The following is a 69,458-nucleotide window of genomic DNA, read 5'->3' as shown; positions in this document are numbered from 1 at the left end:
AGTCCTGAGGGATTGCTGCATTGTCAGATGGTCAGTACAGAGGGAGTGCTGCACTGCTCGAGGGTCAGTAGTGAGGGAGTGCTGCACTGTCAGTGGGTCAGTACGGAGGGAATGCCGCACTGTCAGAGGGTCAGTACTGAGGGAGTGTTGCACTGTCAGAGGGTCAGTACAAAGGATGTGCTGAACTATAGGAGGTTGAGTACTGAGGGAGCACTGCACTGTCAGAGGGTGAGAACTGAGGGAATGCACACTGTCAGTGGGTCAGTACTGAGGGAGTGCTGCATTGTCAGATGGTCAGTACGGAGGGACTGCTGCACAGTTAGAGGGTCAGTACAGAGGGAGTGCTGCACTGTCAGAGGGTGGGAACTGAGGGAATGCACACTGTCAGTGGGTCAGTACTGAGGGAGTGCTGCATTGTCAGATGGTCAGTACAGAGGGAGTGCTGCACTGTTAGAGGTTCAGTACTGAGGGAGTGCTGCACTGTCAGAGGGTCAGTACTGAGGGAGTGCTGCACTGCTCGAGGGTCAGTACTGAGGGAGTGCTGCATTGTCAGTGGGTCAGTACAGAGGGAGTTCTGCACTGTCAGAGGGTCAGTACTGACGGAGTGCCGCACTGTCAGAGGGTCAGGACTGAGGGAATGTTGCACTGTCAGGGGGTCAGTACTGAGGGAGTGCTGCACTGTCAGAGGGTCAGTACTGAGTGAGTGCTGCACTGCTCGAGGGTCAGTACTGAGGGAGTGCTGCATTGTCAGTGGGTCAGTACAGAGGGAGTTCTGCACTGCTCGAGGGACAGTACTGAGGGAATGCTGCATTGTCCGAGGGTGAGTACATAGGGAGTGCTGCACTGTCAGTGGGTCAGTACTGAGGGAGTGCTGCACTGTCAGAGGGTCAGTACAGAGTGAGCGCTGCACTGTCAGAGGGTCAGTACTGAGGGAGTGCTGCGCTGTCAGTGGGTCAGTACTGAATGACTGTTGCACTGTCGGAGGGTCAGTACTGAGGGATTGCAGCATTGTCAGAGGGTGAGTACAGACGTAATGCTGCACTGTCACTGGGTCAGTACTGAGGGAGTGCTGCACTGTCAGAGGGTCAGTACAGAGGGAGTGCTCCACTGTCAGAGGGTCAGTACTGAGGGATTGCTGCATTGTCAGAGGATGAGTACATAGGGAGTGCTGCACTGTCAGTGGGTCAGTACTGAGGGAGTGCTGCACTGTCAGAGGGTCAGTGCTGAGGGAGTGCTGCACTGTCAGTGGGTCAGTAGGGAGGGAGTGCTGCATTGTCAGTTGGTCAGTACTGAGGGAGTGCCGCACTGTCAGAGAGTCAGTACTCATGGAGTGCTCCACTGTCAGAGGGTCAGTACTGAGGGAGTGCAGCACTGTCAGTGGGACAGTACTGAGGGAGTGCTGCACTGTCAGAGGGTCAGTACTCAGGGAGTGCTCCACTGTCAGAGGTTCTGTACTGAGGGAGTGCTGCACTGTGTGAAGGTCAATAGTGAGGGAGTGCTGCACTGTTAAAGGGTCAGTTCTGAGGAAATGCTGCATGTCAGAGGGTCAATGCTGAAGGAGTGCTACACTGTCAGTGGGTCAGTACTGAGGGCATGCTGCACTGTCCGAGGGTCAGTACTGAGGGAGCGCTGCACTGTCAGAGAGTCAGTTCTGAGGGAGTGTTGCACTGTCAGAGCGTCGGTACTGAGGGAGTGCTGCACTGTCAGAGCGTTCGTACTGAGGGAGTGCTGCACTGACAGAGGATCAGGACTGAGGGAGTGCTGCACTGTCAGAGCGTCAGTAGTGAGGGAGTGCTGCACTGTCAGAGGATCAGTACTGAGCGAGTGCCGCACTGTGAAATGGTCAGTACTGAATTTGCGCTTAACAGTCAGAGGGTCAGAACTGAGGGAGTGCTGCACTGTTAGAGGGTCAGTACTGAGAGGGTGCTGCACTGTCAGAGCATCAGTACTGAGGGTGGGTTGCACTGTCAGAGGGTCAGTACTGAGGGAGTGCTGGACAGTTAGCGGGTCAGTACTGAGGGAGTGTTACACTGTCAGTGGGTCAGTACAGTGGGAGTGTTGCACTGTCAGAGGGTCAGTACTGAGGGAGTGTTACACTGTCAGAGGTTCACTACTGAGGTGGTGCTGCATCGTCAGAGGGTCAGTACTGAGGGCGTGTTGCTTTGTCAGAGGGTGAGAACTGAGGGAATGCACACTGTCAGTGGGTCAGTACTGAGGGAGTGCTGCATTGTCAGATGGTCAGTACAGAGGGAGTGCTGCACTGTTAGAGGGTCAGTACTGAGGGAGTGCTGCACTGTCAGAGGGTCAGTACTGAGGGAGTGCTGCACTGCTCGAGGGTCAGTACTGAGGGAGTGCTGCATTGTCAGTGGGTCAGTACAGAGGGAGTTCTGCACTGTCAGAGGGTCAGTAATGAGGGAGTGCCGCACTGTTAGAGGGTCAGGACTGAGGGAGTGTTGCACTGTCAGGGGGTCAGTACTGAGGGAGTGCTGCACTGCCAGTGGGTCAGTACTGAGGGAGTGCTGCACTGTCAGAGGGTCAGTACTGAGTGAGTGCTACACTGCTCGAGGGTCAGTACTGAGGGAGTGCTGCATTGTCAGTGGGTCAGTACAGAGGGAGTTCTGCACTGTCAGAGGGTCAGTACTGAGGGATTGCTGCATTGTCAGAGGGTGAGTACTGAGGGAGTGCTGCACTGTCAGTGGGTCAGTACTGAGTGAGTGTTGCACTGTCAGAGGGTCAGTACTGAGTGAGTGTTGCACTGTCAGAGGGTCAGTACTGAGGGAGTGCTGCACTGTCAGTGGGTCAGTAGGGAGGGAGTGCTGCATTGTCAGTGGGTCAGTACTGAGGCAGTGCTGCACTGTCAGAGGGTCAGTACTCAGGGAGTGCTCCACTGTCAGAGGGTCAGTACTGAGGGAATGCTGCACTGCTCGAGGGTCAATACTGAGGGAGTGCTGCATTGTCAGTGGGTCAGTACAGAGGGAGTTCTGCACTGTCAGAGGGTCAGTACTGAGGGATTGCTGCATTGTCAGAGGGTGAGTACTGAGGGAGTGCTGCACTCTCAGTGGGTCAGTACTGAGGGAGTGCTGCACTGTCAGTGGGTCAGTACTGAGTGAGTGTTGCACTGTCAGAGGGTCAGTACTGAGTGAGTGTTGCACTGTCAGAGTGTCAGTACTGAGGGAGTGCTGCATGTCAGTGGGTCAGTACTGAGTGAGTGTTGCACTGTCAGAGTGTCAGTACTGAGGGAGTGCTGCACTGTCAGTGGGTCAGTACTGAGTGAGTGTTGCACTGTCAGAGGGTCAGTACTGAGTGAGTGTTGCACTGTCAGAGGGTCAGTACTGAGGGATTGCAGCATTGTCAGAGGGTGAGTACAGAGGCAGTGCTGCTCTGTCAGTGGGTCAGTACTAATGGAGTGCTGCACTGTCAGAGGGTCAGTACAGAGGGAGTTATGCACCGTCAGAGGGTCAGTACTGAGGGATTGCTGCCTTGTCAGAGGGTGAGTACAGAGGGAGTGCTGCTCTGTCAGTGGGTCAGTACTGAGGGAGTGCTGCACTGTCACACGGTGAGTACAGAGGGAGTGCTGCACTGTCAGTGGGTCAGTAGGGAGGGAGTGCTACATTGTCTGTGGGTCAGTACTGAGGGAGTGCCGCACTGTCAGAGGGTCAGTACTCTGGGAGTGCTCCACTGTCAGAGGGTCAGTACTGAGGGAATGCTGCACCGTAAGAGGGTCAGTACTGAGGGAGTGCAGCACTGTCAGTGGGACAGTACTGAGGGAGTGCTGCACTGTCAGAGGGTCAGTACTCAGGGAGTGCTCCACTGTCAGAGGTTCTGTACTGAGGGAGTGCTGCACTGTGTGAAGGTCAATAGTGAGGGAGTGCTGCACTGTTAAAGGGTCAGTTCTGAGGAAATGCTGCATGTCAGAGGGTCAATGCTGAAGGAGTGCTACACTGTCAGTGGGTCAGTACTGAGGGCATGCTGCACTGTCCGAGGGTCAGTACTGAGGGAGCGCTGCACTGTCAGAGGGTCAGTTCTGAGGGAGTGTTGCACTGTCAGAGCGTCGGTACTGAGGGAGTGCTGCACTGTCAGAGCGTTCGTACTGAGGGAGTGCTGCACTGACAGAGGATCAGGACTGAGGGAGTGCTGCACTGTCAGAGCGTCAGTAGTGAGGGAGTGCTGCACTGTCAGAGGATCAGTACTGAGTGAGTGCCGCACTGTGAAATGGTCAGTACTGAATTTGCGCTTAACAGTCAGAGGGTCAGAACTGAGGGAGTGCTGCACTGTTAGAGGGTCAGTACTGAGAGGGTGCTGCACTGTCAGAGCATCAGTACTGAGGGTGGGTTGCACTGTCAGAGGGTCAGTACTGAGGGAGTGCTGGACAGTTAGCGGGTCAGTACTGAGGGAGTGTTACACTGTCAGTGGGTCAGTACAGTGGGAGTGTTGCACTGTCAGAGGGTCAGTACTGAGGGAGTGTTACACTGTCAGAGGTTCACTACTGAGGTGGTGCTGCATCGTCAGAGGGTCAGTACTGAGGGGGTGTTGCTTTGTCAGAGGGTGAGAACTGAGGGAATGCACACTGTCAGTGGGTCAGTACTGAGGGAGTGCTGCATTGTCAGATGGTCAGTACAGAGGGAGTGCTGCACTGTTAGAGGGTCAGTACTGAGGGAGTGCTGCACTGTCAGAGGGTCAGTACTGAGGGAGTGCTGCACTGCTCGAGGGTCAGTACTGAGGGAGTGCTGCATTGTCAGTGGGTCAGTACAGAGGGAGTTCTGCACTGTCAGAGGGTCAGTAATGAGGGAGTGCCGCACTGTTAGAGGGTCAGGACTGAGGGAGTGTTGCACTGTCAGGGGGTCAGTACTGAGGGAGTGCTGCACTGCCAGTGGGTCAGTACTGAGGGAGTGCTGCACTGTCAGAGGGTCAGTACTGAGTGAGTGCTACACTGCTCGAGGGTCAGTACTGAGGGAGTGCTGCATTGTCAGTGGGTCAGTACAGAGGGAGTTCTGCACTGTCAGAGGGTCAGTACTGAGGGATTGCTGCATTGTCAGAGGGTGAGTACTGAGGGAGTGCTGCACTGTCAGTGGGTCAGTACTGAGTGAGTGTTGCACTGTCAGAGGGTCAGTACTGAGTGAGTGTTGCACTGTCAGAGGGTCAGTACTGAGGGAGTGCTGCACTGTCAGTGGGTCAGTAGGGAGGGAGTGCTGCATTGTCAGTGGGTCAGTACTGAGGCAGTGCTGCACTGTCAGAGGGTCAGTACTCAGGGAGTGCTCAACTGTCAGAGGGTCAGTACTGAGGGAATGCTGCACTGCTCGAGGGTCAATACTGAGGGAGTGCTGCATTGTCAGTGGGTCAGTACAGAGGGAGTTCTGCACTGTCAGAGGGTCAGTACTGAGGGATTGCTGCATTGTCAGAGGGTGAGTACTGAGGGAGTGCTGCACTCTCAGTGGGTCAGTACTGAGGGAGTGCTGCACTGTCAGTGGGTCAGTACTGAGTGAGTGTTGCACTGTCAGAGGGTCAGTACTGAGTGAGTGTTGCACTGTCAGAGTGTCAGTACTGAGGGAGTGCTGCATGTCAGTGGGTCAGTACTGAGTGAGTGTTGCACTGTCAGAGTGTCAGTACTGAGGGAGTGCTGCACTGTCAGTGGGTCAGTACTGAGTGAGTGTTGCACTGTCAGAGGGTCAGTACTGAGTGAGTGTTGCACTGTCAGAGGGTCAGTACTGAGGGATTGCTGCATTGTCAGAGGGTGAGTACTGAGGGAGTGCTGCACTGTCAGTGGGTCAGTACTGAGTGAGTGTTGCACTGTCAGAGGGTCAGTACTGAGTGAGTGTTGCACTGTCAGAGGGTCAGTACTGAGGGAGTGCTGCACTGTCAGTGGGTCAGTAGGGAGGGAGTGCTGCATTGTCAGTGGGTCAGTACTGAGGCAGTGCTGCACTGTCAGAGGGTCAGTACTCAGGGAGTGCTCCACTGTCAGAGGGTCAGTACTGAGGGAATGCTGCACTGCTCGAGGGTCAATACTGAGGGAGTGCTGCATTGTCAGTGGGTCAGTACAGAGGGAGTTCTGCACTGTCAGAGGGTCAGTACTGAGGGATTGCTGCATTGTCAGAGGGTGAGTACTGAGGGAGTGCTGCACTCTCAGTGGGTCAGTACTGAGGGAGTGCTGCACTGTCAGTGGGTCAGTACTGAGTGAGTGTTGCACTGTCAGAGGGTCAGTACTGAGTGAGTGTTGCACTGTCAGAGTGTCAGTACTGAGGGAGTGCTGCATGTCAGTGGGTCAGTACTGAGTGAGTGTTGCACTGTCAGAGTGTCAGTACTGAGGGAGTGCTGCACTGTCAGTGGGTCAGTACTGAGTGAGTGTTGCACTGTCAGAGGGTCAGTACTGAGTGAGTGTTGCACTGTCAGAGGGTCAGTACTGAGGGATTGCAGCATTGTCAGAGGGTGAGTACAGAGGCAGTGCTGCTCTGTCAGTGGGTCAGTACTAATGGAGTGCTGCACTGTCAGAGGGTCAGTACAGAGGGAGTTATGCACCGTCAGAGGGTCAGTACTGAGGGATTGCTGCCTTGTCAGAGGGTGAGTACAGAGGGAGTGCTGCTCTGTCAGTGGGTCAGTACTGAGGGAGTGCTGCACTGTCACACGGTGAGTACAGAGGGAGTGCTGCACTGTCAGTGGGTCAGTAGGGAGGGAGTGCTACATTGTCTGTGGGTCAGTACTGAGGGAGTGCCGCACTGTCAGAGGGTCAGTACTCTGGGAGTGCTCCACTGTCAGAGGGTCAGTACTGAGGGAATGCTGCACCGTAAGAGGGTCAGTACTGAGGGAGTGCAGCACTGTCAGTGGGACAGTACTGAGGGAGTGCTGCACTGTCAGAGGGTCAGTACTCAGGGAGTGCTCCACTGTCAGAGGTTCTGTACTGAGGGAGTGCTGCACTGTGTGAAGGTCAATAGTGAGGGAGTGCTGCACTGTTAAAGGGTCAGTTCTGAGGAAATGCTGCATGTCAGAGGGTCAATGCTGAAGGAGTGCTACACTGTCAGTGGGTCAGTACTGAGGGCATGCTGCACTGTCCGAGGGTCAGTACTGAGGGAGCGCTGCACTGTCAGAGGGTTAGTTCTGAGGGAGTGTTGCACTGTCAGAGCGTCAGTACTGAGGGAGTGCTGCACTGTCAGAGGGTCAGTAATGAGGGAGTGCCGCACTGTTAGAGGGTCAGGACTGAGGGAGTGTTGCACTGTCAGGGGGTCAGTACTGAGGGAGTGCTGCACTGCCAGTGGGTCAGTACTGAGGGAGTGCTGCACTGTCAGAGGGTCAGTACTGAGTGAGTGCTGCACTGCTCGAGGGTCAGTACTGAGGGAGTGCTGCATTGTCAGTGGGTCAGTACAGAGGGAGTTCTGCACTGTCAGAGGGTCAGTACTGAGGGATTGCTGCATTGTCAGAGGGTGAGTACTGAGGGAGTGCTGCACTTTCAGTGGGTCAGTACTGAGTGAGTGTTGCACTGTCAGAGGGTCAGTACTGAGTGAGTGTTGCACTGTCAGAGGGTCAGTACTGAGGGAGTGCTGCACTGTCAGTGGGTCAGTAGGGAGGGAGTGCTGCATTGTCAGTGGGTCAGTACTGAGGGAGTGCTGCACTGTCAGAGGGTCAGTACTCAGGGAGTGCTCCACTGTCAGAGGGTCAGTACTGAGGGAATGCTGCACTGCTCGAGGGTGAGTACTGAGGGAGTGCTGCATTGTCAGTGGGTCAGTACAGAGGGAGTTCTGCACTGTCAGAGGGTCAGTACTGAGGGATTGCTGCATTGTCAGAGGGTGAGTACTGAGGGAGTGCTGCACTGTCAGTGGGTCAGTACTGAGGGAGTGCTGCACTGTCAGTGGGTCAGTACTGAGTGAGTGTTGCACTGTCAGAGGGTCAGTACTGAGTGAGTGTTGCACTGTCAGAGTGTCAGTACTGAGGGAGTGCTGCACTGTCAGTGGGTCAGTAGGGAGGGAGTGCTGCACTGTCAGTGGGTCAGTACTGAGTGAGTGTTGCACTGTCAGAGGGTCAGTACTGAGTGAGTGTTGCACTGTCAGAGGGTCAGTACTGAGGGATTGCAGCATTGTCAGAGGGTGAGTACAGAGGCAGTGCTGCTCTGTCAGTGGGTCTGTACTAATGGAGTGCTGCACTGTCAGAGGGTCAGTACAGAGGGAGTTATGCACCGTCAGAGGGTCAGTACTGAGGGATTGCTGCCTTGTCAGAGGGTGAATACAGAGGGAGTGCTGCTCTGTCAGTGGGTCAGTACTGAGGGAGTGCTGCACTGTCACACGGTGAGTACAGAGGGAGTGCTGCACTGTCAGTGGGTCAGTAGGGAGGGAGTGCTACATTGTCTGTGGGTCAGTACTGAGGGAGTGCCGCACTGTCAGAGGGTCAGTACTCTGGGAGTGCTCCACTGTCAGAGGGTCAGTACTGAGGGAATGCTGCACCGTAAGAGGGTCAGTACTGAGGGAGTGCAGCACTGTCAGTGGGACAGTACTGAGGGAGTGCTGCACTGTCAGAGGGTCAGTACTCAGGGAGTGCTCCACTGTCAGAGGTTCTGTACTGAGGGAGTGCTGCACTGTGTGAAGGTCAATAGTGAGGGAGTGCTGCACTGTTAAAGGGTCAGTTCTGAGGAAATGCTGCATGTCAGAGGGTCAATGCTGAAGGAGTGCTACACTGTCAGTGGGTCAGTACTGAGGGCATGCTGCACTGTCCGAGGGTCAGTACTGAGGGAGCGCTGCACTGTCAGAGGGTCAGTTCTGAGGGAGTGTTGCACTGTCAGAGCGTCAGTACTGAGGGAGTGCTGCACTGTCAGAGCGTTCGTACTGAGGGAGTGCTGCACTGACAGAGGATCAGGACTGAGGGAGTGCTGCACTGTCAGAGCGTCAGTAGTGAGGGAGTGCTGCACTGTCAGAGGATCAGTACTGAGTGAGTGCCGCACTGTGAAATGGTCAGTACTGAATTTGCGCTTAACAGTCAGAGGGTCAGAACTGAGGGAGTGCTGCACTGTTAGAGGTTCAGTACTGAGAGGGTGCTGCACTGTCAGAGCATCAGTACTGAGGGTGGGTTGCACTGTCAGAGGGTTAGTACTGAGGGAGTGCTGGACAGTTAGCGGGTCAGTACTGAGGGAGTGTTACACTGTCAGTGGGTCAGTACAGTGGGAGTGTTGCACTGTCAGAGGGTCAGTACTGAGGGAGTGTTACACTGTCAGAGGTTCACTACTGAGGTGGTGCTGCATCGTCAGAGGGTCAGTACTGAGGGGGTGTTGCTTTGTCAGAGGGTGAGAACTGAGGGAATGCACACTGTCAGTGGGTCAGTACTGAGGGAGTGCTGCATTGTCAGATGGTCAGTACAGAGGGAGTGCTGCACTGTTAGAGGGTCAGTACTGAGGGAGTGCTGCACTGTTCGAGGGTCAGTACTGAGGGAGTGCTGCATTGTCAGTGGGTCAGTACAGAGGGAGTTCTGCACTGTCAGTGGATCAGTAATGAGGGAGTGCCGCACTGTTAGAGGGTCAGGACTGAGGGAGTGTTGCACTGTCAGGGGGTCAGTACTGAGGGAGTGCTGCACTGCCAGTGGGTCAGTACTGAGGGAGTGCTGCACTGTCAGAGGGTCAGTACTGAGTGAGTGCTGCACTGCTCGAGGGTCAGTACTGAGGGAGTGCTGCATTGTCAGTGGGTCAGTACAGAGGGAGTTCTGCACTGTCAGAGGGTCAATACTGAGGGATTGCTGCATTGTCAGAGGGTGAGTACTGAGGGAGTGCTGCACTGTCAGTGGGTCAGTACTGAGTGAGTGTTGCACTGTCAGAGGGTCAGTACTGAGTGAGTGTTGCACTGTCAGAGGGTCAGTACTGAGGGAGTGCTGCACTGTCAGTGGGTCAGTAGGGAGGGAGTGCTGCATTGTCAGTGGGTCAGTACTGAGGGAGTGCTGCACTGTCAGACGGTCAGTACTCAGGGAGTGCTCCACTGTCAGAGGGTCAGTACTGAGGGAATGCTGCACTGCTCGAGGGTCAGTACTGAGGGAGTGCTGCATTGTCAGTGGGTCAGTACAGAGGGGGTTCTGCACTGTCAGAGGGTCAGTACTGAGGGATTGCTGCATTGTCAGAGGGTGAGTACTGAGGGAGTGCTGCACTGTCAGTGGGTCAGTACTGAGGGAGTGCTGCACTGTCAGTGGGTCAGTACTGAGTGAGTGTTGCATTGTCAGAGGGTCAGTACTGAGTGAGTGTTGCACTGTCAGAGTGTCAGTACTGAGGGAGTGCTGCACTGTCAGTGGGTCAGTAGGGAGGGAGTGCTGCACTGTCAGTGGGTCAGTACTGAGTGAGTGTTGCACTGTCAGAGGGTCAGTACTGAGTGAGTGTTGCACTGTCAGAGGGTCAGTACTGAGGGATTGCAGCATTGTCAGAGGGTGAGTACAGAGGCAGTGCTGCTCTGTCAGTGGGTCAGTACTAATGGAGTGCTGCACTGTCAGAGGGTCAGTACAGAGGGAGTTATGCACCGTCAGAGGGTCAGTACTGAGGGATTGCTGCCTTGTCAGAGGGTGAGTACAGAGGGAGTGCTGCACTGTCAGTGGGTCAGTACTGAGGGAGTGCTGCACTGTCAGACGGTGAGTACAGAGGGAGTGCTGCACTGTCAGTGGGTCAGTAGGGAGGGAGTGCGACATTGTCTGTGGGTCAGTACTGAGGGAGTGCCGCACTGTCAGAGGGTCAGTACTCTGGGAGTGCTACACTGTCAGAGGGTCAGTACTGAGGGAATGCTGCACAGTCAGAGGGTCAGTACTGAGGGAGTTTTACAATGTTATAGGGTCTGTACTGAGGGAGTGCTGCACTGTCTGAAGGTCAGCAGTGAGGGAGTGCTGCACTGTTAAAGGGTCAGTTCTGAGGGAGTGCTGCACTGTCAGAGGGTCAATGCTGAAGGAGTGCTACACTGTCAGTGGGTCAGTACTGAGGGCGTGCTGCACTGTCAGAGGATTAGTACTGAGGGAGTGCTGCACTGTCAGAGGGTCAGTTCTGAGGGAATGTTGCACTGTCAGAGGGTCAATGCTGAAGGAGTGCTACACTGTCAGTGGGTCAGTACTGAGGGCGTGCTGCACTGTCAGAGGATTAGTACTGAGGGAGTTCTGCACTGTCAGAGCGTCTGTACTGAGGGAGTGCTGCACTGACAGAGGATCAGGACTGAGGGAGTGCTGCTCTGTCAGAGCGTCAGTAGTGAGGGAGTGCTGCACTGTCAGAGGATCAGTACTGAGCGAGTGCCGCACTGTGAAAGGGTCAGTACTTAATTAGCGCTTCACAGTCAGAGGGTCAGTACTGAGGGAGTGCTGCACTGTTAGAGGGTCAGTACTGAGCGAGTGCTGCACTGTCAGAGAGTCAGGACTGAGGGAGTGCTGCACTGTTAGAGAGTCAGTACTGAGGGAGTGTTGCACTGTTTGAGCGTTAGTACTGAGGGAGGGTTGCACTGTCAGAGGGTCAGTACTGAGGGAGTGCTAGACTGTTCGCGGGTCATTACTGAGGGAGTGTTACACTGTCAGAGGGTCAGTACAGTGGGAGTGTTGCACTGTCAGTGGGTCAGTACTGAGGGAGTGTTACACTGTCATAGGTTCAGTACTGAGGGAGTGCTGCACCGTCAGAGGGTCAGTACTGAGGGTGTGTTGCTTTGTCAGAGTGTCAGTACTGAGAGAGTGCTGCACTGTCAGAGGGTCAGTACTGAGGGAGTGCTGCACTGTCAGAGGGTCAGTACTGATGGAATGCTGCACTGTCAGAGGGTCAGTACTGAGGGAGTGCTGGACTGTTAGCGGGTCATTACTGAGGGAGTGTTACACTGTCAGTGGGTCAGTACAGTGGGAGTTTTGCACTGTCAGAGGGTCAGTACTGAGGGAAAGTTACACTGTCAGAGGTTCAGTACTGAGGGAGTGCTGCACCATCAGAGGGTCAGTACTGAGGGTGTGTTGCTTTGTCAGAGTGTCAGTACTGATGGAATGCTGCACTGTCAGAGGGTCAGTACTGAGGGAGTGCTGCACTGTCAGAGGGTCAGTCCTGATGGAGTGCTGCACTGTCAAAGGGTCCATGCTGATGGAGTGCTGCACTGTCAGAGGGTCAGTATTGAGTGAGTGCTGTGCTGTCAGACGGTCAGTACTGATGGAATGCTGCACTGTCAGAGGTTCAGTGCTGAGCGAGTGCTGCACTGTAAGAGGGTCCGTTCTGAGCGAGTGCCGCACTGTCAGACGGTCAGGACTGAGGGAGTGTTGCACTGTCAGGGGGTCAGTACTGAGGGAGTGCTGCACTGTCAGTGGGTCAGTTCTGAGGGAGTGCTGCACTGTCAGAGGGTCAGTACTGAGTGAGTGCTGCACTGCTCGAGGGTCAGTAATGAGGGAGTGCTGCATTGTCAGTGGGTCAGTACAGAGGGAGTTCTGCACTGTCAGAGGGTCAGTACTGAGGGAGTGCCGCACTGACAGAGGGTCAGGACTGAGGGAGTGTTGCACTGTCAGGGGCTCAGTACTGAGGGAGTGCTGCACTGTCAGAGGTTCAGTGCTGAGCGAGTGCTGCACTGTAAGAGGGTCCGTTCTGAGCGAGTGCTGCACTGTCAGAGGGTTAGGACTGAGGGAATGCTGGACTCTCAGTGGGTCAGTACTGAGGGAGTGCTGCACTCTCAGATGGTCAGTACTGAGATAGCGCTACACTGTCAGAGGATCAGTACTGAGGGAGTGCTGCACAGTTGGAGGGTCAGTATGGGGCAGTGCCGCACTGTCACTGACTTTCCAAAATGTGGCACACACTCAGTACTGATCCTCCCACAGCTCACCATACACTCAGTGCTGAAAGAGTGCAATACCTTTGGAAAGACAGTACTGAGGAAGTGCTGCACTGTCAGAGGGTCAGGACTGAGGGAGTTCTGCACTGTCAGAGGGTCAGTACTGAGGGAGTGCCGCACTGTCAGAGGGTCAGGTCTGAGGGAGTGTTGCACTGTCAGGGGGGCAGTACTGAGGGAGTGCTGCACTGTCAGAGGGTCTGTACTGAGTGAGTGCTGCACTGCTCGAGGGTCAGTAGTGAGGGAGTGCTGCATTGTCAGTGGGTCAGTACAGAGGGAGTTCTGCACTGTCAGAGGGTCAGTACTGAGGGATTGCTACATTGTCAGAGGGTGAGTACTGAGGGAGTGCTGCACTGTCAGTGGGTCAGTACTGTGGGAGTGCTGCACTGTCAGTGGGTCAGTCCTGAGTGAGTGTTGCACTGTCAGAGGGTCAGTACTGAGTGAGTGTTGCACTGTCAGAGGGTCAGTACTGAGGGATTGCAGCATTGTCAGAGGGTGAGTACAGAGGGAGTGCTGCACTGTCAGTGGGTCAGTACTGAGGGAGTGCTGCACTGTCAGAGGGTCAGTACAGAGGGAGTTCTGCACAGTCAGAGGGTCAGTACTGAGGGATTGCTGCATTGTCAGAGGGAGAGTACAGTTGGAGTGCTGCACTGTCAGTGGGTCAGTACTGAGGGAGTGCTGCACTGTCAGAGGGTGAGTACAGAGGGAGTGCTGCACTCTCAGTGGGTCAGTACTGAGGGAGTGCTTGGTTGTCAGAGAGTCAGTACTCAGGGAGTGCTGCATTGTCAGTGGGTCAGTACTGAGGGAGTGCTGCACTGTCAGAGGGTCAGTACTGACGGAGTGCTGTTTTGTCAATGGGTCAGTACTGAGAGAGCACTGCATTGTCAGTGGGTCAGTACTGAGGGACTGCTGCACTGTCAGAGGATCAGGACTGAGGGAGTGCTGCACTGTCAGAGCGTCAGTAGTGAGGGAGTGCTGCACTGTCAGAGGATCAGTACTGAGTGAGTGCCGCACTGTGAAATGGTCAGTACTGAATTTGCGCTTAACAGTCAGAGGGTCAGAACTGAGGGAGTGCTGCACTGTTAGAGGGTCAGTACTGAGAGGGTGCTGCACTGTCAGAGCATCAGTACTGAGGGTGGGTTGCACTGTCAGAGCATCAGTACTGAGGGTGGGTTGCACTGTCAGTGGGTCAGTACAGTGGGAGTGTTGCACTGTCAGAGGGTCAGTACTGAGGGAGTGTTACACTGTCAGAGGTTCACTACTGAGGTGGTGCTGCATCGTCAGAGGGTCAGTACTGAGGGGGTGTTGCTTTGTCAGAGGGTGAGAACTGAGGGAATGCACACTGTCAGTGGGTCAGTACTGAGGGAGTGCTGCATTGTCAGATGGTCAGTACAGAGGGAGTGCTGCACTGTTAGAGGGTCAGTACTGAGGGAGTGCTGCACTGTCAGAGGGTCAGTACTGAGGGAGTGCTGCACTGCTCGAGGGTCAGTACTGAGGGAGTGCTGCATTGTCAGTGGGTCAGTACAGAGGGAGTTCTGCACTGTCAGAGGGTCAGTAATGAGGGAGTGCCGCACTGTTAGAGGGTCAGGACTGAGGGAGTGCTGCACTGCCAGGGGGTCAGTACTGAGGGAGTGCTGCACTGTCAGAGGGTCAGTACTCAGGGAGTGCTCCACTGTCAGAGGGTCAGTACTGATGGAATGCTGCACTGCTCGAGGGTCAGTACTGAGGGAGTGCTGCATTGTCAGTGGGTCAGTACAGAGGGAGTTCTGCACTGTCAGAGGGTCAGTACTGAGGGATTGCTGCATTGTCAGAGGGTGTGTACTGAGGGAGTGCTGCACTGTCAGTGGGTCAGTACTGAGGGAGTGCTGCACTGTCAGTGGGTCAGTACTGAGTGAGTGTTGCACTGTCAGAGGGTCAGTACTGAGTGAGTGTTGCACTGTCAGAGTGTCAGTACTGAGGGAGTGCTGCACTGTCAGTGGGTCAGTAGGGAGGGAGTGCTGCACTGTCAGTGGGTCAGTACTGAGTGAGTGTTGCACTGTCAGAGGGTCAGTACTGAGTGAGTGTTGCACTGTCAGAGGGTCAGTACTGAGGGATTGCAGCATTGTCAGAGGGTGAGTACAGAGGCAGTGCTGCTCTGTCAGTGGGTCAGTACTAATGGAGTGCTGCACTGTCAGAGGGTCAGTACAGAGGGAGTTATGCACCGTCAGAGGGTCAGTACTGAGGGATTGCTGCCTTGTCAGAGGGTGAGTACAGAGGGAGTGCTGCTCTGTCAGTGGGTCAGTACTGAGGGAGTGCTGCACTGTCAGACGGTGAGTACAGAGGGAGTGCTGCACTGTCAGTGGGTCAGTAGGGAGGGAGTGCTACATTGTCTGTGGGTCAGTACTGAGGGAGTGCCGCACTGTCAGAGGGTCAGTCCTCTGGGAGTGTTCCACTGTCAGAGGGTCAGTACTGAGGGAATGCTGCACCGTAAGAGGGTCAGTACTGAGGGAGTGCAGCACTGTCAGTGGGACAGTACTGAGGGAGTGCTGCACTGTCAGAGGGTCAGTACTCAGGGAGTGCTCCACTGTCAGAGGTTCTGTACTGAGGGAGTGCTGCACTGTGTGAAGGTCAATAGTGAGGGAGTGCTGCACTGTTAAAGGGTCAGTTCTGAGGAAATGCTGCATGTCAGAGGGTCAATGCTGAAGGAGTGCTACACTGTCAGTGGGTCAGTACTGAGGGCATGCTGCACTGTCCGAGGGTCAGTACTGAGGGAGCGCTGCACTGTCAGAGGGTCAGTTCTGAGGGAGTGTTGCACTGTCAGAGCGTCAGTACTGAGGGAGTGCTGCACTGTCAGAGCGTTCGTACTGAGGGAGTGCTGCACTGACAGAGGATCAGGACTGAGGGAGTGCTGCACTGTCAGAGCGTCAGTAGTGAGGGAGTGCTGCACTGTCAGAGGATCAGTACTGAGTGAGTGCCGCACTGTGAAATGGTCAGTACTGAATTTGCGCTTAACAGTCAGAGGGTCAGAACTGAGGGAGTGCTGCACTGTTAGAGGGTCAGTACTGAGAGGGTGCTGCACTGTCAGAGCATCAGTACTGAGGGTGGGTTGCACTGTCAGAGGGTCAGTACTGAGGGAGTGCTGGACAGTTAGCGGGTCAGTACTGAGGGAGTGTTACACTGTCAGTGGGTCAGTACAGTGGGAGTGTTGCACTGTCAGAGGGTCAGTACTGAGGGAGTGTTACACTGTCAGAGGTTCACTACTGAGGTGGTGCTGCATCGTCAGAGGGTCAGTACTGAGGGGGTGTTGCTTTGTCAGAGGGTGAGAACTGAGGGAATGCACACTGTCAGTGGGTCAGTACTGAGGGAGTGCTGCACTGCCAGTGGGTCAGTACTGAGGGAGTGCTCCACTGTCAGAGGGTCAGTACTGAGTGAGTGCTGCACTGCTCGAGGGTCAGTACTGAGGGAGTGCTGCATTGTCAGTGGGTCAGTACAGAGGGAGTTCTGCACTGTCAGAGGGTCAATACTGAGGGATTGCTGCCTTGTCAGAGGGTGAGTACAGAGGGAGTGCTGCACTGTTAGAGGGTCAGTACTGAGCGAGTGCTGCACTGTCAGAGAGTCAGGACTGAGGGAGTGCTGCACTGTTAGAGAGTCAGTACTGAGGGAGTTCTGCACTGTCAGAGCGTCTGTACTGAGGGAGTGCTGCACTGACAGAGGATCAGGACTGAGGGAGTGCTGCTCTGTCAGAGCGTCAGTAGTGAGGGAGTGCTGCACTGTCAGAGGATCAGTACTGAGCGAGTGCCGCACTGTGAAAGGGTCAGTACTTAATTAGCGCTTCACAGTCAGAGGGTCAGTACTGAGGGAGTGCTGCACTGTTAGAGGGTCAGTACTGAGCGAGTGCTGCACTGTCAGAGAGTCAGGACTGAGGGAGTGCTGCACTGTTAGAGAGTCAGTACTGAGGGAGTGTTGCACTGTTTGAGCGTTAGTACTGAGGGAGGGTTGCACTGTCAGAGGGTCAGTACTGAGGGAGTGCTAGACTGTTCGCGGGTCATTACTGAGGGAGTGTTACACTGTCAGAGGGTCAGTACAGTGGGAGTGTTGCACTGTCAGTGGGTCAGTACTGATGGAGTGTTACACTGTCATAGGTTCAGTACTGAGGGAGTGCTGCACTGTCAGAGGGTCAGTACTGAGGGAGTGCTGCACTGTCAGAGGGTCAGTACTGATGGAATGCTGCACTGTCAGAGGGTCAGTACTGAGGGAGTGCTGCACTGTCAGATGGACAGTAGGGAGGGAGTGCTTCACTGTCAACGGGTCAGTCCTGATGGAGTGCTGCACTGTCAAAGAGTCCGTGCTGATGGAGTGTTGCACTGTGAGAGCGTTAGTACTGAGGGAGGGTTGCATTGTCAGAGGGTCTGTACTGAGGGAGTGCTGGACTGTTAGCGGGTCATTACTGAGGGAGTGTTACACTGTCAGTGGGTCAGTACAGTGGGAGTTTTGCACTGTCAGAGGGTCAGTACTGAGGGAAAGTTACACTGTCAGAGGTTCAGTACTGAGGGAGTGCTGCACCGTCAGAGGGTCAGTACTGAGGGTGTGTTGCTTTGTCAGAGTGTCAGTACTGATGGAATGCTGCACTGTCAGAGGGTCAGTACTGAGGGAGTGCTGCACTGTCAGAGGGTCAGTCCTGATGGAGTGCTGCACTGTCAAAGGGTCCATGCTGATGGAGTGCTGCACTGTCAGAGGGTCAGTATTGAGTGAGTGCTGTGCTGTCAGACGGTCAGTACTGATGGAATGCTGCACTGTCAGAGGTTCAGTGCTGAGCGAGTGCTGCACTGTAAGAGGGTCCGTTCTGAGCAAGTGCCGCACTGTCAGACGGTCAGGACTGAGGGAGTGTTGCACTGTCAGGGGGTCAGTACTGAGGGAGTGCTGCACTGTCAGTGGGTCAGTTCTGAGGGAGTGCTGCACTGTCAGAGGGTCAGTACTGAGTGAGTGCTGCACTGCTCGAGGGTCAGTAATGAGGGAGTGCTGCATTGTCAGTGGGTCAGTACAGAGGGAGTTCTGCACTGTCAGAGGGTCAGTACTGAGGGAGTGCCGCACTGTCAGAGGGTCAGGACTGAGGGAGTGTTGCACTGTCAGGGGGTCAGTACTGAGGGAGTGCTGCACTGTCAGAGGTTCAGTGCTGAGCGAGTGCTGCACTGTAAGAGGGTCCGTTCTGAGCGAGTGCTGCACTGTCAGAGGGTTAGGACTGAGGGAATGCTGGACTCTCAGTGGGTCAGTACTGAGGGAGTGCTGCACTCTCAGATGGTCAGTACTGAGATAGCGCTACACTGTCAGAGGATCAGTACTGAGGGAGTGCTGCACAGTTGGAGGGTCAGTATGGGGCAGTGCCGCACTGTCACTGACTTTCCAAAATGTGGCACACACTCAGTACTGATCCTCCCACAGCTCACCATACACTCAGTGCTGAAAGAGTGCAATACCTTTGGAAAGACAGTACTGAGGAAGTGCTGCACTGTCAGAGGGTCAGGACTGAGGGAGTTCTGCACTGTCAGAGGGTCAGTACTGAGGGAGTGCCGCACTGTCAGAGGGTCAGGTCTGAGGGAGTGTTGCACTGTCAGGGGGGCAGTACTGAGGGAGTGCTGCACTGTCAGAGGGTCAGTACTCAGGGAGTGCTCCACTGTCAGAGGGTCAGTACTGATGGAATGCTGCACTGCTCGAGGGTCAGTACTGAGGGAGTGCTGCATTGTCAGTGGGTCAGTACAGAGGGAGTTCTGCACTGTCAGAGGGTCAGTACTGAGGGAGTGCTGCACTGTCAGTGGGTCAGTACTGAGTGAGTGCTGCACTGTCAGAGGGTCAGTACAGAGGGAGTTCTGCACAGTCATAGGGTCAGTACTGAGGGATTGCTGCATTGTCAGAGGGTGAGTACAGTTGGAGTGCTGCACTGTCAGTGGGTCAGTACTGAGGGAGTGCTGCACTGTCAGAGGGTGAGTACAGAGGGAGTGCTGCACTCTCAGTGGGTCAGTACTGAGGGAGTGCTGCACTGTCAGTGGGTCAGTAGGGAGGGAGTGCTGCATTGTCTGTGGGTCAGTACTGAGGGAGTGCCGCACTGTCAGAGGGTCAGTACTTTGGGAGTGCTCCACTGTCAGAGGGTCAGTACTGAGGGAATGCTGCACAGTCAGAGGGTCAGTACTGAGGGAGTGCTGCACTGTCAGTGGGACAGTGCTGAGGGAGTTTTACACTGTCAGAGTGTCTGTACTGAGGGAGTGCTGCACTGTCTGAAGGTCAGCAGTGAGGGAGTGCTGCACTGTCAGAGGGTCAGTTCTGAGGGAATGTTGCACTGTCAGAGGGTCAATGCTGAAGGAGTGCTGCACTGTCAGTGGGTCAGTACTGAGGGCGTGCTGCACTGTCAGAGGGTCAGTACTGAGGGAGTGCTGCACTGTCAGAGGGTCAGTTCTGAGGGAATGTTGCACTGTCAGAGCGTCAGTACTGAGGGAGTGCTGCACTGTCAGAGCGTCAGTACTGAGGGAGTGCTGCACTGACAGAGGATCAGGACTGAGGGAGTGCTGCTCTGTCAGAGTGTCAGTAGTGAGGGAGTGCTGCACTGTCAGAGGATCAGTACTGAGCGAGTGCCGCACTGTGAAAGGATCAGTACTGAATTAGCGCTTAACAGTCAGAGGGTCAGTACTGAGGGAGTGCTGCACTGTTAGAGGGTCAGTACTGAGCGAGTGCTGCACTGTCAGAGAGTCAGGACTGAGGGAGTGCTGCACTGTGAGAGAGTCTGTACTGAGGGAGTGTTGCACTGTCAGAGCGTTAGTATTGAGGGAGGGTTGCACTGTCAGAGGGTCAGTACTGAGGGAGTGCTAGACTGTTCGCAGGTTATTACTGAGGGAGTGTTACACTGTCAGAGGGTCAGTACAGTGGGAGTGTTGCACTGTCAGAGGGTCAGTACTGAGGGAGTGCTGCACCGTCAGAGGGTCAGTACTAGGGTGTGTTGCATTGTCAGAGTGTCAGTACTGAGAGAGTGCTGCACTGTCAGAGGGTCAGGACTGAGGGAGTTCTGCACTGTCAGAGGGTCAGTACTGAGGGAGTGCCGCACTGTCAGAGGGTCAGGTCTGAGGGAGTGTTGCACTGTCAGAGGGGCAGTACTGAGGGAGTGCTGCACTGTCAGAGGGTCTGTACTGAGTGAGTGCTGCACTGCTCGAGGGTCAGTAGTGAGGGAGTGCTGCATTGTCAGTGGGTCAGTACAGAGGGAGTTCTGCACTGTCAGAGGGTCAGTACTGAGGGATTGCTGCATTGTCAGAGGGTGAGTACTGAGGGAGTGCTGCACTGTCAGTGGGTCAGTACTGTGGGAGTGCTGCACTGTCAGTGGGTCAGTCCTGAGTGAGTGTTGCACTGTCAGAGGGTCAGTACTGAGTGAGTGTTGCACTGTCAGAGGGTCAGTACTGAGGGATTGCAGCATTGTCAGAGGGTGAGTACAGAGGGAGTGCTGCACTGTCAGTGGGTCAGTACTGAGGGAGTGCTGCACTGTCAGAGGGTCAGTACAGAGGGAGTTCTGCACAGTCATAGGGTCAGTACTGAGGGATTGCTGCATTGTCAGAGGGTGAGTACAGTTGGAGTGCTGCACTGTCAGTGGGTCAGTACTGAGGGAGTGCTGCACTGTCAGAGGGTGAGTACAGAGGGAGTGCTGCACTCTCAGTGGGTCAGTACTGAGGGAGTGCTGCACTGTCAGTGGGTCAGTAGGGAGGGAGTGCTGCATTGTCTGTGGGTCAGTACTGAGGGAGTGCCGCACTGTCAGAGGGTCAGTACTTTGGGAGTGCTCCACTGTCAGAGGGTCAGTACTGAGGGAATGCTGCACAGTCAGAGGGTCAGTACTGAGGGAGTGCTGCACTGTCAGTGGGACAGTGCTGAGGGAGTTTTACACTGTCAGAGTGTCTGTACTGAGGGAGTGCTGCACTGTCTGAAGGTCAGCAGTGAGGGAGTGCTGCACTGTCAGAGGGTCAGTTCTGAGGGAATGTTGCACTGTCAGAGGGTCAATGCTGAAGGAGTGCTGCACTGTCAGTGGGTCAGTACTGAGGGCGTGCTGCACTGTCAGAGGGTCAGTACTGAGGGAGTGCTGCACTGTCAGAGGGTCAGTTCTGAGGGAATGTTGCACTGTCAGAGCGTCAGTACTGAGGGAGTGCTGCACTGTCAGAGCGTCAGTACTGAGGGAGTGCTGCACTGACAGAGGATCAGGACTGAGGGAGTGCTGCTCTGTCAGAGTGTCAGTAGTGAGGGAGTGCTGCACTGTCAGAGGATCAGTACTGAGCGAGTGCCGCACTGTGAAAGGATCAGTACTGAATTAGCGCTTAACAGTCAGAGGGTCAGTACTGAGGGAGTGCTGCACTGTTAGAGGGTCAGTACTGAGCGAGTGCTGCACTGTCAGAGAGTCAGGACTGAGGGAGTGCTGCACTGTGAGAGAGTCAGTACTGAGGGAGAGTTGCACTGTCAGAGCGTTAGTATTGAGGGAGGGTTGCACTGTCAGAGGGTCAGTACTGAGGGAGTGCTAGACTGTTCGCGGGTTATTACTGAGGGAGTGTTACACTGTCAGAGGGTCAGTACAGTGGGAGTGTTGCACTGTCAGAGGGTCAGTACTGAGGGAGTGCTGCACCGTCAGAGGGTCAGTACTAGGGTGTGTTGCATTGTCAGAGTGTCAGTACTGAGAGAGTGCTGCACTGTCAGAGGGTCAGTAGTGAGGGAGTGCTGCACTGTCAGAGGGTCAGTACTGATGGAATGCTGCACTGTCAGAGGGTCAGTACTGAGGGAGTGCTGCACTGTCAGATGGTCAGAAGGGAGGGAGTGCTGCACTGTCAACGGGTCAGTCCTGATTGAGTGCTGCACTGTCAAACGGTCCGTGCTGATGGAGTGTTGCACTGTGAGAGCGTTAGTACTGAGGGAGGGTTGCATTGTCAGAGGGTCAGTACTGAGGGAGTGCTGGACTGTTAGCGGGTCATTACTGAGGGAGTGTTACACTGTCAGTGGGTCAGTACAGTGGGAGTGTTGCACTGTCAGAGGGTCAGTACTGAGGGAAAGTTACACTGTCAGAGGTTCAGTACTGAGAGAGTGCTGCACTGTCAGAGGGTAAGTACTGAGGGAGTGCTGCACTGTCAGAGGGTCAGTACTGATGGAATGCTGCACTGTCAGAGGGTCAGTACTGAGGGAGTGCTGCACTGTCAGAGGGTCAGTACTGAGGGAGTGCTGCAGTGTCAGAGGGTCAGTCCTGATGGAGTGCTGCACTGTCAAAGGGTCCATGCTGATGGAGTGCTGCACTGTCAGAGGGTCAGTACTGAGTGAATGCTGCGCTGTCAGACGGTCAGCACTGATGGAATGCTGCACTGTCAGAGGTTCAGTGCTGTGCGAATGCTGCACTGTAAGAGGGTCCGTTCTGAGCGAGTGCTGCACTGTCAGAGGGTTAGGACTGAGGGAATGCTGGACTCTTAGTGGGTCAGTACTGAGGGAGTGCTGCACTCTCAGATGGTCAGTACTGAGATAGCGCTACACTGTCAGAGGGTCAGTACTGAGGGAGTGCTGCACAGTTGGAGGGTCAGTATGGGGCAGTGCCGCACTGTCACTGACTTTCCAAAATGTGGCACACCCTCAGTACTGATCCTCCCACAGCTCACCATACACTCAGTGCTGAAAGAGTGCAATACCTTTGGAAAGACAGTACTGAGGTCAGGACAAAGGATGTGCTGAACTATCGGAGATTGAGTACTGAGGGAGCACTGCACTGTCAGAGGGTGAGAACTGAGGGAGTGCTGCAGTGTCACAGGGTCAGTACTGAGAGAGTGCTGCATTGTCAGAGGGTCAGTACTGAGGGAGTGTTGCACTGTCAGAGGGACAGTACAGAGAGTGTGCTGCACTGTCAGAGGGTCAGTACTGTGGGAGTGCTGCACTGTTAGAGGGTCAGTACTGTGGGAGTGCTGCACTGTTAGAGGGTCAGTACTGTGGGAGTGCTGCACTGTTAGAGGGTCAGTACTGTGGGAGTGCTGCACTGCCAGTGGGTCAATCCCGAGGGAGTGCTGCACTATCAGAGGGTCAGTACTGAGGGAGTGCTGCAATGTCAGTGGGTCAGTACCGAGGGAGTGCTGCACTGTCAGACGGTAAGGACTGAAGGAGTGCTGCACTGTCAGAGGGTCAGGACTGAGTGAGTGCTGCACTGTCAGTGGGTCATTACTGAGGGAGTGCAACACTGTCTTTGGGTCAGTACTGAGAGAGCGCTGCATTGTCAGTGGGTCAGTACTGAGGGAGTGCTGCACTCTCAGAGGGTCAGTACTGAGGGAGTGCTGCACTGCCAGAGGGTCAGTACTGAGGGAGTGCTGCTCTGTCAAAGTGTCAGTATTGAGGGAGTGCTGCACTGTCAGTGGATCAGTACTGAGGCAGTGCTGCACTGTCAGAGAGTCAGTACTGAGGGAGTGTTGCACTGTCAGTGGGTCAGTCCTGAGGGAGTGCTGCACTGTCAGAGGGTCAGTACTGAGGGAGTGCTGCACAGTCAGAGGGTCAGTACTGAGGGAATGCTGCACTGTCAGAGGGTCAGTACTGAGGGAGTGCTGCACTGTCAGTGGTTCAGTACTGAGTGAATGCTGCACTGTCAGAGGGTCAGTACTGAGGGAGTGCTGCACTGTCAGATGTTCAGTGCTGAGGGAGTGCGGCATTGTCAGATGGTCAGTACTGAGGGAGTGCTACACTATCAGAGGATCAGACTGAGGGAGTGCTGCATTGCCCGAGGGAGAGTACTGACGAAATGCCTCATTGTCAGAGATTCAGAACTGAGAAATTGCTGCACTATCAGAGGGCCAGTACTGAGGGTGTGTTAAACTCACAGAGAGTCAGTCCTGAGGCAGCTCCACACTGTCAGTGGTAAGTACTGAGGTAGCACCACACTGTCAGGGGGTCACGCTGAGTGAATGCTGCACTGTCCGAGGGTCAGTAGTGAGGGAGTGTCGCATTGTCTGAGAGTCAGTACTGAGGGAGAGCAACACTGTGAGAGGGTCTGTCCTGAGAGTGTGCTGCATTACCAGAGGGTCAGTACTGAAGGAAACCTACGCTGTCAGAGGGTCTTCACTAGAAGATTGCTGCACTGTCAAATGGTCAGTTCCGAGGGAGTACTGCAATGTCAGAGGGTCAGTATTGGGGGAGTGGTGCAACTTGAGACCGTTAGTACTGAGGAAATGCTGCGCTGTCAGAGGGTCAGTGCTGAGGGAGCACTCCAATGTCAGAGATTTTGCACTGAGAGAGCGGTTTAATGTCAGAGGGTCAGTACTGAGGGTGTGCGGCATTGTTGGAGGATCAGTACTGAGGGAGTGCTGCACTGTTGGAGGGTCAGTACTTTGGAAGTGGTGCACTCTCGGAGGGTTAGTAGTGTGGGAGTGGCATAAATTCAGAGGGACAGTTCTGAGAATGTGGCATACTGTTGGAGAGTCAATACTCAGGGAGCGCCACTCAATCAGAGGGTCAGGATTGAGGGAGAGCCTCAATGTCAGAGTGTCAGTACTGAGAGAATGCCTCACTGTCAGAGGGTCAGTATGGGGCAGTGCCGCACTGTCACTGACTTTCCAAAATGTAGCACACCCTCAGTACTGATCCTCCCACAGCTCACCATACACACAGTGCTGAAAGAGTGCAATACCTTTGGAAAGACAGTACTGCGGAAGTGCTGCACTGCCAGAGGGTCAGTACAAAGGATGTGCTGAAATATCGGAGGTTGAGTACTGAGGGAGCACTGCACTGTCAGATGGTGAGAACTGAGGGAATGCACACTGTCAGTGGGTCAGTACTGAGGGAGTGCTGCATTGTCAGGTGGTCAGTACAGAGGGAGTGCTGCACTGTTAGAGGGTCAGTGATGAGGGAGTGCTGCACTGTCAGAGGGTCAGTATTGAGGGAGTGCTGCACTGTCAGAGGGTCAGTACTGAGGGAGTGCTGCATTGTCAGAGGGTCAGTACTGAGTGAGTGCTGCACTGTCAGTGGGTCAGTACTGAGGTAGTGCTGCACTGACAGTGGGTCAGTACTGAGGGAGTGCTGCATTGTCAGAGGGTGAGAACTGAGGGAATGCACACTGTCATTGGATCAGTACCGTGGGAGTGCTGCACTGTTAGAGGGTCAGTACTGACGGAGTGCTGTTTTGTCAGTGGGTCATTACTGAGAGTGCGCTGCATTATCAGTGGGTCAGTACTGAGAGACTGCTGCACTGTCATTGCGACAGTATTGAGGGAGTGCTGCACTGTCAGAGGGTCAGTACTGACATAGCGCTACACTGTCAGATAATCCATACGGGGGTCGTGCTGCCCATTTGGAGGGTCAGTACTGAGAGATTTCTGCATTGTCAGAGGGTCAGCACTGAGGGAGTGCTGCACTGTCAGAGGGTCAGTACTGACGGAGTGCTGTTTTGTCAGTGCGTCAGTACTGAGAGAGCGCTGCATTGTCAGTGGATCAGTACTGAAGGAGTGCTGTACTGTCAGAGGGTCAGTACTGTGGGAGTGCTGCACTGTCAGTGGGTCAGTGCTGAGTGAGTGCTCCACTGTCAGAGTGTCAGTACTGTGGGAGCGCTCCACTGTCAGAGGGTCAGTGCTGAGGGAATGCTGCACAGTCAGAGGGTCAGTACTGAGGGAGTGCTGCACTGTCAGAGGGTCAGTTCTGAGGGAATGTTGCACTGTCAGAGGGTCAATGCTGAAGGAGTGCTGCACTGTCAGTGGGTCAGTACTGAGGGCGTGCTGCACTGTCAGAGGGTCAGTACTGAGGGAGTGCTGCACTGTCAGAGGGTCAGTTCTGAGGGAATGTTGCACTGTCAGAGCGTCAGTACTGAGGGAGTGCTGCACTGTCAGAGCGTCAGTACTGAGGGAGTGCTGCACTGACAGAGGATCAGGACTGAGGGAGTGCTGCTCTGTCAGAGTGTCAGTAGTGAGGGAGTGCTGCACTGTCAGAGGATCAGTACTGAGCGAGTGCCGCACTGTGAAAGGATCAGTACTGAATTAGCGCTTAACAGTCAGAGGGTCAGTACTGAGGGAGTGCTGCACTGTTAGAGGGTCAGTACTGAGCGAGTGCTGCACTGTCAGAGAGTCAGGACTGAGGGAGTGCTGCACTGTGAGAGAGTCTGTACTGAGGGAGTGTTGCACTGTCAGAGCGTTAGTATTGAGGGAGGGTTGCACTGTCAGAGGGTCAGTACTGAGGGAGTGCTAGACTGTTCGCGGGTTATTACTGAGGGAGTGTTACACTGTCAGAGGGTCAGTACAGTGGGAGTGTTGCACTGTCAGAGGGTCAGTACTGAGGGAGTGCTGCACCGTCAGAGGGTCAGTACTAGGGTGTGTTGCATTGTCAGAGTGTCAGTACTGAGAGAGTGCTGCACTGTCAGAGGGTCAGGACTGAGGGAGTTCTGCACTGTCAGAGGGTCAGTACTGAGGGAGTGCCGCACTGTCAGAGGGTCAGGTCTGAGGGAGTGTTGCACTGTCAGGGGGGCAGTACTGAGGGAGTGCTGCACTGTCAGAGGGTCTGTACTGAGTGAGTGCTGCACTGCTCGAGGGTCAGTAGTGAGGGAGTGCTGCATTGTCAGTGGGTCAGTACAGAGGGAGTTCTGCACTGTCAGAGGGTCAGTACTGAGGGATTGCTGCATTGTCAGAGGGTGAGTACTGAGGGAGTGCTGCACTGTCAGTGGGTCAGTACTGTGGGAGTGCTGCACTGTCAGTGGGTCAGTCCTGAGTGAGTGTTGCACTGTCAGAGGGTCAGTACTGAGTGAGTGTTGCACTGTCAGAGGGTCAGTACTGAGGGATTGCAGCATTGTCAGAGGGTGAGTACAGAGGGAGTGCTGCACTGTCAGTGGGTCAGTACTGAGGGAGTGCTGCACTGTCAGAGGGTCAGTACAGAGGGAGTTCTGCACAGTCATAGGGTCAGTACTGAGGGATTGCTGCATTGTCAGAGGGTGAGTACAGTTGGAGTGCTGCACTGTCAGTGGGTCAGTACTGAGGGAGTGCTGCACTGTCAGAGGGTGAGTACAGAGGGAGTGCTGCACTCTCAGTGGGTCAGTACTGAGGGAGTGCTGCACTGTCAGTGGGTCAGTAGGGAGGGAGTGCTGCATTGTCTGTGGGTCAGTACTGAGGGAGTGCCGCACTGTCAGAGGGTCAGTACTTTGGGAGTGCTCCACTGTCAGAGGGTCAGTACTGAGGGAATGCTGCACAGTCAGAGGGTCAGTACTGAGGGAGTGCTGCACTGTCAGTGGGACAGTGCTGAGGGAGTTTTACACTGTCAGAGTGTCTGTACTGAGGGAGTGCTGCACTGTCTGAAGGTCAGCAGTGAGGGAGTGCTGCACTGTCAGAGGGTCAGTTCTGAGGGAATGTTGCACTGTCAGAGGGTCAATGCTGAAGGAGTGCTGCACTGTCAGTGGGTCAGTACTGAGGGCGTGCTGCACTGTCAGAGGGTCAGTACTGAGGGAGTGCTGCACTGTCAGAGGGTCAGTTCTGAGGGAATGTTGCACTGTCAGAGCGTCAGTACTGAGGGAGTGCTGCACTGTCAGAGCGTCAGTACTGAGGGAGTGCTGCACTGACAGAGGATCAGGACTGAGGGAGTGCTGCTCTGTCAGAGTGTCAGTAGTGAGGGAGTGCTGCACTGTCAGAGGATCAGTACTGAGCGAGTGCCGCACTGTGAAAGGATCAGTACTGAATTAGCGCTTAACAGTCAGAGGGTCAGTACTGAGGGAGTGCTGCACTGTTAGAGGGTCAGTACTGAGCGAGTGCTGCACTGTCAGAGAGTCAGGACTGAGGGAGTGCTGCACTGTGAGAGAGTCAGTACTGAGGGAGTGTTGCACTGTCAGAGCGTTAGTATTGAGGGAGGGTTGCACTGTCAGAGGGTCAGTACTGAGGGAGTGCTAGACTGTTCGCGGGTTATTACTGAGGGAGTGTTACACTGTCAGAGGGTCAGTACAGTGGGAGTGTTGCACTGTCAGAGGGTCAGTACTGAGGGAGTGCTGCACCGTCAGAGGGTCAGTACTAGGGTGTGTTGCATTGTCAGAGTGTCAGTACTGAGAGAGTGCTGCACTGTCAGAGGGTCAGTAGTGAGGGAGTGCTGCACTGTCAGAGGGTCAGTACTGATGGAATGCTGCACTGTCAGAGGGTCAGTACTGAGGGAGTGCTGCACTGTCAGATGGTCAGAAGGGAGGGAGTGCTGCACTGTCAACGGGTCAGTCCTGATTGAGTGCTGCACTGTCAAACGGTCCGTGCTGATGGAGTGTTGCACTGTGAGAGCGTTAGTACTGAGGGAGGGTTGCATTGTCAGAGGGTCAGTACTGAGGGAGTGCTGGACTGTTAGCGGGTCATTACTGAGGGAGTGTTACACTGTCAGTGGGTCAGTACAGTGGGAGTGTTGCACTGTCAGAGGGTCAGTACTGAGGGAAAGTTACACTGTCAGAGGTTCAGTACTGAGAGAGTGCTGCACTGTCAGAGGGTAAGTACTGAGGGAGTGCTGCATTGTCAGAGGGTCAGTACTGAGTGAATGCTGCGCTGTCAGACGGTCAGTACTGATGGAATGCTGCACTGTCAGAGGTTCAGTGCTGTGCGAATGCTGCACTGTAAGAGGGTCCGTTCTGAGCGAGTGCTGCACTGTCAGAGGGTTAGGACTGAGGGAATGCTGGACTCTTAGTGGGTCAGTACTGAGGGAGTGCTGCACTCTCAGATGGTCAGTACTGAGATAGCGCTACACTGTCAGAGGGTCAGTACTGAGGGAGTGCTGCACAGTTGGAGGGTCAGTATGGGGCAGTGCCGCACTGTCACTGACTTTCCAAAATGTGGCACACCCTCAGTACTGATCCTCCCACAGCTCACCATACACTCAGTGCTGAAAGAGTGCAATACCTTTGGAAAGACAGTACTGAGGTCAGGACAAAGGATGTGCTGAACTATCGGAGATTGAGTACTGAGGGAGCACTGCACTGTCAGAGGGTGAGAACTGAGGGAGTGCTGCAGTGTCACAGGGTCAGTACTGAGAGAGTGCTGCATTGTCAGAGGGTCAGTACTGAGGGAGTGTTGCACTGTCAGAGGGACAGTACAGAGAGTGTGCTGCACTGTCAGAGGGTCAGTACTGTGGGAGTGCTGCACTGTTAGAGGGTCAGTACTGTGGGAGTGCTGCACTGTTAGAGGGTCAGTACTGTGGGAGTGCTGCACTGTTAGAGGGTCAGTACTGTGGGAGTGCTGCACTGCCAGTGGGTCAATCCCGAGGGAGTGCTGCACTATCAGAGGGTCAGTACTGAGGGAGTGCTGCAATGTCAGTGGGTCAGTACCGAGGGAGTGCTGCACTGTCAGACGGTAAGGACTGAAGGAGTGCTGCACTGTCAGAGGGTCAGGACTGAGTGAGTGCTGCACTGTCAGTGGGTCATTACTGAGGGAGTGCAACACTGTCTTTGGGTCAGTACTGAGAGAGCGCTGCATTGTCAGTGGGTCAGTACTGAGGGAGTGCTGCACTCTCAGAGGGTCAGTACTGAGGGAGTGCTGCACTGCCAGAGGGTCAGTACTGAGGGAGTGCTGCTCTGTCAAAGTGTCAGTATTGAGGGAGTGCTGCACTGTCAGTGGATCAGTACTGAGGCAGTGCTGCACTGTCAGAGAGTCAGTACTGAGGGAGTGTTGCACTGTCAGTGGGTCAGTCCTGAGGGAGTGCTGCACTGTCAGAGGGTCAGTACTGAGGGAGTGCTGCACAGTCAGAGGGTCAGTACTGAGGGAATGCTGCACTGTCAGAGGGTCAGTACTGAGGGAGTGCTGCACTGTCAGTGGTTCAGTACTGAGTGAATGCTGCACTGTCAGAGGGTCAGTACTGAGGGAGTGCTGCACTGTCAGATGTTCAGTGCTGAGGGAGTGCGGCATTGTCAGATGGTCAGTACTGAGGGAGTGCTACACTATCAGAGGATCAGACTGAGGGAGTGCTGCATTGCCCGAGGGAGAGTACTGACGAAATGCCTCATTGTCAGAGATTCAGAACTGAGAAATTGCTGCACTATCAGAGGGCCAGTACTGAGGGTGTGTTAAACTCACAGAGAGTCAGTCCTGAGGCAGCTCCACACTGTCAGTGGTAAGTACTGAGGTAGCACCACACTGTCAGAGAGTCCACACTGAGGGAGCACCACACTGTCAGGGGGTCACGCTGAGTGAATGCTGCACTGTCCGAGGGTCAGTAGTGAGGGAGTGTCGCATTGTCTGAGAGTCAGTACTGAGGGAGAGCAACACTGTGAGAGGGTCTGTCCTGAGAGTGTGCTGCATTACCAGAGGGTCAGTACTGAAGGAAACCTACGCTGTCAGAGGGTCTTCACTAGAAGATTGCTGCACTGTCAAATGGTCAGTTCCGAGGGAGTACTGCAATGTCAGAGGGTCAGTATTGGGGGAGTGGTGCAACTTGAGACCGTTAGTACTGAGGAAATGCTGCGCTGTCAGAGGGTCAGTGCTGAGGGAGCACTCCAATGTCAGAGATTTTGCACTGAGAGAGCGGTTTAATGTCAGAGGGTCAGTACTGAGGGTGTGCGGCATTGTTGGAGGATCAGTACTGAGGGAGTGCTGCACTGTTGGAGGGTCAGTACTTTGGAAGTGGTGCACTCTCGGAGGGTTAGTAGTGTGGGAGTGGCATAAATTCAGAGGGACAGTTCTGAGAATGTGGCATACTGTTGGAGAGTCAATACTCAGGGAGCGCCACTCAATCAGAGGGTCAGGATTGAGGGAGAGCCTCAATGTCAGAGTGTCAGTACTGAGAGAATGCCTCACTGTCAGAGGGTCAGTATGGGGCAGTGCCGCACTGTCACTGACTTTCCAAAATGTAGCACACCCTCAGTACTGATCCTCCCACAGCTCACCATACACACAGTGCTGAAAGAGTGCAATACCTTTGGAAAGACAGTACTGCGGAAGTGCTGCACTGCCAGAGGGTCAGTACAAAGGATGTGCTGAAATATCGGAGGTTGAGTACTGAGGGAGCACTGCACTGTCAGATGGTGAGAACTGAGGGAATGCACACTGTCAGTGGGTCAGTACTGAGGGAGTGCTGCATTGTCAGGTGGTCAGTACAGAGGGAGTGCTGCACTGTTAGAGGGTCAGTGATGAGGGAGTGCTGCACTGTCAGAGGGTCAGTATTGAGGGAGTGCTGCACTGTCAGAGGGTCAGTACTGAGGGAGTGCTGCATTGTCAGAGGGTCAGTACTGAGTGAGTGCTGCACTGTCAGTGGGTCAGTACTGAGGTAGTGCTGCACTGACAGTGGGTCAGTACTGAGGGAGTGCTGCATTGTCAGAGGGTGAGAACTGAGGGAATGCACACTGTCATTGGGTCAGTACCGTGGGAGTGCTGCACTGTTAGAGGGTCAGTACTGACGGAGTGCTGTTTTGTCAGTGGGTCATTACTGAGAGTGCGCTGCATTATCAGTGGGTCAGTACTGAGAGACTGCTGCACTGTCATTGCGACAGTATTGAGGGAGTGCTGCACTGTCAGAGGGTCAGTACTGACATAGCGCTACACTGTCAGATAATCCATACGGGGGTCGTGCTGCCCATTTGGAGGGTCAGTACTGAGAGATTTCTGCATTGTCAGAGGGTCAGCACTGAGGGAGTGCTGCACTGTCAGAGGGTCAGTACTGACGGAGTGCTGTTTTGTCAGTGCGTCAGTACTGAGAGAGCGCTGCATTGTCAGTGGATCAGTACTGAAGGAGTGCTGTACTGTCAGAGGGTCAGTACTGTGGGAGTGCTGCACTGTCAGTGGGTCAGTGCTGAGTGAGTGCTCCACTGTCAGAGTGTCAGTACTGTGGGAGCGCTCCACTGTCAGAGGGTCAGTGCTGAGGGAATGCTGCACAGTCAGAGGGTCAGTACTGAGGGAGTGCTGCACTGTCAGAGGATCAGTATTAAGGGAGTGCTGCATTGTCAGATGGTCAGTACTGTGGAAGTGCTGCACTGTCAGAGGGTCAGTACTGAGGGAGTGCAGCACTGCCTGAGGGTCAGTGCTGAGGGAGTGCTGCACTCTCAGTGGGTCAGTATTGAGCGAGTGTTGCACTGTCAGGGGGTTAGTACTGAAGGAGTGCTGCATTGTCAGAGGGTCAGTACTGAGGGAGTGCTTCACTGTCAGAGTGTCAGTACTGACGGAGTGCTGTTTTGTCAGTGGGTCAGTACTGAGGGACTGCTGCACTGTCAGAGCGACAGTATTGAGGGAGTGCTGCACTGTCAGAGGGTCAGTCCTGACATAGCGCTACACTGTCAGATAATCCATATGGGGGACGTGCTGTCCAGTTGGAGGGTCAGTACTGTGAGATTTCTGCACTGTCAGATGGTCAGTACTGATGGAGTGCTGCACTGTCAAAGATCAGTACTGAGGAGTGCTGCACTGTCAGAGAGTCAGTATTGAGGGAGTGCCGCATTGTCAGAGGGTCAGTACTGTGGGAGTGCTGCACTGTCAGGGGGTCAGTGCTGAGTGAGTGCTCCACTGTAAGAGTGTCAGTACTGAGGGAGTGTTGCACTGTCAGAGGGTCAGTGGTGCGTGAGTGCTCCACTGTCAGAGTGTCAGTACTGAGGGAGTCCTGCACTTCAGTGTGTCAGTATCGAGGGAGAGTTACACTGTCAGAGGGTCAGTACTGAGGGAGTGCCGCACTGTCAGAGGGTCAGTAGTGAGGGAGTGCTGCACTGTCAGAGGGTCAGTACTGAGGGAGTTCCACACTGTCAGAGGGTCAGTATTGAGGGAGTGTTGCACTGTCAGAGGGTCAGTACTGAGTGAGTGCTGCACTGTCAGAGAGTCAGTACTGAGGGAGTGCTGCACTGTTGGAGGGTCAGTACTATGGAAGTGGTGCACTCTCGGAGGGTTAGTAGTGTGGGAGTGGCATAATATCAGAGGGACAGTTCTGAGAGTGTGGCATACTGTTGGAGAGTCAATACTCAGGGAGCGCCACTCAATCAGAGGGTCAGGATTGAGGGAGAGCCTCAATGTCAGAGTGTCAGTACTGAGAGAATGTCTCACTGTCAGAGGGTCAGTATGGTGCAGTGCCGCACTGTCAGAGGGTCAGTACTGAGGGAGTGCCGCACTGTCAGAGGGTCAGGACTGAGGGAGTGTTGCACTGTCAGGGGGTCAGTACTGAGGGAGTGCTGCACTGTCAGAGGTTCAGTGCTGAGCGAGTGCTGCACTGTAAGAGGGTCCGTTCTGAGCGAGTGCCGCACTGTCAGAGGGTCAGGACTGAGGGAGTGTTGCACTGTCAGGGGGTCAGTACTGAGGGAGTGCTGCACTGTCAGTGGGTCAGTTCTGAGGGAGTGCTGCACTGTCAGTGGGTCAGTACTGAGGGAGTGCTGCACTGTCAGTGGGTCAGTACTGAGGTAGTGCTGCACTGCCAGAGGATCAGTACAAAGGATGTGTTGAAATATCGGAGGTTGAGGACTGAGGGAGCACTGCACTGTCAGAGGGTGAGTACTGAGGGAATGCACACTGTCAGTGGGTCAGTACTGAGGGAGTGCTGCATTGTCAGATGGTCAGTACAGAGGGAGTGCTGCACTGTTAGAGGGTCAGTGCTGAGGGAGTGCTGCACTGTCAGTGGGTCAGTACTGAGGTAGTGCTGCACTGTCAGTGGGTCAGTACTGAGGGAGTGCTGCATTGTCAGAGGGTGAGAACTGAGGGAATGCACACTGTCATTAGGTCAGTACCGAGGGAGTGCTGCACTGCCAGAGGGTCAGTACTGAGGAATGCTGCACTGTTAGAGGGACAATACTGTGGGAGTGCTGCACTGCCAGTGGGTCAGTACTGAGGGAGTGCTGCACTGTCAGAGGGTCAGTACTGAGGGAGTGCTGCAATATCAGAGGGTCAGTACTGAGTGTTTACTGCACTGTCAGTGGGTCAGTACTGAGAGAGCGCTGCAATGTGAGTGGGTCAGTACTGAGAGAGTTCGGCACTGTCAGATGGTCAGTACTGAGGGAGTGCTGCACTGTCAGAGGGTCAGTACTGAGGGATTTCTGAACTGTCAGTGAGTCAGTCCTGAGGGAGTGCTGCACTGTCAGAGGGTCAGTACTGAGGCAGTGCTGTACTCTCTGATGGTCAGTGCTGAGGGAATGCTGCATTGTCACAGGGCAGTACCGAGGGAGTGCTACACTGTCAGTGCGTCAGTACTGAGGGAGTGCTGCACTGTCAGAGTGTCAGGACTGAGGGAGTGCTGCATTGTCAGAGGGTCAGTAGTGAGGGAGTTCAGCAGTGTCAGAGGGTCAGTGCTGAGGGAGCGCTGCTTTGTCAGATGGTCAGTACTGCGGACGTGCTGCACTGTCAGAGGGTCAGTACTGAGGGAGTGCTGCACTGTCAGTGGGTCAGTACTGAGGGAGTGCTGCACTGTCAGTGGGTCAGTACTGAGGTAGTGCTGCACTGCCAGAGGATCAGTACAAAGGATGTGTTGAAATATCGGAGGTTGAGGACTGAGGGAGCACTGCACTGTCAGAGGGTGAGAACTGAGGGAATGCACACTGTCAGTGGGTCAGTACTGAGGGAGTGCTGCACTGTTAGAGGGTCAGTGCTGAGGGAGTGCTGAACTGTCAGAGGGTCAGTACTGAGGGAGTGCAGCACTGTCAGTGGGTCAGTACTGAGGGAGTGCTGCATTGTCAGAGGGTCAGTACTGAGGGAGTGCTGCACTGTTAGAGGGTCAGTGCTGAGGGAGTGCTGAACTGTCAGAGGGTCAGTACTGAGGGAGTGCTGCACTGTCAGTGGGTCAGTACTGAGGGAGTGCTGCATTGTCAGAGGGTCAGTACTGAGGGAGTGCTGCACTGTCAGTGGGTCAGTACTGAGGTAGTGCAGCACTGTCAGTGGGTCAGTACTGAGGGAGTGCTGCATTGTCAGAGGGTGAGAACTGAGGGAATGCACACTGTCATTGGGTCAGTACCGAGGGAGTGCTGCACTGCCAGAGGGTCAGTACTGAGGAATGCTGCACTGTTAGAGGGTCAGTCCTGTGGGAGTGCTGCACTGCCAGTGGGTCAGTACTGAGGGAGTGCTGCAATATCAGAGGGTCAGTTCTGAGTGTTTACTGCACTGTCAGTGGGTCAGTACTGAGAGAGCGCTGCAATGTGAGTGGGTCAGTACTGAGAGACTGCTGCACTGTCAGCTGGTCAGTACTGAGGGAGTGCTGCACTGTCAGAGGGTCAGTACTGAGGGATTTCTGCACTGTCAGTGGGTCAGTCCTGAGGGAGTGCTGCACTGTCAGAGGGTCAGTAATGAGGCAGTGCTGTACTCTCTGATGGTCAGTGCTGAGGGTATGCTGCATTGTCACAGGGCAGTGCCGACGGTATGCTCCACTGTCAGTGCGTCAGTACTGAGGGAGTGCTGCACTGTCAGAGTGTCAGGACTGAGGGAGTGCTGCATTGTCAGAGGGTCAGTACAAAAGATGTGCTGAACTATCGGAGGTTGAGTACTGAGGGAGTGCTGCATTTTCAGAGGGTCAGTGCTGAGGAAGCGCTGCATTGTCAGATGGTCAGTACTGCGGAAGGACTGCACTGTCAGAGGGTCAGTACTGAGTGAATGCTGCACTGTCAGTGGGTCAGTACTGAGGGAGTGCTGCACTGTCAGTGGGTCTTACTGAGGGAGTGCTGGACTGTCAGAGGGTCAGTACTGAGTGAGTGCTACACTGTCAGTGGGTCAGTACTGAGAGAGCGCTGCATTGTCAGTGGGTCAGGACTGAGAGAGTTCCGCACTGTCAGATGGTCAGTACTGAGGGAGTGCAGCACTGTCAGAGGGTCAGTACTGAGGGATTGCTGCACTGTCAGTGGGTCAGTCCTGATGGTGTGCTGCACTGTCATAGGATCAGTACTGAGGCAGTGCTGTACTCTCTGATGGTCTGTGCTGAGGGTATGCTGCATTGTCAGAGGGCAGTGCTGAGGGAGTGCTGCACCGTCAGAGGGTCAGAACTGAGGGAGTGCTGCACTGTCAGAGGGTCAGTACTGAGGGAGCGCTGCACTGTCAGAGGGTCAGTACTGAGGGAGTGCTGCACTGTCAGAGGGTCATTACTGAGGGAGCGCTGCACTGTCAGAGGGTCAGTACTGAGGGAGTGCTGCACTGCTCGAGGGTCAGTACAAAGGATGTGCTGAAATATCGGAGGTTGAGTACTGAGGGAGCACTGCACTGTCAGAGGGTGAGAACTGAGGGAATGCACACTGTCAGTGGGACAGTACTGAGCGAGTGCTGCATTGTCAGATGGTCAGTACAGAGGGAGTGGTGCACTGTTAGAGGGTCAGTGCTGAGGGAGTGCTGAACTGTCAGAGGGTCAGTACTGAGGGAGTGCTGCACTGTCAGTGGGTCAGTACTGAGGGAGTGCTGCATTGTCAGACGGTCAGTACTGAGGGAGTGCTGCACTAACAGTGGGTCAGTACTGAGGTACTGCTGCATTGTCAGAGGGTGAGAACTGAGGTAGTGCTGCACTGTCAGTGGGTCAGTACTGAGGGAGTGCTGCACTGTCAGAGGGTCAGTACTGAGGGAGTGCTGCACTGTCAGTGGGTCAGTACTGAGGGAGCGCTGCACTGTCAGAGGGTCAGTACTGAGGGAGTGCTGCACTGTCAGTGGGTCAGTACTGAGGGAGTGCTGCACTGCCAGAGGGTCAGTACAAAGGATGTGCTGAAATATCGGAGGTTGAGTACTGAGGGAGCACTGCACTGTCAGAGGGTGAGAACTGAGGGAATGCACACTGTCAGTGGGTCAGTACTGAGGGACTGCTGCATTGTCAGATGGTCAGTACAGAGGGAGTGCTGCACTGTCATTGGGTCAGTACCGAGGGAGTGCTGCACTGCCAGAGGGTCAGTACTGAGGAATGCTGCACTGTTAGAGGGTCAGTACTGTGGGAGTGCTGCACTGTCAGTGGGTTAGTACTGAGGGAGTGCTGCACTGTCAGAGGGTCAGTACTGAGGGAGTGATGCAATATCAGAGGGTCAGTACTGAGTGTTTACTGCACTGTCAGTGGGTCAGTACTGAGAGAGCGCTGCAATGTGAGTGGGTCAGTACTGAGAGAGTTCGGCACTGTCAGATGGTCAGTACTGAGGGAGTGCTGCACGGTCAGAGGGTCAGTACTGAGGGATTTCTGCACTGTCAGTGGGTCAGTCCTGAGGGAGTGCTGCACTGTCAGAGGGTCAGTACTGAGGCAGTGCTGTACTCTCTGATGGTCAGTGCTGAGAGTATGCTGCATTGTCACAGGGCAGTACCGAGGGAGTGCTACACTGTCAGTGGGTCAGTCCTGATGGAGTGCTGCACTGTCAGAGGGTCAGTACTGAGGCAGTGCTGTACTCTCTGATGGTCTGTGCTGCGGGTATGCTGCATTGTCAGAGGGCAGTGCTAAGGGAGTGCTGCACTGTCAGAGGGTCAGAACTGAGGGAGTGCTGCACTGTCAGTGGGTCAGTACTGAGGGAGTGCTGCATTGTCAGAGGGCCAGTACTGAGGGAGTGCTGCACTGCCAGAGGGTCAGTACAAAGGATGTGCTGAAATATCGGAGGTTGAGTACTGAGGGAGCACTGCACTGTCAGAGGGTGAGAACTGAGGGAATGCACACTGTCAGTGGGTCAGTACTGAGGGAGTGCTGCATTGTCAGATGGTCAGTACAGAGGGAGTGCTGCACTGTTAGAGGGTCAGTGCTGAGGGAGTGCTGAACTGTCAGAGGGTCAGTACTGAGAGAGTGCTGCACTGTCAGTGGGTCAGTACTGAGGTAGTGCTGCACTGTCAGTGGGTCAGCACTGAGGGAGTGCTGCATTGTCAGAGGGTGAGAACTGAGAGAATGCACACTGTCATTGGGTCAGTACCGAGGGAGTGCTGCACTGCCAGAGGGTCAGTACTGAGGAATGCTGCACTGTTAGAGGGTCAGTACTGTGGGAGTGCTGCACTGCCAGTGGGTCAGTACTGAGGGAGTGCTGCACTGTCAGAGGGTCAGTACTGAGGCAGTGCTGCAATATCAGAGGGTCAGTACTGAGTGTTTACTGCACTGTCAGTGGGTCAGTACTGAGAGAGTTCGGCACTGTCAGATGGTCAGTACTGAGGGAGTGCTGCACGGTCAGAGGGTCAGTACTGAGGGATTTCTGCACTGTCAGTGGGTCAGTCCTGAGGGAGTGCTGCACTGTCAGAGGGTCAGTACTGAGGCAGTGCTGTACTCTCTGATGGTCAGTGCTGAGGGTATGCTGCATTGTCACAGGGCAGTACCGAGGGAGTGCTACACTGTCAGTGCGTCAGTACTGAGGGAGTGCTGCACTGTCAGAGTGTCAGGACTGAGGGAGTGCTGCACTGTCAGAGGGTCAGTACTGAGGGAGTGCTGCACTGTCAGTGTGTCAGGACTGAGGGAGTGCTGCATAGTCAGAGGGTCAGTACAAATGATGTGCTGAACTATCGGAGGTTGAGTACTGAGGGAGTGCTGCATTTTCAGAGGGTCAGTGGTGAGGGAGTTCAGCAGTGTCAGAGGGTCAGTGCTGAGGGAACGCTGCATTGTCAGATGGTCAGTACTGCGGAAGTGCTGCACTGTCAGAGTGTCAGTAATGAGGGAGTGCTGCACTGTCAGTGGGTCAGTACTGAGGGAGTGCTGCACTGTCAGTGGGTCTTGCTGAGGGAGTGCTGCACTGTCACAGGGTCAGTACTGAGTGAGTGCTACACTGTCAGTGGGTCAGTACTGAGAGAGCGCTGCATTGTCAGTGGGTCAGTACTGAGAGAGTTCCGCACTGTCAGATGGTCAGTACTGAGGGAGTGCAGCACTGTCAGAGGGTCAGTACTGAGGGATTTCTGCACTGTCAGTGGGTCAGTCCTGATGGAGTGCTGCACTGTCAGAGGTTCAGTACTGAGGCAGTGCTGTACTCTCTGACGGTCTGTGCTGAGGGTATGCTGCATTGTCAGAGGGCAGTGCTGAGGGAGTGCTGCACTGTCAGAGGGTCAGAACTGAGGGAGTGCTGCACTGTCAGTGGGTCAGTACTGAGGGAGTGCTGCATTGTCAGTGGGTCAGTACTGAGAGAGTTCCGCACTGTCAGAGGGTCAGTACTGAGGCATTTCTGCACTGTCAGTGGGTCAGTACTGAGGCAGTGCCGCACTATCAGCGGGTCAGTACTCAGGAAGTGCTCCACTGTCAGTGGGTCAGTACTGAGGGAGTGCTGCACTGTTAGAGGGTCAGTGCTGAGGGAGTGCTGAACTGTCAGAGGGTCAGTACTGAGGGAGTGCTGCACTGTCAGTGGGTCAGTACTGAGGGAGTGCTGCATTGTCAGAGGGTCAGTACTGAGGGAGTGCTGCACTGTTAGAGGGTCAGTGCTGAGGGAGTGCTGAACTGTCAGAGGGTCAGTACTGAGGGAGTGCTGCACTGTCAGTGGGTCAGTACTGAGGGAGTGCTGCCTTGTCAGAGGGTCAGTACTGAGGGAGTGCTGCACTGTCAGTGGGTCAGTACTGAGGTAGTGCAGCACTGTCAGTGGGTCAGTACTGAGGGAGTGCTGCATTGTCAGAGGGTGAGAACTGAGGGAATGCACACTGTCATTGGGTCAGTACCGAGGGAGTGCTGCACTGCCAGAGGGTCAGTACTGAGGAATGCTGCACTGTTAGAGGGTCAGTCCTGTGGGAGTGCTGCACTGCCAGTGGGTCAGTACTGAGGGAGTGCTGCAATATCAGAGGGTCAGTTCTGAGTGTTTACTGCACTGTCAGTGGGTCAGTACTGAGAGAGCGCTGCAATGTGAGTGGGTCAGTACTGAGAGACTGCTGCACTGTCAGATGGTCAGTACTGAGGGAGTGCTGCACTGTCAGAGGGTCAGTACTGAGGGATTTCTGCACTGTCAGTGGGTCAGTCCTGAGGGAGTGCTGCACTGTCAGAGGGTCAGTAATGAGGCAGTGCTGTACTCTCTGATGGTCAGTGCTGAGGGTATGCTGCATTGTCACAGGGCAGTGCCGACGGTGTGCTCCACTGTCAGTGCGTCAGGACTGAGGGAGTGCTGCATTGTCAGAGGGTCAGTACAAAAGATGTGCTGAACTATCGGAGGTTGAGTACTGAGGGAGTGCTGCATTTTCAGAGGGTCAGTGCTGAGGGAGCGCTGCATTGTCAGATGGTCAGTACTGCGGAAGGACTGCACTGTCAGAGGGTCAGTACTGAGTGAATGCTGCACTGTCAGTGGGTCAGTACTGAGGGAGTGCTGCACTGTCAGTGGGTCTTACTGAGGGAGTGCTGGACTGTCAGAGGGTCAGTACTGAGTGAGTGCTACACTGTCAGTGGGTCAGTACTGAGAGAGCGCTGCATTGTCAGTGGGTCAGGACTGAGAGAGTTCCGCACTGTCAGATGGTCAGTACTGAGGGAGTGCAGCACTGTCAGAGGGTCAGTACTGAGGGATTGCTGCACTGTCAGTGGGTCAGTCCTGATGGTGTGCTGCACTGTCATAGGATCAGTACTGAGGCAGTGTTGTACTCTCTGATGGTCTGTGCTGAGGGTATGCTGCATTGTCAGAGGGCAGTGCTGAGGGAATGCTGCACTGTCAGAGGGTCAGAACTGAGGGAGTGCTGCACTGTCAGAGGGTCAGTACTGAGGGAGCGCTGCACTGTCAGAGGGTCAGTACTGAGGGAGCGCTGCACTGTCAGAGGGTCAGTACTGAGGGAGTGCTGCACTGCCAGAGGGTCAGTACAAAGGATGTGCTGAAATATCGGAGGTTGAGTACTGAGGGAGCACTGCACTGTCAGAGGGTGAGAACTGAGGGAATGCACACTGTCAGTGGGACAGTACTGAGGGAGTGCTGCATTGTCAGATGGTCAGTACAGAGGGAGTGGTGCACTGTTAGAGGGTCAGTGCTGAGGGAGTGCTGAACTGTCAGAGGGTCAGTACTGAGGGAGTGCTGCACTGTCAGTGGGTCAGTACTGAGGGAGTGCTGCATTGTCAGACGGTCAGTACTGAGGGAGTGCTGCACTAACAGTGGGTCAGTACTGAGGGAGTGATGCAATATCAGAGGGTCAGTACTGAGTGTTTACTGCACTGTCAGTGGGTCAGTACTGAGAGAGCGCTGCAATGTGAGTGGGTCAGTACTGAGAGAGTTCGGCACTGTCAGATGGTCAGTACTGAGGGAGTGCTGCACTGTCAGAGGGTCAGTACTGAGGGAGTGCTGCACTGTCAGTGGGTCAGTACTGAGGGAGTGCTGCACTGCCAGAGGGTCAGTACTGAGGCAGTGCTGTACTCTCTGATGGTCAGTGCTGAGAGTATGCTGCATTGTCACAGGGCAGTACCGAGGGAGTGCTACACTGTCAGTGGGTCAGTCCTGATGGAGTGCTGCACTGTCAGAGGGTCAGTACTGAGGCAGTGCTGTACTCTCTGATGGTCTGTGCTGCGGGTATGGTGCATTGTCAGAGGGCAGTGCTAAGGGAGTGCTGCACTGTCAGAGGGTCAGAACTGAGGGAGTGCTGCACTGTCAGTGGGTCAGTACTGAGGGAGTGCTGCATTGTCAGAGGGCCAGTACTGAGGGAGTGCTGCACTGCCAGAGGGTCAGTACAAAGGATGTGCTGAACTATAGGAAGTTGAGTACTGAGGGAGCACTGCACTGTCAGAGGGTGAGAACTGAGGGAATGCACACTGTCAGTGGGTCAGTACTGAGGGAGTGCTGCATTGTCAGATGGTCAGTACAGAGGGAGTGCTGCACTGTTAGAGGGTCAGTGCTGAGGGAGTGCTGAACTGTCAGAGGGTCAGTACTGAGAGAGTGCTGCACTGTCAGTGGGTCAGTACTGAGGTAGTGCTGCACTGTCAGTGGGTCAGCACTGAGGGAGTGCTGCATTGTCAGAGGGTGAGAACTGAGAGAATGCACACTGTCATTGGGTCAGTACCGAGGGAGTGCTGCACTGCCAGAGGGTCAGTACTGAGGAATGCTGCACTGTTAGAGGGTCAGTACTGTGGGAGTGCTGCACTGCCAGTGGGTCAGTACTGAGGGAGTGCTGCACTGTCAGAGGGTCAGTACTGAGGCAGTGCTGCAATATCAGAGGGTCAGTACTGAGTGTTTACTGCACTGTCAGTGGGTCAGTACTGAGAGAGTTCGGCACTGTCAGATGGTCAGTACTGAGGGAGTGCTGCACGGTCAGAGGGTCAGTACTGAGGGATTTCTGCACTGTCAGTGGGTCAGTCCTGAGGGAGTGCTGCACTGTCAGAGGGTCAGTACTGAGGCAGTGCTGTACTCTCTGATGGTCAGTGCTGAGGGTATGCTGCATTGTCACAGGGCAGTACCGAGGGAGTGCTACACTGTCAGTGCGTCAGTACTGAGGGAGTGCTGCACTGTCAGAGTGTCAGGACTGAGGGAGTGCTGCACTGTCAGAGGGTCAGTACTGAGGGAGTGCTGCACTGTCAGTGTGTCAGGACTGAGGGAGTGCTGCATAGTCAGAGGGTCAGTACAAATGATGTGCTGAACTATCGGAGGTTGAGTACTGAGGGAGTGCTGCATTTTCAGAGGGTCAGTAGTGAGGGAGTTCAGCAGTGTCAGAGGGTCAGTGCTGAGGGAACGCTGCATTGTCAGATGGTCAGTACTGCGGAAGTGCTGCACTGTCAGAGTGTCAGTAATGAGGGAGTGCTGCACTGTCAGTGGGTCAGTACTGAGGGAGTGCTGCACTGTCAGAGGGTCAGTACTGAGGGAGTGCTGCACTGTCAGTGGGTCTTGCTGAGGGAGTGCTGCACTGTCACAGGGTCAGTCCTGCGTGAGTGCTACACTGTCAGTGGGTCAGTACTGAGAGAGCGCTGCATTGTCAGTGGGTCAGTACTGAGAGAGTTCCGCACTGTCATTGGGTCAGTACTGAGGGAGCGCTGCACTGTCAGAGGGTCAGTACTGAGGGAGTGCTGCACTGTCAGTGGGTCAGTACTGAGGGAGTGCTGCACTGCCAGAGGGTCAGTACAAAGGATGTGCTGAAATATCGGACGTTGAGTACTGAGGGAGCACTGCACTGTCAGAGGGTGAGAACTGAGGGAATGCACACTGTCAGTGGGTCAGTACTGAGGGAGTGCTGCATTGTCAGATGGTCAGTACAGAGGGAGTGCTGCACTGTCATTGGGTCAGTACCGAGGGAGTGCTGCACTGCCAGAGGGTCAGTACTGAGGAATGCTGCACTGTTAGAGGGTCAGTACTGTGGGAGTGCTGCACTGTCAGTGGGTCAGTACTGAGGCAGTGCCGCACTATCAGCGGGTCAGTACTCAGGAAGTGCTCCACTGTCAGTGGGTCAGTACTGAGGGAGTGCTGCACTGTTAGAGGGTCAGTGCTGAGGGAGTGCTGAACTGTCAGAGGGTCAGTACTGAGGGAGTGCTGCACTGTCAGTGGGTCAGTACTGAGGGAGTGCTGCATTGTCAGAGGGTCAGTACTGAGGGAGTGCTGCACTGTTAGAGGGTCAGTGCTGAGGGAGTGCTGAACTGTCAGAGGGTCAGTACTGAGGGAGTGCTGCACTGTCAGTGGGTCAGTACTGAGGGAGTGCTGCCTTGTCAGAGGGTCAGTACTGAGGGAGTGCTGCACTGTCAGTGGGTCAGTACTGAGGGAGTGCAGCACTGTCAGTGGGTCAGTACTGAGGGAGTGCTGCATTGTCAGAGGGTGAGAACTGAGGGAATGCACACTGTCATTGGGTCAGTACCGAGGGAGTGCTGCACTGCCAGAGGGTCAGTACTGAGGAATGCTGCACTGTTAGAGGGTCAGTCCTGTGGGAGTGCTGCACTGCCAGTGGGTCAGTACTGAGGGAGTGCTGCAATATCAGAGGGTCAGTTCTGAGTGTTTACTGCACTGTCAGTGGGTCAGTACTGAGAGAGCGCTGCAATGTGAGTGGGTCAGTACTGAGAGACTGCTGCACTGTCAGATGGTCAGTACTGAGGGAGTGCTGCACTGTCAGAGGGTCAGTACTGAGGGATTTCTGCACTGTCAGTGGGTCAGTCCTGAGGGAGTGCTGCACTGTCAGAGGGTCAGTAATGAGGCAGTGCTGTACTCTCTGATGGTCAGTGCTGAGGGTATGCTGCATTGTCACAGGGCAGTGCCGACGGTGTGCTCCACTGTCAGTGCGTCAGTACTGAGGGAGTGCTGCACTGTCAGAGTGTCAGGACTGAGGGAGTGCTGCATTGTCAGAGGGTCAGTACAAAAGATGTGCTGAACTATCGGAGGTTGAGTACTGAGGGAGGGCTGCATTTTCAGAGGGTCAGTGCTGAGGGAGCGCTGCATTGTCAGATGGTCAGTACTGCGGAAGGACTGCACTGTCAGAGGGTCAGTACTGAGTGAATGCTGCACTGTCAGTGGGTCAGTACTGAGGGAGTGCTGCACTGTCAGTGGGTCTTACTGAGGGAGTGCTGGACTGTCAGAGGGTCAGTACTGAGTGAGTGCTACACTGTCAGTGGGTCAGTACTGAGAGAGCGCTGCATTGTCAGTGGGTCAGGACTGAGAGAGTTCCGCACTGTCAGATGGTCAGTACTGAGGGAGTGCAGCACTGTCAGAGGGTCAGTACTGAGGGATTGCTGCACTGTCAGTGGGTCAGTCCTGATGGTGTGCTGCACTGTCATAGGATCAGTACTGAGGCAGTGTTGTACTCTCTGATGGTCTGTGCTGAGGGTATGCTGCATTGTCAGAGGGCAGTGCTGAGGGAGTGCTGCACTGTCAGAGGGTCAGAACTGAGGGAGTGCTGCACTGTCAGAGGGTCAGTACTGAGGGAGCGCTGCACTGTCAGAGGGTCAGTACTGAGGGAGCGCTGCACTGTCAGAGGGTCAGTACTGAGGGAGTGCTGCACTGCCAGAGGGTCAGTACAAAGGATGTGCTGAAATATCGGAGGTTGAGTACTGAGGGAGCACTGCACTGTCAGAGGGTGAGAACTGAGGGAATGCACACTGTCAGTGGGACAGTACTGAGGGAGTGCTGCATTGTCAGATGGTCAGTACAGAGGGAGTGGTGCACTGTTAGAGGGTCAGTGCTGAGGGAGTGCTGAACTGTCAGAGGGTCAGTACTGAGGGAGTGCTGCACTGTCAGTGGGTCAGTACTGAGGGAGTGCTGCATTGTCAGACGGTCAGTACTGAGGGAGTGCTGCACTAACAGTGGGTCAGTACTGAGGTACTGCTGCATTGTCAGAGGGTGAGAACTGAGGTAGTGCTGCACTGTCAGTGGGTCAGTACTGAGGGAGTGCTGCACTGTCAGAGGGTCAGTCCCGAGGGAGTGCTGCACTGCCAGAGGGTCAGTACTGAGGAATGCTGCACTGTTAGAGGGTCAGTACTGTGGGAGTGCTGCACTGCCAGTGGGTCAGTACTGAGGGAGTGCTGCACTGTCAGAGGGTCAGTACTGAGGCAGTGCTGCAATATCAGAGGGTCAGTACTGAGTGTTTACTGCACTGTCAGTGGGTCAGTACTGAGAGAGCGCTGCAATGTGAGTGGGTCAGTACTGAGAGAGTTCGGCACTGTCAGATGGTCAGTACTGAGGGAGTGCTGCACGGTCAGAGGGTCAGTACTGAGGGATTTCTGCACTGTCAGTGGGTCAGTCCTGAGGGAGTGCTGCACTGTCAGAGGGTCAGTACTGAGGAAGTGCTGCACGGTCAGAGGGTCAGTACTGAGTGTTTACTCCACTGTCAGTGGGTCAGTACTGAGGCAGTGCTGTACTCTCTGATGGTCAGTGCTGAGGGTATGCTGCATTGTCACAGGGCAGTACCGAGGGAGTGCTACACTGTCAGTGCGTCAGTACTGAGGGAGTGCTGCACTGTCAGAGTGTCAGGACTGAGGGAGTGCTGCATAGTCAGAGGGTCAGTACAAATGATGTGCTGAACTATCGGAGGTTGAGTACTGAGGGAGTGCTGCATTTTCAGAGGGTCAGTAGTGAGGGAGTTCAGCAGTGTCAGAGGGTCAGTGCTGAGGGAGCGCTGCATTGTCAGATGGTCAGTACTGCGGAAGTGCTGCACTGTCAGAGTGTCAGTAATGAGGGAGTGCTGCACTGTCAGTGGGTCAGTACTGAGGGAGTGCTGCACTGTCAGAGGGTCAGTACTGAGGGAGTGCTGCACTGTCAGTGGGTCTTGCTGAGGGAGTGCTGCACTGTCACAGGGTCAGTACTGAGTGAGTGCTACACTGTCAGTGGGTCAGTACTGAGAGAGCGCTGCATTGTCAGTGGGTCAGTACTGAGAGAGTTCCGCACTGTCAGATGGTCAGTACTGAGGGAGTGCAGCACTGTCAGAGGGTCAGTACTGAGGGATTTCTGCACTGTCAGTGGGTCAGTCCTGATGGAGTGCTGCACTGTCAGAGGGTCAGTACTGAGGCAGTGCTGTACTCTCTGATGGTCTGTGCTGAGGGTATGCTGCATTGTCAGAGGGCAGTGCTGAGGGAGTGCTGCACTGTCAGTGGGTCAGTACTGAGGGAGTACTGCATTGTCAGAGGGTCAGTACAAAAGATGTGCTGAACTATCGGAGGTTGAGTACTGATGGAGTGCTGCATTGTCAGAGGGTCAGTAGTGAGGGAGTTCAGCACTGTCAATGGGTCAGTGCTGAGGGAGTGCTGCATTGTCAGATGGTCAGTACAGAGGGAGTGCTGCACTGCCAGAGGGTCAGTGCTGAGGGAGTGCTGCACTGTCAGTGAGTCAGTACTGAGCGAGTGCTGCACTGTCAGTGGGTTAGTACTGAGGGAGTGCTGCATTGTCAGATGGTCAGTACTGAGGGAGTGCTCCACTGTCAGTGGGTCAGTACTGAGGGAGTGCTGTGCTGTCACAGAGTCAGTACTGAGGGAGTGCTGCATTGTCAGAGGGTCAGTACTGAGTGAGTGCTGCACTGTCTGAGGGTCAGTACTGAGGAAGTGGCGCACTGTCAGAGGGTCAGTACTGAAATAGCGCTAATCTGTCAGATAATCCGTACAGGGGACGTTCTGCCCAGTTGGAGGGTCAGGACTGAGAGTTTTCTGCACTTTCAGATGGTCAGTACTGATGGAGCGCTGCACTGTCAGAGGATCAGTACTGAGGGAGTGCTGCACTATCAGTGGGTCAGTACAGAGGGAGTATTAGACTGTCAGAGTGTCAGTACTGAAGCAGTGCCGCATTGTCAGAGGATCAGTACTGTGGGAGTGCTGCACTGTCAGGGGGTCAGTACTGAAGTAGTGCCGCAGTGTCAGAGTGTCAGTGCTGAGTGATTGCTCCACTGTCAGAGTGTCAGTACTGAGGGAGTGTTGCACTGTCAGTGGATCAGTGGTGAGTGAGTGCTCCACTGTCAGAGGGTCAGTGCTGAGGGAATGCTACACAGTCAGAGGGTCAGTACTGAGGGAGTGCTGCACTTCAGTGTGTCAGTATCGAGGGAGTATTACACTGTCAAGGGTCAGTACTGAGGGAGTGTCGCACTGTCAGAGGGTCAGTACTGCGGGAGTGCTGCACTGTCAGAGGGTCAGGACTGATGGAGTTCCGCACTGTCAGAGGGTCAGTATTGAGGGAGTGTTACACTGTCAGAGGGTGAGTTCTGAGTGAGTGCTGCACTGTCAGAGAGTCAGTAGTGAGGGAGTGCTGCACTATTAGAGGGTCAGTACTGAGGGAGTGCTGCACTGTCAGAGGGTCAATGCAGAAGGAGTTCAACACTGTCAGAGGGTCAGTACTGAGGGAGTGCCGCACTGTGAGATGGTCAGTACTGCGGGAGTGTTGCACTGTCAGAGGGTCAGTACTGAGGGAGTGCTGCACTGTCAGAGGATCAGTACTGAGTGAGTGCCGCACTGTCGATTGGTCAGTAGTGAGGGAGTGTTGCACTGTCAGTGGGTCAGTACTGAGGCAGTATGCACTGTCAGAGAGTCAGAACTGAGGGAGTGGCGCACTGTCAGTGGGTCAGTACTGAGTGAGTGCTGCACTGTCAGAGGGTCAGTACTGAGGGAGTGCTGCTCTGTCAGTGGGTCAGTACTGAGAGAGCGCTGCATTGTCAGTGGGTCAGTACTGAGGGACTGCTGCACTGTCAAAGCGACAGGACAGAAAGTGTGCTGCACTGTCAGAGTGTCAGTACTGAGGGAGTGCCGCATTGTCAGAGGGTCAGTACTGTGGGAGTGCTGCACTCTCAGGGGGACAGTACTGAAGGAGTGCCGCAGTGTCAGAGGGTCAGTGCTGAGTGAGTGCTCCACTGTCAGAGTGTCAGTACTGAGGAAGTGTTGCACTGTCAGAGGATCAGTGGTGAGTGAGTGCTCCACTGTCAGAGGGTCAGTGCTGAGCGAATGCTGCACAGTCAGAGAATCAGTACTGAGGGAGTGCTGCACTTCAGTGTGTCAGTATCGACGGAGTGTTACACTGTCAGAGGGTCAGTATTGAGGGAGTGCCGCACTGTCAGAGTGTCAGTACTGAGGGAGTGCTGCACTGTCAGAGGGTCAGCACTGAAGGAGTTCCGCACTGTCAGAGGGTCAGTATTGAGGGAGTGTTGCACTGTCAGAGGGTGAGTACTAAGGGAGTGCTGCACTGTCAGAGAGTCAGTAGTGAGGGAGTGCTGCACTATTAGAGGGTCAGTACTGTGGGAGTGCTGCACTGTCAGAGGGTCAGTACTGTGGGAGTGCTGCACTGTCAGAGGGTCAATGCAGAAGGATTTTTACACGATCAGAGGGTCAGTACTGAGGGAGTGCTGCACTGTCAGAGAGTCAGTACTGTGGGAGTGCTGCATTGTCAGAGGGTCAGTACTGAGGGAGTGCTGCACTGTCAGAGGGTCAGTACCTGATGGAGTGTATCACTGTCAGAAGGTCAATACTGAGGGAGTGCCGTACTGTCAGAGGGTCAGTACTGAGGGAGTGCTGCACTGTCAGAGGGTCAGTACTGAGCGAGTGCTGCACTGTCAGAGAGTCAGTAGTGAGGGAGTGCTGCACTATTAGAGAGTCAGTACTGTGGGAGTGCTGCACTGTCAGAGGGTCAATGCAGAAAGATTTTTTCACAATCAGAGGGTCAGTACTGAGGGAGTGCCTCACTGTCAGATGGTCAGTACTGAGGGAGTGTTGCACTGTCAGAGGGTCAGTACTGAGGGAGTGCCGCACTGTCAGAGTGTCAGTTCTGAAGAAATGCTGCACTGTCAGAGGGTCAGTAGTGAGGGAGTGCTGCACTGTCAGAGGGTCATTACTGAGGGAGGGCTGCACTGTCAGAGGGTACGTATTAAGGGAGTCCTGCACTGTCAAAGGGTCAGTAGTCAGGGAGGGTTGCGCTGTCAGAGGGTCAATACTGAGGGATTGCCACCCTGTCAGAGGGTCAGTACTGAGAGAGCACCGCACTGTCAGAGGGTCAGTGCTGAGGGAATTCTGCACAGTCAGAGGGTCAGTACTGAGGGAGTGCTGGACTGTCAGAGAATCAGTACTGAGGGAGTGCTGCACTGTCAGTGGGTCAGTACTGAGGGAGTGCTGCGTTGTCAGAGAGTCAGAACTGAGGGAGTGCTGCACTGTCAGAGGGTCAGTACCTGATGGAGTGTTTCACTGTCAGAAGGTCAATACTGAGGGAGTGCCGCACTGTCAGAGGGTCAGTACTGAGGGAGTGCTGCACTGTCACAGGGTCAGTACTGAGTGAGTGCTACACTGTCAGTGGGTCAGTACTGAGAGAGCGCTGCATTGTCAGAGGGTGAGAACTGAGAGAATGCACACTGTCATTGGGTCAGTACCGAGGTAGTGCTGCACTGCCAGAGGGTCAGTACTGAGGAATGCTGCACTGTTAGAGGGTCAGTACTGTGGAAGTGCTGCACTGCCAGTGGGTCAGTACTGAGGGAGTGCTGCACTGTCAGAGGGTCAGTACTGAGGCAGTGCTGCAATATCAGAGGGTCAGTACTGAGTGTTTACTGCACTGTCAGTGGGTCAGTACTGAGAGAGTTCGGCACTGTCAGATGGTCAGTACTGAGGGAGTGCTGCACGGTCAGAGGGTCAGTACTGAGGGATTTCTGCACTGTCAGTGGGTCAGTCCTGAGGGAGTGCTGCACTGTCAGAGGGTCAGTACTGAGGAAGTGCTGCACGGTCAGAGGGTCAGTACTGAGTGTTTACTCCACTGTCAGTGGGTCAGTACTGAGGCAGTGCTGTACTCTCTGATGGTCAGTGCTGAGGGTATGCTGCATTGTCACAGGGCAGTACCGTGGGAGTGCTACACTGTCAGTGCGTCAGTACTGAGGGAGTGCTGCACTGTCAGAGTGTCAGGACTGAGGGAGTGCTGCATAGTCAGAGGGTCAGTACAAAAGATGTGCTGAACTATCGGAGGTAGAGTACTGAGGGAGTGCTGCATTTTCAGAGGGTCAGTAGTGAGGGGGTTCAGCAGTGTCAGATGGTCAGTGCTGAGGGAGCGCTGCATTGTCAAATGGTCAGTACTGCGGAAGTGCTGCACTGTCAGAGTGTCAGTAATGAGGGAGTGCTGCACTGTCAGTGGGTCAGTACTGAGGGAGTGCTGCGTTGTCAGAGAGTCAGTACTGAGGGAGTGCTGCATTGTCAGAGTCTCAGTACTGAGGGAGTGCTGCACTGTCGGAGGGTCAGTACCTGATGGAGTGTTTCACTGTCAGAAGGTCAATACTGAGGGAGTACCGCACTGTCAGTGGGTCAGTACTGAGAGAGTGCTGCACTGTCAGTGAGTCAGTACTGTGGGAGTGCTGCATTGTCAGAGGGTCAGTACTGAGGGAGTGCTGCACTGTCAGAGGGTCAGTACCTGATGGAGTGTATCACTGTCAGAAGGTCAATACTGATGGAGTGCCGCACTGTCAGACGGTAAGTATTAAGGGAATGCAGCATTGTGAGATGGTCAGTACTGTGGAAGTGCTGCACTGTCACAGGGTCAGTACTGAGGGAGTGCTGCACTGCCAGATGGTCAGTGCTGAGGGAATGCTGCACTCTCAGTGTGTCAGTATTGAGCGAGTGCTGCACTGTCAGTGGGTTAGTACTGAGGGAGTGCTGCATTGTCAGAGGGTCAGTACTGAGGGAGTGCTGCACTGTCAGTGGGTCAGTACTGAGGGAGTGCTTGGTTGTCAGAGAGTCAGTACTGAGGGAGTGCTGCATTGTCAGTGGGTCAGTACTGAGGGAGTGCTGCACTGTCAGAGGGTCAGTACTGACGGAGTGCTGTTTTGTCAATGGGTCAGTACTGAGAGAGCACTGCATTGTCAGTGCGTCAGTACTGAGGGACTGCTGCACTGTCAGAGCGACAGTATTGAGGGAGTGCTGCACTGTCAGAGGGTCAGTACTGACATAGCACTACACTGTCAGATAATCCATACGATGGACGTGCTGCCCAGTTGGAGGGTCAGTACTGAGAGATTTCTGCATTGTCAGAGGGTCAGCACTGAGGGAGTGCTGCACTGTCAGAGGGTCAGTACTGACGGAGTGCTGTTTTGTCAGTGGGTCAGTACTGAGAGAGCGCTGCATTGTCAGTGGATCAGTACTGAAGGAGTGCCGCACTGTCAGAGGGTCAGTACTGTGGGAGTGCTGCACTGTCAGGGGGTCAGTGCTGAGTGAGTGCTCCACTCTCAGAGTGTCATTACTGTGGGAGTGTTGCACTGTCAGTGGGTCAGTGGTGAGTGAGTGCTCCACAGTCAGAGGGTCAGTGCTGAGGGAATGCTGCACAGTCAGAGGGTCAGTACTGAGGGAGTGCTGCACTTCAGTGTGTCAGTATCGAGGGAGTGTTACACTGTCAGAGGGTCAGTACTGAGGGAGTGCCGCACTGTCAGACGGTCAGTACTGAGGGAGTGCTGCACTGTCAGAGGGTCAGTATTAAGGGAGTGCTGCATTGTCAGATAGTCAGTACTGTGGAAGTGCTGCACTGTCAGAGGGTGAGTACTGAGTGAGTGCTGCACTGCCAGAGGGTCAGTGCTGAGGGAGTGCTGCACTCTCAGTGGGTCAGTATTGAGCGAGTGCTGCACTGTCAGTGGGTGAGTACTGAAGGAGTGCTGCACTGTCAGAGGGTCAGTACTGACATCGCGCTACACTGTCAGATAATCCATACGGGGGACGTGCTGCCCAGTTGGAGGGTCAGTACTGAGAGATTTCTGCACTGTCAGATGGTCAGTACTGATGGAGTGCTGCACTGTCAAAGATCAGTACTGAGGAGTGCCGCATTGTCAGAGGGTCAGTACTGAGGGAGTGCTCCACTGTCAGTGGGTCAGTACTGAGGGAGTGCTGTGCTGTCACAGAGTCAGTACTGAGGGAGTGCTGCATTGTCAGAGGGTCAGTACTGAGGGAGTGTTTCACTGTCAGAAGGTCAATACTGAGGGAGTGCCGCACTGTCAGAGGGTCAGTACTGAGGGAGTGCTGCATTGTCAGAGAGTCAGTACTGTGGGAGTGCTGCATTGTCAGAGGGTCAGTACTGAGGGAGTGCTGCACTGTCAGAGGGTCAGTACCTGATGGAGTGTATCACTGTCAGAAAGTCAATACTGAGGGAGTGCCGCACTGTCAGAGGGTCAGTACTGAGGGAGTGCTGCACTGTCAGAGGGTCAGTACTGAGGGAGTGCTGCACTCTCAGTGTGTCAGTATTGAGCGAGTGCTGCACTGTCAGTGGGTCAGTACTGAGGGAGTGCTGCGTTGTCAGAGAGTCAGTACTGAGGGAGTGCTGCATTGTCTGAGTCTCAGTACTGAGGGAGTGCTGCACTGTCGGAGGGTCAGTACCTAATGGAGTGTTTCACTGTCAGAAGGTCAATACTGAGGGAGTACCGCACTGTCAGAGGGTCAGTACTGAGGGAGTGCTGCACTGTCAGTGAGTCAGTACTGTGGGAGTGCTGCATTGTCAGAGGGTCAGTACTGAGGGAGTGCCGCACTGTCAGACGGTAAGTATTAAGGGAGTGCAGCATTGTGAGATGGTCAGTACTGTGGAAGTGCTGCACTGTCACAGGGTCAGTACTGAGGGAGTGCTGCACTGCCAGATGGTCAGTGCTGAGGGAATGCTGCACTCTCAGTGTGTCAGTATTGAGCGAGTGCTGCACTGTCAGTGGGTTAGTACTGAGGGAGTGCTGCATTGTCAGAGGGTCAGTACTGAGGGAGTGCTGCACTGTCAGTGGGTCAGTACTGAGGGAGTGCTTGGTTGTCAGAGAGTCAGTACTCAGGGAGTGCTGCATTGTCAGTGGGTCAGTACTGAGGGAGTGCTGCACTGTCAGAGGGTCAGTACTGAGGGACTGCTGCACTGTCAGAGCGACAGTATTGAGGGAGTGCTGCACTGTCAGAGGGTCAGTACTGACATAGCGCTACACTGTCAGATAATCCATACGGGGGACGTGCTGCCCATTTGGAGGGTCAGTACTGAGAGATTTCTGCATTGTCAGAGGGTCAGCACTGAGGGAGTGCTGCACTGTCAGAGGGTCAGTACTGACGGAGTGCTGTTTTGTCAGTGGGTCAGTACTGAGAGAGCGCTGCATTGTCAGTGGATCAGTACTGAAGGAGTGCCGCACTGTCAGAGGGTCAGTACTGTGGGAGTGCTGCACTGTCAGAGTGTCAGTACTGTGGGAGTGTTGCACTGTCAGTGGGTCAGTGGTGAGTGAGTGCTCCACAGTCAGAGGGTCAGTGCTGAGGGAATGCTGCACAGTCAGAGGGTCAGTACTGAGGGAGTGCTGCACTTCAGTGTGTCAGTATCGAGATAGTGTTACACTGTCAGAGGATCAGTACTGAGGGAGTGCCGCACTGTCAGAGGGTCAGTACTGAGGGAGTGCTGCACTGTCAGAGGGTCAGTATTAAGGGAGTGCTGCATTGTCAGATGGTCAGTACTGTGGAAGTGCTGCACTGTCAGAGGGTGAGTACTGAGTGAGTGCTGCACTGCCAGAGGGTCAGTGCTGAGGGAGTGCTGCACTCTCAGTGGGTCAGTATTGAGCGAGTGCTGCACTGTCAGTGGGTGAGTACTGAAGGAGTGCTGCACTGTCAGAGGGTCAGTACTGACATCGCGCTACACTGACAGATAATCCATACGGGGGACGTGCTGCCCAGTTGGAGGGTCAGTACTGAGAGATTTCTGCACTGTCAGATGGTCAGTACTGATGGAGTGCTGCACTGTCAAAGATCAGTACTGAGGAGTGCCGCATTGTCAGAAGGTCAGTACTGAGGGAGTGCTCCACTGTCAGTGAGTCAGTACTGAGGGAGTGCTGTGCTGTCACAGAGTCAGTACTGAGGGAGTGCTGCATTGTCAGAGGGTCAGTACTGAGGGAGTGCTGCACTGTCTGAGGGTCAGTACTGAGGGAGTGGCGCACTGTCAGTGGGTCAGTACTGAGAGAGTGCTGCATTGTCAGAGGGTCAGTACAAAAGATGTGCTGAACTATCGGAGGTTGAGTACTGATGGGGTGCTGCATTGTCAGAGGGTCAGTAGTGAGGGAGTTCAGCACTGTCAATGGGTCAGTGCTGAGGGAGTGCTGCATTGTCAGATGGTCAGTACTGAGGGAGTGCTGCATTGTCAGTGGGTCAGTACTGAGTGACTGCTGCACTGTCAGTGAGTCAGTACTGAGCGAGTGCTGCACTGTCAGTGGGTTAGTACTGAGGGAGTGCTGCATTGTCAGATGGTCAGTACTGAGGGAGTGCTCCACTGTCAGTGGGTCAGTACTGAGGGAGTGCTGTGCTGTCACAGAGTCAGTACTGAGGGAGTGCTGCATTGTCAGAGGGTCAGTACTGAGGGAGTGCTGCACTGTCTGAGGGTCAGTACTGAGGGAGTGGCGCACTGTCAGTGGGTCAGTACTGAGTGAGTGCTGCACTGTCAGTGGGTCAGTACTGAGAGAGTGCTGCATTGTCAGTGGGTCAGTACTGAGTGACTGCTGCACTGTCAGAGCGACAGTACTGAGGGAGTGCTGCACTGTCAGAGGTTCAGTACTGGCATAGCGCTAATCTGTCAGATAATCCGTACAGGGGACGTTCTGCCCAGTTGGAGGGTCTGGACTGAGAGATTTCTGCTCTTTCAGATGGTCAGTACTGATGGAGCGCTGCACTGTCAGAGGATCAGTACTGAGGGAGTGCTGCACTCTCAGGGGGTCAGTACTGAAGGAGTGCCGCAGTGTCAGAGTGTCAGTGCTGAGTGATTGCTCCACTGTCAGAGTGTCAGTACTGAGGGAGTGTTGCACTGTCAGTGGATCAGTGGTGAGTGAGTGCTCCACTGTCAGAGGGTCAGTGCTGAGGGAATGCTGTACAGTCAGAGGGTCAGTACTGAGGGAGTGCTGCACTTCAGTGTGTCAGTATCGAGGGAGTATTACACTGTCAAGGGTCAGTACTGAGGGAGTGCCGCACTGTCAGAGGGTCAGTACTGCGGGAGTGCTGCACTGTCAGAGGGTCAGTACTGATGGAGTTCCGCAGTGTCAGAGGGTCAGTATTGAGGGAGTGTTGCACTGTCAGAGGGTGAGTTCTGAGTGAGTGCTGCACTGTCAGAGAGTCAGTAGTGAGGGAGTGCTGCACTATTCGAGGGTCAGTACTGAGGGAGTGCTGCACTGTCAGAGGGTCAATGCAGAAGGAGTTCAACACTGTCAGAGGGTCAGTACTGAGGGAGTGCTGCACTGTGAGATGGTCAGTACTGAGGGAGTGTTGCACTGTCAGAGGGTCAGTACTGAGGGAGTGCTGCACTGTCAGAGGATCAGTACTGAGTGAGTGCCGCACTGTCGATTGGTCAGTAGTGAGGGAGTGTTGCACTGTCAGTGGGTCAGTACTGAGGCAGTATGCACTGTCAGAGAGTCAGAACTGAGGGAGTGCTGCACTGTCAGTGGGTCAGTACTGAGTGAGTGTTGCACTGTCAGAGGGTCAGTACTGAGGGAGTGCTGCTCTGTCAGTGGGTCAGTACTGAGAGAGCGCTGCATTGTCAGTGGGTCAGTACTGAGGGACTGCTGCACTGTTAAAGCGACAGGACTGAAAGTGTGCTGCACTGTCAGAGTGTCAGTACTGAGGGAGTGCCGCATTGTCAGAGGGTCAGTACTGTGGGAGTGCTGCACTCTCAGGGGGACAGTACTGAAGGAGTGCCGCAGTGTCAGAGGGTCAGTGCTGAGTGAGTGCTCCACTGTCAGAGTGTCAGTACTGAGGGAGTGTTGCACTGTCAGAGGATCAGTGGTGAGTGAGTGCTCCACTGTCAGAGGGTCAGTGCTGAGCGAATGCTGCACAGTCAGAGAATCAGTACTGAGGGAGTGCTGCACTTCAGTGTGTCAGTATCGACGGAGTGTTACACTGTCAGAGGGTCTGTACTGAGGGAGTGCCGCACTGTCAGAGTGTCAGTACTGAGGGAGTGCTGCACTGTCAGAGGGTCAGCACTGAGGGAATTCCGCACTGTCAGAGGGTCAGGATTGAGGGAGTGTTGCACTGTCAGAGGGTGAGTACTAAGGGAGTGCTGCACTGTCAGAGAGTCAGTAGTGAGGGAGTGTTGCACTATTAGAGGGTCAGTACTGTGGGAGTGCTGCACTGTCAGAGGGTCAGTACTGTGGGAGTGCTGCACTGTCAGAGGGTCAATGCAGAAGGATTTTTACACGATCAGAGGGTCAGTACTGAGGGAGTGCTGCACTGTCAGAGAGTCAGTACTGTGGGAGTGCTGCATTGTCAGAGGGTCAGTACTGAGGGAGTGCTACACTGTCAGAGGGTCAGTAACTGTTGGAGTGTATCACTGTCAGAAGGTCAATACTGAGGGAGTGCCGCACTGTCAGAGGGTCAGTACTGAGGGAGTGCTGCACTGTCAGAGGGTCAGTACTGAGGGAGTGCTGCACTGTCAGAGAGTCAGTAGTGAGGGAGTGCTGCACTATTAGAGGGTCAGTACTGTGGGAGTGCTGCACTGTCAGAGGGTCAATGCAGAAGGATTTTTACACTATCAGAGGGTCAGTACTGAGGGAGTGCCTCACTGTCAGATGATCAGTACTGAGGGAGTGCCGCATTGTCAGAGGGTCAGTACTGTGGGAGTGCTGCACTGTCAGGTGGGCAGTACTGAGGGAGTGCTGCATTGTCAGAGTGTCAGTACAGTGGGAGTGCTGCACTTTCAGAGTGTCAGTTCTGAAGAAATGCTGCACTGTCAGAGTGTCAGTGCTGAGTGAGTGCTCCACTGTCAGAGTGTCAGTACTGAGGGAGTGTTGCACTGTCTGAGTGAGTAGATTAGATGATTAGATTAGATTAGATTAGTACTGCACTGACAGAGGGTCAGTACCTGATGGAGTGTCTCACTGTCAGAAGGTCAATACTGAGGGAGTGGCGCACTGTCAGAGGGTCAGTAGTGAGGGAGTGCTGCGCTGTCAGAGGGTCAAAACTGAGCGATTGCCACACTGTCAGAGGGTCAGTACAAAGAGAGCACCGCACTGTCAGAGGGTCAGTGCTGAGGGAATGCTGCACAGTCAGAGGGTCAGTACTGAGGGAGTGCTGGACTGTAAGAGGATCAGTACTGAGGGAGTGCAGCACTGTCAGTGGGTCAGTGCTGAGGGAGTTTTGCGTTGTCAGAGAGTCAGTATTGAGGGAGTGCTGCATTGACAGAGGGTCAGTACTGAGGGAGTGCTGCACTGTCAGAGGGTCAGTACCTGATGGAGTGTTTCACTGTCAGAAGGTCAATACTGAGGGAGTGCCGCACTGTCAGAGGATCAGCAGTGAGGGAGTGCTGCACTGTCAGAGGGTCAGTACTGAGGGAGTGCTGCACTCTCAGTGTGTCAGTATTGAGCGAGTGCTGCACTGTCAGTGGGTTAGTACTGAGGGAGTGCTGCATTGTCAGAGGGTCAGTACTGAGGGACTGCTGCACTGTCAGAGCGACAGTATTGAGGGAGTGCTGCACTGTCAGAGGGTCAGTACTGACATAGCGCTACACTGTCAGATAATCCATACGGGGGACGTGCTGCCCAGTTGGAGGGTCAGTACTGAGAGATTTCTGCACTGTCAGATGGTCAGTACTGATGGAGTACTGCACTGTCAAAGATCAGTACTGAGGAGTGCCGCATTGTCAGAGGGTCAGTACTGAGGGAGTGCTCCACTGTCAGTGGGTCAGTACTGAGGGAGTGCTGTGCTGTCACAGAGTCAGTACTGAGGGAGTGCTGCATTGTCAGAGGGTCAGTGCTGAGGGAGTGTTTCACTGTCAGAAGGTCAATACTGAGGGAGTGCCGCACTGTCAGAGGGTCAGTACTGAGGGAGTGCTGCATTGTCAGAGAGTCAGTACTGTGGGAGTGCTGCATTGTCAGAGGGTCAGTACTGAGGGAGTGCTGCACTGTCAGAGGGTCAGTACCTGATGGAGTGTATCACTGTCAGAGGGTCAATACTGAGGGAGTGCCGCACTGTCAGAGGGTCAGTACTGAGGGAGTGCTGCACTGTCAGAGGGTCAGTACTGAGGGAGTGCTGCACTCTCAGTGTGTCAGTATTGAGCGAGTGCTGCACTGTCAGTGGGTCAGTACTGAGGGAGTGCTGCGTTGTCAGAGAGTCAGTACTGAGGGAGTGCTGCATTGTCAGAGTCTCAGTACTGAGGGAGTGCTGCACTGTCGGAGGGTCAGTACCTGATGGAGTGTTTCACTGTCAGAAGGTCAATACTGAGGGAGTACCGCACTGTCAGAGGGTCAGTACTGAGGGAGTGCTGCACTGTCAGTGAGTCAGTACTGTGGGAGTGCTGCATTGTCAGAGGGTCAGTACTGAGGGAGTGCCGCACTGTCAGACGGTAAGTATTAAGGGAGTGCAGCATTGTGAGATGGTCAGTACTGTGGAAGTGCTGCACTGTCACAGGGACAGTACTGAGGGAGTGCTGCACTGCCAGATGGTCAGTGCTGAGGGAATGCTGCACTCTCAGTGTGTCAGTATTGAGCGAGTGCTGCACTGTCAGTGGGTTAGTACTGAGGGAGTGCTGCATTGTCAGAGGGTCAGTACTGAGGGAGTGCTGCACTGTCAGTGGGTCAGTACTGAGGGAGTGCTTTGTTGTCAGAGAGTCAGTACTGAGGGAGTGCTGCATTGTCAGTGGTTCAGTACTGAGGGAGTGCTGCACTGTCAGAGGGTCAGTACTGACGGAGTGCTGTTTTGTCAATGGGTCAGTACTGAGAGAGCACTGCATTGTCAGTGGGTCAGTACTGAGGGACTGCTGCACTGTCAGAGCGACAGTATTGACGGAGTGCTGCACTGTCAGAGGGTCAGTACTGACATAGCGCTACACTGTCAGATAATCCATACGGGGGACGTGCTGCCCATTTGGAGGGTCAGTGCTGAGAGATTTCTGCATTGTCAGAGGGTCAGCACTGAGGGAGTGCTGCACTGTCAGAGGGTCAGTACTGAGGGAGTGCTGCACTGTCAGAGGGTCAGTACTGAGGGAGTGCTGCACTGTCAGAGAGTCAGTAGTGAGGGAGTGCTGCACTATTAGAGGGTCAGTACTGTGGGAGTGCTGCACTGTCAGGGGGTCAGTGCTGAGTGAGTGCTCCACTGTCAGAGTGTCAGTACTGTGGGAGTGTTGCACTGTCAGTGGGTCAGTGGTGAGTGAGTGCTCCACAGTCAGAGGGTCAGTGCTGAGGGAATGCTGCACAGTCAGAGGGTCAGTACTGAGGGAGTGCTGCACTTCAGTGTGTCAGTATCGAGGGAGTGTTACACTGTCAGAGGGTCAGTACTCAGGGAGTGCCGCACTGTCAGAGGGTCAGTACTGAGGGAGTGCTGCACTGTCAGAGGGTCAGTATTAAGTGAGTGCTGCATTGTCAGATGGTCAGTACTGTGGAAGTGCTGCACTGTCAGAGGGTGAGTACTGAGTGAGTGCTGCACTGCCAGAGGGTCAGTGCTGAGGGAGTGCTGCACTCTCAGTGGGTCAGTATTGAGCGAATGCTGCACTGTCAGTGGGTGAGTACTGAAGGAGTGCTGCACTGTCAGAGGGTCAGTACTGACATCGCGCTACACTGTCAGATAATCCATACGGGGGACGTGCTGCCCAGTTGGAGGGTCAGTACTGAGAGATTTCTGCACTGTCAGATGGTCAGTACTGATGGAGTGCTGCACTGTCAAAGATCAGTACTGAGGAGTGCCGCATTGTCAGAGGGTCAGTACTGAGGGAGTGCTCCACTGTCAGTGGGTCAGTACTGAGGGAGTGCTGTGCTGTCACAGAGTCAGTACTGAGGGAGTGCTGCATTGTCAGAGGGTCAGTACTGAGGGAGTGCGGCACTGTCTGAGGGTCAGTACTGAGGGAGTGGCGCACTGTCAGTGGGTCAGTACTGAGTGAGTGCTGCACTGTCAGTGGGTCAGTACTGAGAGAGTGCTGCATTGTCAGAGGCTCAGTACAAAAGATGTGCTGAACTATCGGAGGTTGAGTACTGATGGAGTGCTGCATTGTCAGAGGCTCAGTAGTGAGGGAGTTCAGCACTGTCAATGGGTCAGTGCTGAGGGAGTGCTGCATTGTCAGATTGTCAGTACTGAGGGAGTGCTGCACTGCCAGAGGGTCAGTGCTGGGGGAGTGCTGCACTGTCAGTGAGTCAGTACTGAGCGAGTGCTGCACTGTCAGTGGGTTAGTACTGAGGGAGTGCTGCATTGTCAGATGGTCAGTACTGAGGGAGTGCTCCACTGTCAGTGGGTCAGTACTGAGGGAGTGCTGTGCTGTCACAGAGTCAGTACTGAGGGAGTGCTGCATTGTCAGAGGGTCAGTACTGAGGGAGTGCTGCACTGTCTGAGGGTCAGTACTGAGGGAGTGGCGCACTGTCAGTGGGTCAGTACTGAGTGAGTGCTGCACTGTCAGTGGGTCAGTACTGAGAGAGTGCTGCATTGTCAGTGGGTCAGTACTGAGTGACTGCTGCACTGTCAGAGCGACAGTACTGAGGGAGTGCTGCACTGTCAGAGGTTCAGTACTGGCATAGCGCTAATCTGTCAGATAATCCGTACAGGGGACGTTCTGCCCAGTTGGAGGGTCAGGACTGAGAGATTTCTGCACTTTCAGATGGTCAGTACTGATGGAGCGCTGCACTGTCAGAGGATCAGTACTGAGGGAGTGCTGCACTCTCAGGGGGTCAGTACTGAAGGAGTGCCGCAGTGTCAGAGTGTCAGTGCTGAGTGATTGCTCCACTGTCAGAGTGTCAGTACTGAGGGAGTGTTGCACTGTCAGTGGATCAGTGGTGAGTGAGTGCTCCACTGTCAGAGGGTCAGTGCTGAGGGAATGCTGTACAGTCAGAGGGTCAGTACTGAGGGAGTGCTGCACTTCAGTGTGTCAGTATCGAGGGAGTATTACACTGTCAAGGGTCAGTACTGAGGGAGTGCCGCACTGTCAGAGGGTCAGTACTGCGGGAGTGCTGCACTGTCAGAGGGTCAGTACTGATGGAGTTCCGCAGTGTCAGAGGGTCAGTATTGAGGGAGTGTTGCACTGTCAGAGGGTGAGTTCTGAGTGAGTGCTGCACTGTCAGAGAGTCAGTAGTGAGGGAGTGCTGCACTATTAGAGGGTCAGTACTGAGGGAGTGCTGCACTGTCAGAGGGTCAATGCAGAAGGGGTTCAACACTGTCAGAGGGTCAGTACTGAGGGAGTGCCGCACTGTGAGATGGTCAGTACTGAGGGAGTGTTGCACTGTCAGAGGGTCAGTACTGAGGGAGTGCTGCACTGTCAGAGGATCAGTACTGAGTGAGAGCCGCACTGTCGATTGGTCAGTAGTGAGGGAGTGTTGCACTGTCAGTGGGTCAGTACTGAGGCAGTATGCACTGTCAGAGAGTCAGAACTGAGGGAGTGGCGCACTGTCAGTGGGTCAGTACTGAGTGAGTGCTGCACTGTCAGAGGGTCAGTACTGAGGGAGTGCTGCTCTGTCAGTGGGTCAGTACTGAGAGAGCGCTGCATTGTCAGTGGGTCAGTACTGAGGGACTGCTGCACTGTTAAAGCGACAGGACTGAAAGTGTGCTGCACTGTCAGAGTGTCAGTACTGAGGGAGTGCCGCATTGTCAGAGGGTCAGTACTGTGGGAGTGCTGCACTCTCAGGGGGACAGTACTGAAGGAGTGCCGCAGTGTCAGAGGGTCAGTGCTGAGTGAGTGCTCCACTGTCAGAGTGTCAGTACTGAGGGAGTGTTGCACTGTCAGAGGATCAGTGGTGAGTGAGTGCTCCACTGTCAGAGGGTCAGTGCTGAGCGAATGCTGCACAGTCAGAGAATCAGTACTGAGGGAGTGCTGCACTTCAGTGTGTCAGTATTGAGGGAGTGTTACACTGTCAGAGGGTCAGTACTGAGGGAGTGCCGCACTGTCAGAGGGTCAGCACTGAGGGAGTTCCGCACTGTCAGAGGGTCAGTATTGAGGGAGTGTTGCACTGTCAGAGGGTGAGTACTAAGGGAGTGCTGCACTGTCAGAGAGTCAGTGGTGAGGGTGTGCTGCACTATTAGAGGGTCAGTACTGTGGGAGTGCTGCACTGTCAGAGGGTCAGTACTGTGGGAGTGCTGCACTGTCAGAGGGTCAATGCAGAAGGATTTTTACACGATCAGAGGGTCAGTACTGAGGGAGTGCTGCACTGTCAGAGAGTCAGTACTGTGGGAGTGCTGCATTGTCAGAGGGTCAGTACTGAGGGAGTGCTGCACTGTCAGAGGGTCAGTACCTGATGGAGTGTATCACTGTCAGAAGGTCAATACTGAGGGAGTGCCGCACTGTCAGAGGGTCAGTACTGAGGGAGTGCTGCACTGTCAGAGGGTCAGTACTGAGGGAGTGCTGCACTGTCAGAGAGTCAGTAGTGAGGGAGTGCTGCACTATTAGAGGGTCAGTACTGTGGGAGTGCTGCACTGTCAGAGGGTCAATGCAGAAGGATTTTTACACTATCAGAGGGTCAGTACTGAGGGAGTGCCTCACTGTCAGATGGTCAGTACTGAGGGAGTGCCGCATTGTCAGAGGGTCAGTACTGTGGGAGTGCTGCACTGTCAGGTGGGCAGTACTGAGGGAGTGCTGCATTGTCAGAGTGTCAGTACAGTGGGAGTGCTGCACTTTCAGAGTGTCAGTTCTGAAGAAATGCTGCACTGTCAGAGTGTCAGTGCTGAGTGAGTGCTCCACTGTCAGAGTGTCAGTACTGAGGGAGTGTTGCACTGTCTGAGTGAGTAGATTAGATGATTAGATTAGATTAGATTAGTACTGCACTGACAGAGGGTCAGTACCTGATGGAGTGTCTCACTGTCAGAAGGTCAATACTGAGGGAGTGGCGCACTGTCAGAGGGTCAGTAGTGAGGGAGTGCTGCGCTGTCAGAGGGTCAAAACTGAGCGATTGCCACACTGTCAGAGGGTCAGTACAAAGAGAGCACCGCACTGTCAGAGGGTCAGTGCTGAGGGAATGCTGCACAGTCAGAGGGTCAGTACTGAGGGAGTGCTGGACTGTAAGAGGATCAGTACTGAGGGAGTGCAGCACTGTCAGTGGGTCAGTGCTGAGGGAGTTTTGCGTTGTCAGAGAGTCAGTATTGAGGGAGTGCTGCATTGACAGAGGGTCAGTACTGAGGGAGTGCTGCACTGTCAGAGGGTCAGTACCTGATGGAGTGTTTCACTGTCAGAAGGTCAATACTGAGGGAGTGCCGCACTGTCAGAGGATCAGCAGTGAGGGAGTGCTGCACTGTCAGAGGGTCAGTAGTGAGTGAGTGCTGCACTCTCAGTGTGTCAGTATTGAGCGAGTGCTGCACTGTCAGTGGGTTAGTACTGAGGGAGTGCTGCATTGTCAGAGGGTCAGTACTGAGGGACTGCTGCACTGTCAGAGCGACAGTATTGAGGGAGTGCTGCACTGTCAGAGGGTCAGTACTGACATAGCGCTACACTGTCAGATAATCCATACGGGGGACGTGCTGTCCAGTTGGAGGGTCAGTACTGAGAGACTTCTGCACTGTCAGATGGTCAGTACTGTTGGAGTGCTGCACTGTCAAAGATCAGTCCGGAGGGAGTGCTGCACTGTCAGAGGATCAGTACAGTGGGAGTGCTGCACTGTCAGAGTGTCAGTACTGAGGGAGTGCCGCTTTGTCAGAGGATCAGCACTGAGGGAGTGCTGCACTGTCAGGTGGGCAGTACTGAGGGAGTGCTGCATTGTCAGGGGGGCAGTACTGAGGGAGTGCTGCATTGTCAGAGTGTCAGTACAGTGGGCGTGCTGCACTGTCAGAGTGTCAGTTCTGAAGAAATGCTGCACTGTCAGAGTGTCAGTGCTGAGGGAATGATGCACAGTCAGAGGGTCAGTAATGAGGGAGTGCTGCACTCCAGTGGGTCAGTATCGAGGGAGTGTACACTGTCAGAGGGTCAGTACTGAGGGAGTGCCGCACTGTCAGAGTGTCAGTGCTGAGGGAGTGTTGCACTGTCAGAGGGTCAGTGCTGACTGAGTGCTCCACTGTCAGAGTGTCAGTGCTGAGGGAGTGCTGAACTGTCAGAGAGTCAGTAGTGAGGGAGTGCTGCACTATTAGAGGGTCAGTACTGAGGGATTGCTGCACTGTCAGAGGGTCAATGCAGAAGGAGTTCTACACTGTCAGAGGTTTAGTACTGAGGGAGTGCTCCACTGTCAGAGGGTCAGTTCTGAGGGAGTGCCGCACTGTCAGAGGGTCAGTACCGAGGGAGTGTTGCACTGTCAGAGGGTCATTACTGAGGGAGTGCTGCACTGTCAGAGGGTCAGTAGTGAGGGAATGCTTCACTGTCAGAGGGACAGTACTGAGGGAGGGCTGCACTGTCAGAGGATAAGTATTAAGGGAGTGCTGCACTGTCAAAGTGTCAGGAGTGAGGGAGGGTTGCACTGTTAGAGGGTCAATTCTGAGGGAGTGCCACACTGTCAGAGGGTCAGTACTGAGGGAGGACCGTACTGTCAGAGGGTCAGTGCTGAGGGAATACTGCACAGTCAGAGGGTCAGTACTGAGTGAGTGCTGCACTGTCAGAGGGTCAGTTCTGAGGGAGTGCCGCACTGTCAGAGGGTCAGTACCGAGGGAGTGTTGCACTGTCAGAGGGTCATTACTGAGGGAGTGCTGCACTGTCAGAGGGTCAGTAGTGAGGGAATGCTTCACTGTCAGAGGGACAGTACTGAGGGAGGGCTGCACTGTCAGAGGATAAGTATTAAGGGAGTGCTGCACTGTCAAAGTGTCAATAGTGAGGGAGGGTTGCACTGTTAGAGGGTCAATTCTGAGGGAGTGCCACACTGTCAGAGGGTCAGTACTGAGGGAGGACCGTACTGTCAGAGGGTCAGTGCTGAGGGAATACTGCACAGTCAGAGGGTCAGTACTGAGTGAGTGCTGCACTGTCAGAGGGTCAGTACTGAGGGAGTGTTGCACTGTCAAATGGTCATTACTGAGGGAGTGTTGCACTGTGAGAGGGTCAGTACTGAGGGAGTGTTTTACTGTCAGAGGGTCATTGCTGAGGGTGTGTTGCACTGTCAGAGTGTCAGTACTGAGGGAGTGCTGCACTGTAAGAGGGTCAGTACTGAGGGATTACTGCACTGTCAGAGGGTCAGTACTTGATGGAGTGTTTCACTGTCAGAAGGTCAATTCTGAGGGAGTGCCGCACTGTCAGAGGGTAAGTATTAAGGGAGTGCTGCACTGTCAAAGGGTCAGTAGTGAGAGAGGGTTGCACTGTCAAAGGATCAATACTGAGGGATTGCCACACTGTCAGAGGGTCAGTACTGAGAGAGGACCGCACTGTCAGAGGGTCAGTGCTGAGGGAATGCTGCACAGTCAGAGGGTCAGTACTGAGGGAGTGCTGGACTGTCAGAGGGTCAGTTCAGAGGGAGTGATGCACTGTCAGAGGTTCAGTACTGAGGGAGTGCTGCAATGTTAGAGGGTCAGTACTGAGGGAGTGCCGCACTGTCAGAGGGTCAGTAGTGAGTGAGTGCTGCACTGTCAGAGGGACAGTACTGAGGGAGGGCTGCACTGTCAGAGGGTAAGTATTAAGGGAGTGCTGCACCGTCAAAGGGTCAGTACTGAGGGAGGACCGTACTGTCAGAGGGTCAGTGCTGAGTGAGTGCTCCACTGTCAGAGTGTCAGTGCTGATGGAGTGCTGCACTGTCAGAGAGTCAGTAGTGAGGGAGTGCTGCAATATTAGAGGGTCAGGACTGAGGGAGTGCTGCACAGTCAGAGGGTCAGTACCTGATGGAGTGTATCACTGTCAGAAAGTCAATACTGAGGGAGTGCCGCACTGTCAGAGGGTCAGTACTGAGGGAGTGCTGCACTGTCAGAGGGTCAGTACTGAGGGAGTGCTGCACTCTCAGTGTGTCAGTATTGAGCGAGTGCTGGACTGTCAGTGGGTCAGTACTGAGGGAGTGCTGCGTTGTCAGAGAGTAGTACTGAGGGAGTGCTGCATTGTCAGAGTCTCAGTACTGAGGGAGTGCTGCACTGTCGGAGGGTCAGTACCTGATGGAGTGTTTCACTGTCAGAAGGTCAATACTGAGGGAGTGCTGCACTGTCAGAGGGTCAGTACCTGATGGAGTGTATCACTGTCAGAAGGTCAATACTGATGGAGTGCCGCACTGTCAGACGGTAAGTATTAAGGGAGTGCAGCATTGTGAGATGGTCAGTACTGTGGAAGTGCTGCACTGTCACAGGGTCAGTACTGAGGGAGTGCTGCACTGCCAGATGGTCAGTGCTGAGGGAATGCTGCACTCTCAGTGTGTCAGTATTGAGCGAGTGCTGCACTGTCAGTGGGTTAGTACTGAGGGAGTGCTGCATTGTCAGAGGGTCAGTACTGAGGGAGTGCTGCACTGTCAGTGGGTCAGTACTGAGGGAGTGCTTGGTTGTCAGAGAGTCAGTACTCAGGGAGTGCTGCATTGTCAGTGGGTCAGTACTGAGGGAGTGCTGCACTGTCAGAGGGTCAGTACTGACGGAGTGCTGTTTTGTCAATGGGTCAGTACTGAGAGAGCACTGCATTGTCAGTGGGTCAGTACTGAAGGACTGCTGCACTGTCAGAGCGACAGTATTGAGGGAGTGCTGCACTGTCAGAGGGTCAGTACTGACATAGCGCTACACTGTCAGATTATCCATACGGGGGACGTGCTGCCCATTTGGAGGGTCAGTACTGAGAGATTTCTGCATTGTCAGAGGGTCAGCACTGAGGGAGTGCTGCACTGTCAGAGGGTCAGTACTGACGGAGTGCTGTTTTGTCAGTGGGTCAGTACTGAGAGAGCGCTGCATTGTCAGTGGATCAGTACTGAAGGAGTGCCGCACTGTCAGAGGGTCAGTACTGTGGGAGTGCTGCACTGTCAGGGGGTCAGTGCTGAGTGAGTGCTCCACTGTCAGAGTGTCATTACTGTGGGAGTGTTGCACTGTCAGTGGGTCAGTGGTGAGTGAGTGCTCCACAGTCAGAGGGTCAGTGCTGAGGGAATGCTGCACAGTCAGAGGGTCAGTACTGAGGGAGTGCCGCACTGTCAGAGGGTCAGTACTGAGGGAGTGCTGCACTGTCAGAGGGTCAGTATTAAGGGAGTGCTGCATTGTCAGATGGTCAGTACTGTGGAAGTGCTGCACTGTCAGAGGGTGAGTACTGAGTGAGTGCTGCACTGCCAGAGGGTCAGTGCTGAGGGAGTGCTGCACTCTCAGTGGGTCAGTATTGAGCGAGTGCTGCACTGTCAGTGGGTGAGTACTGAAGGAGTGCTGCACTGTCAGAGGGTCAGTACTGACATCGCGCTACACTGTCAGATAATCCATACGGGGGACGTGCTGCCCAGTTGGAGGGTCAGTACTGAGAGATTTCTGCACTGTCAGATGGTCAGTACTGATGGAGTGCTGCATTGTCAGAGGGTCAGTAGTGAGGGAGTTCAGCACTGTCAATGGGTCAGTGCTGAGGGAGTGCTGCATTGTCAGATGGTCAGTACTGAGGGAGTGCTGCACTGCCAGAGGGTCAGTGCTGGGGGAGTGCTGCACTGTCAGTGAGTCAGTCCTGAGCGAGTGCTGCACTGTCAGTGGGTTAGTACTGAGGGAGTGCTGCATTGTCAGATGGTCAGTACTGAGGGAGTGCTCCACTGTCAGTGGGTCAGTACTGAGGGAGTGCTGTGCTGTCACAGAGTCAGTACTGAGGGAGTGCTGCATTGTCAGAGGGTCAGTACTGAGGGAGTGCTGCACTGTCTGAGGGTCAGTACTGAGGGAGTGGCGCACTGTCAGTGGGTCAGTACTGAGTGAGTGCTGCACTGTCAGTGGGTCAGTACTGAGAGAGTGCTGCATTGTCAGTGGGTTAGTACTGAGTGACTGCTGCACTGTCAGAGCGACAGTACTGAGGGAGTGCTGCACTGTCAGAGGTTCAGTACTGGCATAGCGCTAATCTGTCAGATAATCCGTACAGGGGACGTTCTGCCCAGTTGGAGGGTCAGGACTGAGAGATTTCTGCACTTTCAGATGGTCAGTACTGATGGAGCGCTGCACTGTCAGAGGATCAGTACTGAGGGAGTGCTGCACTATCGGAGGGTCAGTTCAGAGGGAGTATTAGACTGTCAGAGTGTCAGTACTGAGGGAGTGCCGCATTGTCAGAGGATCAGTCATGTGGGAGTGCTGCACTCTCAGGGGGTCAGTACTGAAGGAGTGCCGCAGTGTCAGAGTGTCAGTGCTGAGTGATTGCTCCACTGTCAGAGTGTCAGTACTGAGGGAGTGTTGCACTGTCAGTGGATCAGTGGTGAGTGAGTGCTCCACTGTCAGAGGGTCAGTGCTGAGGGAATGCTGCACAGTCAGAGGGTCAGTACTGAGGGAGTGCTGCACTTCAGTGTGTCAGTATCGAGGGAGTATTACACTGTCAAGGATCAGTACTGAGGGAGTGCCGCACTGTCAGAGGGTCAGTACTGCGGGAGTGCTGCACTGTCAGAGGGTCAGTACTGATGGAGTTCCGCAGTGTCAGAGGGTCAGTATTGAGGGAGTGTTGCACTGTCAGAGGGTGAGTACTGAGTGAGTGCTGCATTGTCAGAGAGTCAGTAGTGAGGGAGTGCTGCACTATTAGAGGGTCAGTACTGAGGGAGTGCTGCACTGTCAGAGGGTCAATGCAGAAGGAGTTCAACACTGTCAGAGGGTCAGTACTGAGGGAGTGCCGCACTGTGAGATGGTCAGTACTGAGGGAGTGTTGCACTGTCAGAGGGTCAGTACTGAGGGAGTGCTGCACTGTCAGAGGATCAGTACTGAGTGAGTGCCGCATTGTCGATTGGTCAGTAGTGAGGGAGTGTTGCACTGTCAGTGGGTCAGTACTGAGGCAGTATGCACTGTCAGAGAGTCAGAACTGAGGGAGTGGCGCACTGTCAGTGGGTCAGTACTGAGTGAGTGCTGCACTGTCAGAGGGTCAGTACTGAGGGAGTGCTGCTCTGTCAGTAGGTCAGTACTGAGAGAGCGCTGCATTGTCAGTGGGTCAGTACTGAGGGACTGCTGCACTGTTAAAGCGACAGGACTGAAAGTGTGCTGCACTGTCAGAGTGTCAGTACTGAGGGAGTGCCGCATTGTCAGAGGTTCAGTACTGTGGGAGTGCTGCACTCTCAGGGGGACAGTACTGAAGGAGTGCCGCAGTGTCAGAGGGTCAGTGCTGAGTGAGTGCTCCACTGTCAGAGTGTCAGTACTGAGGGAGTGTTGCACTGTCAGAGGATCAGTGGTGAGTGAGTGCTCCACTGTCAGAGGGTCAGTGCTGAGCGAATGCTGCGCAATCAGAGAATCAGTACTGAGGGAGTGCTGCACTTCAGTGTGTCAGTATCGACGGAGTGTTACACTGTCAGAGGGTCAGTACTGAGGGAGTGCCGCACTGTCAGAGTGTCAGTACTGAGGGAGTGCTGCTCTGTCAGAGGGTCAGCACTGAGGGAGTTCCGCACTGTCAGAGGGTCAGTATTGAGGGAGTGTTGCACTGTCAGAGGGTGAGTACTAAGGGAGTGCTGCACTGTCAGCGAGTCAGTAGTGAGGGAGTGCTGCACTATTAGAGGGTCAGTACTGTGGGAGTGCTGCACTGTCAGAGGGTCAGTACTGTGGGAGTGCTGCACTGTCAGAGGGTCAATGCAGAAGGATTTTTACACGATCAGAGGGTCAGTACTGAGGGAGTGCTGCACTGTCAGAGAGTCAGTACTG

This window comes from Chiloscyllium plagiosum, unplaced genomic scaffold, assembly GCF_037043375.1.
Source record: "Chiloscyllium plagiosum isolate Xiang-an unplaced genomic scaffold, Cpla_swu_hap1 HiC_scaffold_36, whole genome shotgun sequence".
Lineage (NCBI taxonomy): Eukaryota > Metazoa > Chordata > Chondrichthyes > Orectolobiformes > Hemiscylliidae > Chiloscyllium > Chiloscyllium plagiosum.
This window is presented reverse-complemented; position numbering follows the sequence as displayed.